Source organism: Aegilops tauschii, chromosome 5 (genome assembly GCF_002575655.3).
Source record: "Aegilops tauschii subsp. strangulata cultivar AL8/78 chromosome 5, Aet v6.0, whole genome shotgun sequence".
In the NCBI taxonomy this organism is placed as follows: domain Eukaryota; kingdom Viridiplantae; phylum Streptophyta; class Magnoliopsida; order Poales; family Poaceae; genus Aegilops; species Aegilops tauschii.
In genome coordinates this window covers 565,821,169-565,892,166 of record NC_053039.3, presented here as the reverse complement: position 1 = coordinate 565,892,166, position 70,998 = coordinate 565,821,169, and the positions used below count along the sequence as shown (strand labels likewise).

The 70,998-nt window shown below is 45.5% G+C and overlaps 4 protein-coding genes and 2 non-coding genes across 7 annotated transcripts; 4 read left to right on the top strand and 2 right to left on the bottom strand.

The window, feature by feature from the left end:
- Positions 1–17,186: 17,186 nt before the first annotated feature.
- LOC109760772 (uncharacterized) lies at positions 17,187–24,655 on the bottom strand. The gene is made up of 3 exons (XM_020319585.4): positions 24,084–24,655; positions 18,818–20,339; positions 17,187–18,701 (listed from the first exon to the last, which is right to left on the bottom strand). The coding sequence occupies exons 1-3, from the start codon at positions 24,168–24,170 to the stop codon at positions 17,887–17,889; spliced, it is 2,424 nt and encodes an 807-aa protein (XP_020175174.1). The 5' UTR covers positions 24,171–24,655; the 3' UTR covers positions 17,187–17,886.
- A 7,405-nt stretch (positions 24,656–32,060) lies between these two features.
- On the bottom strand, positions 32,061–38,285 carry LOC109760773 (cyclin-dependent kinase F-3). Of its 2 annotated transcripts, none has more exons than XM_020319588.4 (18): positions 38,087–38,285; positions 36,693–37,001; positions 36,535–36,613; positions 36,106–36,174; positions 35,926–36,015; positions 35,438–35,576; positions 35,247–35,349; positions 35,122–35,174; positions 34,753–34,819; positions 34,529–34,637; positions 34,389–34,454; positions 34,025–34,093; positions 33,886–33,946; positions 33,695–33,790; positions 33,213–33,247; positions 33,076–33,121; positions 32,645–32,732; positions 32,061–32,540 (listed from the first exon to the last, which is right to left on the bottom strand). In XM_020319588.4, the coding sequence occupies exons 2-18, from the start codon at positions 36,698–36,700 to the stop codon at positions 32,399–32,401; spliced, it is 1,320 nt and encodes a 439-aa protein (XP_020175177.1). In that variant the 5' UTR covers positions 36,701–37,001; positions 38,087–38,285; the 3' UTR covers positions 32,061–32,398. The 2 variants fall into 2 exon arrangements, with proteins under 2 accessions (XP_020175177.1, XP_020175176.1); XM_020319587.4 differs by having other exon boundaries at positions 32,645–32,735; positions 38,087–38,280.
- Positions 38,286–40,182: 1,897 nt separating this feature from the next.
- TRNAV-CAC (transfer RNA valine (anticodon CAC)) lies at positions 40,183–40,256 on the top strand. Its single transcript has one exon. It is a non-coding gene; the product is annotated as a tRNA-Val (tRNA).
- A 23,887-nt stretch (positions 40,257–64,143) lies between these two features.
- LOC109776097 (uncharacterized) lies at positions 64,144–67,320 on the top strand. Its single transcript, XM_073498450.1, has 5 exons — positions 64,144–64,373; positions 65,352–65,557; positions 65,655–65,700; positions 65,788–65,937; positions 66,400–67,320. Exons 2-4 carry the CDS (start codon positions 65,366–65,368, stop codon positions 65,934–65,936), a joined length of 387 nt encoding a protein of 128 aa, XP_073354551.1. The 5' UTR covers positions 64,144–64,373; positions 65,352–65,365; the 3' UTR covers position 65,937; positions 66,400–67,320.
- LOC141020649 (cleavage and polyadenylation specificity factor subunit 3-I-like) lies at positions 66,172–67,563 on the top strand. The gene is made up of 4 exons (XM_073499516.1): positions 66,172–66,237; positions 66,400–66,612; positions 66,867–67,241; positions 67,309–67,563. The coding sequence occupies exons 1-4, from the start codon at positions 66,172–66,174 to the stop codon at positions 67,561–67,563; spliced, it is 909 nt and encodes a 302-aa protein (XP_073355617.1).
- A 1,598-nt stretch (positions 67,564–69,161) lies between these two features.
- On the top strand, positions 69,162–69,235 carry TRNAV-CAC (transfer RNA valine (anticodon CAC)). The gene has a single exon. It is a non-coding gene; the product is annotated as a tRNA-Val (tRNA).
- The last annotated feature ends 1,763 nt before the right edge of the window (positions 69,236–70,998 follow it).

Sequence of the window (70,998 nt, the reverse complement as noted above, 5' to 3'; positions counted from 1 at the left end):
AGTATATCTGAAAAGCCGAACTCATAATCTGAAATCTACGCCAGCAATTGGATACTGCTACTACTACCTCCATGTCTGCTGTTCAACGGAAAATAGGGGAAAAGGCAGGTTGAATAATCCGTACGCAGCATCCTAGGAGAATCTGCGCGCGCGCGCACACATATATATATTGAAGGCAGTGACGTCACCTAGCCGGCCTCCTCAAATCAGCCATATATGTCCCGGACACGCCTGCCATGTCGGAATCCGACATAAAGGACCCGTCGCAAATCATGCCAAATCCCTCCCCACCTCCCGACCTTGCTAGATGAGCCATTTGCCTCTCCTCTCCCCTCCCTAGTCCACCCAGGCCCTCCCCTAGCTCCGCCACCGTCCCGACCCCTCGGTGCCGCACCACCGCCACAAACCTCCTCCTCGACTGTCTCGCTTCCCGGATGAAGAGGTAACTCGAACCCATGGTTTCAAGAGGCTCGGAGAACAAGTCCACATCCCAGATCAACATGTAAATAAGATTATGATTCTGCAGATGCATCATAATCTTTGAAATGAACAGATACACGTGCAACTACTCAATGATTTTGTGGAGCATATGTGGATCCACAATGAAAACCAAAGAGTTTAATGTTTGAAGTGTGCATTTCAAATACATTTTTGTTTGAACTATGGAACTCTTGTGATATTCATGGGCGTCTTTGGTTGCCCGCATCAGGCCCAACCAGGCCCGCGCGGGAAGAAAGAAGCCTGTTTGGTTGCCCGTTTTCACTGTTGGGCCTGCATCGCACGCTTCTTAAAGCAGCCCAGAACCTGCCTCGCTGGAAATGCTCGAATCGGCAGTTTCTCGCGAGCCAGGCCCAGGCGAGCGCTAGTGAGCTGGCCCTTGCACGAGTGGAGACGGGAGAGATGCGAGGTGATTATGTGAGGTCTTCTTGAACATCAAGTAAGCTTCTATCTAATCTCCTCTCTCTGATCTACACAACGGTGCTTCGATTCGAGGTAAGCTCTGCACGAAAAAGATGCACCTCGATGCTACGGTTCCATTCAGGCGATAGGTTCGTAATTTCATCTACCGTAAGTTCTTAATCTCGTGTTCCCGTTTGAAGCTATTCTGGACGAATTTTGTCAGATTCGTCGCGCACGATCGATCATTTGAAATTTCCTTTGACCAGCAGCCTAATCTCCCAGTCCCTCACAACATTCGTGTTGTAAGTTTTTGGTTTCGACGATTGTAGCTTCATCTCTCTTTCAACAGCAGTCTACTGCATTGACGCCGCCATATCGAGCTCCTTTGTCCTCTACTCAGAGCTCTCCTATTCGTTCCTCTCAACGCCGAAGCCCTTCCCCTTGATCTCCTTGCCCACGTCCTACTACACTAGAGTCGTTTCCGGCGTCGCTCATCTCGGCCTACTCTTTCAACATTTTCCGGCGTCGCTCATCTCTCTTTCAACATTTTCCCGCGCTGCGCTACTTTCCGGTACGGAAGGGGTGACTATCACCTCATCAAGTTCCACTTTCCTCCCACTCAATTCTTTCGAGAGAAACTCCTTCTCCAGAAAGGACCCGTTCTTGGCAACGAAGATCTTGCCTTCGGATCTGAGGTAGAAAGTATACCCAATAGTTTCCTTAGGGTATCCTATGAAGACGCATTTCTCCGACTTGGGTTCGAGCTTTTCAGGTTGAAGTTTCTTGACATAAGCATCGCATCCCCAAACTTTTAGAAACGACAGCTTAGGTTTCTTCCCAAACCATAATTCATACGGTGTCGTCTTAACGGATTTAGACGGAGCCCTATTTAAAGTGAATGCGGCAGTCTCTAAAGCATAGCCCCAAAATGAGAGCGGTAAATCGGTAAGAGACATCATAGATCGCACCATATCCAATAGAGTGCGATTACGACGTTCGGACACACCATTTCTCTGAGGTGTTCCAGGCGGCGTGAGTTGTGAAACTATTCCACATTTTCTTAAGTGTGCACCAAACTCGTGACTTAAATATTCTCCACCACGATCTGATCGTAAGAATTTCATTCTCCTGTCACGTTGATTCTCAACCTCACTCTGAAATTCCTTGAACTTTTCAAAGGTTTCAGACTTGTGTTTCATTAGGTAGACATACCAATATCTACTTAAATCATCAGTGAGAGTGAGAACATAATGATATCCTCAACGAGCCTCAACACTCATTGGACCGCACACATCGGTATGTATGATTTCTAATAAGTTGGTTGCTCGCTCCATTGTTCCGGAGAACGGAGTCTTGGTCATCTTACCCATGAGGCATGGTTCGCACGTGTCAAATGATTCGTAATCAAGAGACTCCAAAAGTCCATCTGCATGGAGCTTCTTCATGCGCTTGACACCAATGTGACCAAGGCGGCAGTACCACAAGTATGTGGGACTATCGTTATCAACTTTACATCTTTTGGTATTCACACTATGAACATGTGTAACATCACGTTCGAGATTCATCAAAAATAAACCATTGACCAGCGGGGCATGACCATAAAACATATCTCTCAAATAAATAGAACAACCATTATTCTCGGATTTAAATGAGTAGCCATCTCGAATTAAACAAGATCCAGATACAATGTTCATGCTCAAAGCTGGCACTAAATAACAATTATTGAGGTTTAAAACTAATCCCGTGGGTAGATGCAGAGGTAGCGTGCCGACGGCGATCACATCAACCTTGGAACCATTCCCGACGCGCATCGTCACCTCGTCCTTCGCCAGTCTCCGTTTATTCCGTAGTTCCTGTTTTGAGTTACAAATATGAGCAACCGCACCGGTATCAAATACCCAGGAGCTACTGCGAGTACTGGTAAGGTACACATCAATTACATGTATCTCACATATACCTTTGGTGTTGCCGGCCTTCTTCTTGTCCGCTAAGTATTTGGGGCAGTTCCGCTTCCAGTGACCACTTCCCTTGCAATAAAAGCACTCAGTCTCGGGCTTGGGTCCATTCTTTGACTTCTTCCCAGTAACTGGTTTACCGGGTGCGGCAACTCCCTTGCCGTCCTTCTTGAAGTTCTTCTTACCCTTGCCCTTCTTGAACTTAGTGGTTTTATTCACCATCAACACTTGATGTTCTTTTCTGATCTCTACCTCGGCTGATTTCAGCATTGAATATACCTCAGGAATGGTCTTTTCCATCCCCTGCATATTGAAGTTCATCACAAAGCTCTTGTAGCTTGGTGGAAGCGACTGGAGGATTCTGTCAATGACCGCGTCATCCGGGAGATTAACTCCCAGCTGAGTCAAGCGGTTGTGCAACCCAGACATTCTGAGTATGTGCTCACTAACAGAACTATTCTCCTCCATTTTACAGCTGAAGAACTTGTCGGAGACTTCATATCTCTCGACCCGGGCATGAGCTTGGAAAACCAATTTCAGCTCCTCGAACATCTCATATGCTCCATGTTTCTCAAAACGCTTTTGGAGACCCGGTTCTAAGCTGTAAAGCATGCCGCACTGAACGAGGGAGTAATCATCAGCACGCTGCTGCCAAGCGTTCATAACGTCTTGGTTCTCAGGGATTGGTGCATCACCTAGCGGTGCTTCTAAGACATAATCTTTCTTGGCTACTATGAGGATGATCCTCAGGTTCCGGACCCAGTCCGTATAGTTGCTGCCATCATCTTTCAGCTTGGTTTTCTCTAGGAACGCGTTGAAATTGAGGACAACGTTGGCCATTTGATCTACAAGACATAGTGTAAAGATTTTAGACTAAGTTCATGATAATTAAGTTCATCTAATCAAATTATTTAATGAACTCCCACTCAGATAGACATTCCTCTAGTCATCTAAGTGAAAACCTGATCCAAGTTTAACTAGGCCGTGTCCGATCATCATGTGAGACGGACTAGTCAAGATCGGTGAACATCTCCATGTTGATCGTATCTTCTATACAACTCATGCTCGACCTTTCGATCCTCCGTGTTCCGAGGCCATGTCTGTACATGCTAGGCTCGTCAAGTCAACCTAAGTGTATTGCGTGTGTTTCGAGGCCATGTCTGTACATGCTAGGCTCGTCAACACCCGTTGTATTCGAACGTTAGAATCTATCACACCCGATCATCACGTGGTGCTTCGAAACAACGAACCTTCGCAACGGTGCACAGTTAGGGTGAACACTTTCTTGAAATTATCATAAGGGATCATCTTACTTACTACCGTCGTTCTAAGCAAATAAGATGCAAAAACATGATAAACATCACATGCAATCAAATAGTGACATGATATGGCCAATATCATTATGCTCCTTTGATCTCCATCTTCGGGGCACCATAATCATCTTCGTCACCGGCATGACACCATGATCTCCATCATTGTGTCTTCATGAAGTCGTCACGCCAACGATTACTTATACTTCTATGGCTAACGCGTTTAGCAACAAAGTAAAGTAAATTACATGGCGTTATTCAATGACACGCAGGTCATACAAAATAATAAAGACAACTCCTATGGCTCCTGCCGGTTGTCATACTCATCGACATGCAAGTCGTGATTCCTATTACAAGAATATGATCAATCTCATACATCACATATATCATTCATCACATCTTCTGACCATATCACATCACATAGCACTTGCTGCAAAAACAAGTTAGACGTCCTCTAATTGTTGTTGCAAGTTTTTACGTGGTTTGTAGGTTTCTAGCAAGAACGTTTTCTTACCTACGTGTGACCACAACGTGATTTGCCAATTTCTATTTACCCTTCATAAGGACCCTTTTCATCGAATCCGTTCCGACTAAAGTAGGAGAGACAGACACCCGCTAGCCACCTTATGCAACTAGTGCATGTTAGTCGGTGGAACCTGTCTCACGTAAGCGTACGTGTAAGGTCGGTCCGGGCCGCTTCATCCTACAATGCCGCCGAAACAAGAAACGACTAGTAGCGGCAAGAAGAATTGGCAAACTCAACGCCCACAACTGCTTTGTGTTCTACTCGTGCATAGTAACTACGCATAGGCCTGGCTCATGATGCCACTGTTGGGAATCGTAGCATAATTTTAAAATTTTCCTACGTTCACCAAGATGCATCTATGGAGTATACTAGCAACGAGGGGAAAGGAGTGCATCTACATACCCTTGTAGATCGCGAGCGGAAGCGTTCCAATGAACGTGGATGACGGAGTCGTACTCGCCGTGATCCAAATCACCGATGACCGAGTGCCGAACGGACGGCACCTCCGCGTTCAACACACGTACGGTGCAGCGACGTCTCCTCCTTCTTGATCCAGCAAGGGGGAAGGAGAGGTTGATGGAGATCCAGCAGCACGACGGCGTGGTGGTGGATGTAGCGGGTCTCCGACAGGGCTTCGCCGAGCTTCTGCGAGAGAGAGAGGTGTTGCAGGGGAGGAGGGAGGCGCCCAAGGCTGTAGGTTGCTGCCCTCCCTCCCCCCCCCCCCCTTTATATAGGCCCCCTGGGAGGGGGGGCGCCGGCCAGATCCCATCTAGGGTGGGGGGCGGCGGCCAAAGGGGGGAAGGGGGTGCCTTGCCCCCCAAGGCAAGTGGGAAGCCCCCCCCCCACCCTAGGGTTTGCAACCCTAGGCGCATGGGGGGATGCCCATGGGGGGCGCCCAGCCCACTAGGGGCTGGTTCCCTTCCCACTTCAGCCCACGGGGCCCTCCGGGATAGGTGGCCCCACCCGGTGGACCCCCGGGACCCTTCCGGTGGTCCCGGTACAATACCGGTAACCCCCAAAACTTTCCCGGTGGCCGAAACTTGACTTCCTATATATAATTCTTCACCTCTGGACCATTCCGGAACCTCTCGTGACGTCCGGGATCTCATCCGGGACTCCAAACAACTTTCGGGTTTCCGCATACACATATCTCTACAACCCTAGCGTCACCGAACCTTAAGTGTGTAGACCCTACGGGTTCGGGAGACATGCAGACATGACCGAGACGCCTCTCCGGTCAATAACCAACAGCGGGATCTGGATACCCATGTTGGCTCCCACATGTTCCACGATGATCTCATCGGATGAACCACGGTGTCGAGGATTCAATCAATCCCGTATACAATTCCCTTTGTCAATCGGTATGTTACTTGCCCGAGATTCGATCGTCGGTATCCCAATACCTTGTTCAATCTCGTTACCGGCAAGTCTCTTTACTCATACCGTAATGCATGATCCCGTGACTAACGCCTTAGTCACATTGAGCTCATTATGATGATGCATTACCGAGTGGGCCCAGAGATACCTCTCCGTCACACGGAGTGACAAATCCCAGTCTCGATCCGTGCCAACCCAACAGACACTTTCGGAGATACCCGTAGTGCACCTTTATAGTCACCCAGTTACGTTGTGACGTTTGGCACACCCAAAGCACTCCTACGGTATCCGGGAGTTGCACGATCTCATGGTCTAAGGAAAAGATACTTGACATTGGAAAAGCTCTAGCAAACGAAACTACACGATCTTTTATGCTATGCTTAGGATTGGGTCTTGTCCATCACATCATTCTCCTAATGATGTGATCCCGTTATCAATGACATCCAATGTCCATAGTCAGGAAACCATGACTATCTGTTGATCAACGAGCTAGTCAACTAGAGGCTTACTAGGGACACGTTGTGGTCTATGTATTCACACATGTATTACGATTTCCGGACAATACAATTATAGCATGAACAATAGACAATTACCATGAACAAAGAAATATAATAATAACCATTTATTATTGCCTCTAGGGCATATTTCCAACACAGACGTGCATGTATTTTTATGGATTTGAGGGGTTAGACATGAGGAGCATGGCTGTCCGACAGGGCACATTATATTAGGGGTTGTTCGACGTTGACCGGGGATGCGCCCGGACGCGTTTGCTAATGTTTAGTGGGACGGATTTGCCAAGTCCGGACGTGGATGCTTTTAGACCTACTGCCGAAATACAAGAGTTGTCGTGATTACACGCAATTTGCTGACCTTGGGAGAAACATACAAGCTGAGAATAAGAACATTGTTGCTCTTGTGGATAGAGATGGCTTGAAGACCAAACATGGTTAAGCACGCATATCGAGTGTGGAGCCTGCCCTGCCGTCGGTCGGCTGCGACAGGTCAACAACCGCTTCCATCATTATTTTGTAGTTTCCGGGAAGGAAAGAAAGAAAAAAAGAAAGAAGCAATCGATGGAAGAGGAAGAGGGGCCATGGCACCGGCAGGCGGCAGCAGTATCCGCCCGGCCACATGTAGTGTAGATCGATCTCTGTGTGGACTGGAGTGGGGTGCAAGCGATTCATCCATCCCATCTCTCTCTCGTCTTCCCTCGTGTCGTCTGCAACCCCACACTCCAAATACGTACGTACGTACGTACATCTAAGAAGCAAGCAAGCAAGCCAGGAAAAACTAGTGCAACTGCAGGGCCCAGAAGGATTGTCGTGAAGGAAGCAGTGGGGGCAGCAGAGAGTGATGCATGCTGCTACTCTGCTCACATGCAAGGCAGGTAGTTGCAGTGAGCACGTCGACACGGATCGGCCGATCCCCGGCAAATAGGGATCCCGTCGTCGGTCAATTCAACCACACCCCAAAAAGGAAAATCGATCAAAGTGAAATGTTTTGGCAGCTGACTGACGGGAGCGTGTAAACCACTCCACCACTCACTGATATGTACTCATGTCAACGCTAGGAGGCTGGCCGTGCTTGCATTGCATGCGCCAACATCGATCCCCAGCTGACAATGGTGTGCTTGAATTTGGCGGTACGTACGTACGGTAGCCGACAGTACGGTAGTGCGCTGCGAGTGACCTGGTGAGGCACATGGCGGCGTGCTACTGCTACCGAGTTGAGCAAGGCGACGTGCGTGCATGTGCATGCATGCACACGGTGTACAAGTACCCTCTTCTCTTACGGAATCAGAAAGTATATATTCAGTTCCAGCACAGTTGCTCTCTGCATGCGCCAAACCACAAACTTGCATTGCATTGCAACAGCCCCAGTGGTAGGGTCTTTAATAATTTAGTGGTGGTGGTGGTGGTGGAGGTGGAGGATGATTATTAGTGCATCATTAAGGATGGTAGGAGTATCGTGGTGCCCATGGCCGGGATGGATGGATGATGGATTGATTTTGTGCCTGTATATCGCAGGAGCACGATCACGATGGCTGATTGGCTGGTACTTCAGCTGCAGCAACGATCTCTGCACGCACGAACGCAGCCTCGCCCAAAAGCGGTGGTTGTGGTGGGGGATCAACACAACACGTACTACATTCCATGCACCAGCACCGTCATTGCGTTGCGTTGCACCCAGTGGTGACATGACACTCAGCGAGTAACCACCGCCACCACTTCCTCCTTCCTTGCTTTGTTGGTGCCATCGATCGTGTGCGCAGGAGGACAGGCAGCCTTTTCAACTACACACTTCCATCTCCACTTGCATTCATCCACATATATGTTGCACTTGGTGATATCCCCTTTTTCTTGTCCTTTGCGCCATGGAAGTACAGTCCACCATCATCGTCTTGCAAAGAAAATTTCCTGTGACGTGTCGGCCCGGGCCTCAAGTTAGTAGAGTACTGTTAACCGGCGGATAAATTGGCGTAAGTGGAACAACCATTTGAAGGATGGCATTTCTTTCTTCTTCGGCAGACTACGGGGCGGCTGCTATACATTCATAACTTGCCCGCCTCCTCGGCCGTTGGATGCATAGAATCATCACATCATCATCAGGATCGTTGCTTCTTCCTCCCGAGCAGCACGCATTGTAACGTCCCCATGTTGCGACCATCTCAAGCCGCACACATTACAACACACCCCATGTTGTGACGCTCCTAAGGACCACACACTGCAACACCCTGTAGGTTACGACACTCCTCACCACCATGCATTCCAGCACTGGCCATGTTGCGACCCTCCCGAACACCATGCTCTCCTCCAACCGCGGTATCACAGCCGTCGTTGCATAAGCATGTTGCCATGCTCCCCCAGGTTGCGACGCTCCCAAGCACCACGCATGGCAAACACCCCCGATGTTGCAGAAGCACATCGCCGTAGCACCGCCATCGTTGCAACACAGACGACGTTTCATAAGTCACGTCATAGAAGCATGATATCACTGTTTGCAACATTGGGTGTGTGCCGCCCATGTAGTACCGATGATCTACACACCAGTTGGTGGTCCCTGCTAGTAGGTCGCCGCATCGGTCACCAGCCATGGGGCACTTCTGATCACCGACGAGGTCAACACCTGGAGGAGACACGCATGTGTGGCACCTCCTCCAAAAGGACGGAGATGCCCCTCACAAGCGAGATCAAAGATTGTGGAGAGGGGCGCCCATGGCGGCTTTTTTGTGACTGTAAAGGAGGGAGAAGCAGATGCGCCTCGCCAGTGAGATCAGGAGGTGGGCGGAGAAAAAGGAGAAGAGAGAGATAGGATGTGTTTGGTTGCAGGGCTATCCTCCCAGGGACAGGGATATCCCTCTTTTACTGTGGTTGCCACGCGTTTGGATCAGGGGCGAGAAGGGATAGAGGCAGCCAGATGTTGGGAATATCCCCTAAAAAAGGGGTTGTGGTTAGCCGCGAAAAACAGGCGGGCGGTGGCAACCACCCCGCGCGCGCGTTGCGGTCGTTGCCCGCGAATCGTTTTCCGGCTGTTGCTAGTGGTGAGGCATGCGCCTGCTTCCGATGTGTGACACTAGTCTAAGTTACTCCGCATTATGACCAGCCTAATGCACTCGCGTGTGGCCGCAGCCGGCTGGCCGTTGCGGCGGGTGCGCACAGGCGACGCAGGCCGAAGTTGTCGGCGGCGCGGCTGGATCTCCTGGAGGGTGACGGTTGGATCTCCGGGAGTTGCACGCGGTCGGCGATTGAGGGTGGCGCTGCTGCTGCGTGCATGGAGCTGGATCTTCCTACTGCTGTTGTATGCACCGTATTCGTGATGCAGTTCCTGCTGCTGTATTTCCGGCCGCCGTGCTGTGGTATCTCCTGCCACCGATGAAACAGATCATGTGTTCTGCTCTATTTTCTACTGCTGTATGCACGGGTGTGTGCGTGCTGTTGAGTTGAGGTGTGCTTGACGTGTGTTGTGCGTGCGTGCATGATATGGATGGGTGCTTGTGTGTGTGTTCACTCAGGAGATTTGAGGGCTACCGTGAGCACAGCTTGCAACACATCACTCAAACCAACTTTAGAATAGCTATCCTCAACCATGTTTCATCCTTCAAACCAAACATAAGAAGGGCTAACCTTACCCACCCAACCAAACAAAAAAAAAGGGCTATCCCTAGCCAGGGGGTTGGGGATACCCACAACCACCCTAGTCCATCCCTCAAACCAAACACATCCATAGAGACGGGAGGGGGATAAGTCGCTCTCTCCAGATGGACGTGTGGTTGTCCAAGAGATAAGATCAAAGGATAGAGGCCCACGGGCTTGTCGAATACTGGAGGTAGTGGACTGGTGAGAGGAAATCAGTCGATAGGATATCAGTATTTCCCTTATGCGTGAGGTGGTGCTATTGGCTTAATGTCAATAGCGTTAACCTCTAAATCGCTGAAGAAATAGACAGTGTTACTGTTCATCCACACTCATTATTCCGCATCAACATTCATCTCCAATCGGACGGTTGACAATGCTCGGTGCTTGACGACGGGATATCCACGGGGTAGATTTATAATAAGGATTCAAACTACATGGCATGAACGACCCAAGTCCATGCTAGGAGATCACTCGGTTGGACCGGCATCACGCAGCCCATCAGACTCACTTGTACCATGATGTCCATCCAACTGAACGTGTTGTGGGCAATCAAAGGGGGTGTCTCAAACGGCGCCGTTTAAACAACTTCAATCATCATGGTGTTGTTATTACAACATGGCTCATACAGTCGTTGTACCCTTCATCCTCGTCGGTTCCATATAAGGCGAGGAAGATCTAGACAAGTTTTTTGGATAGATTGACAAGATCCACACACACACACACACACACACACACAAGTGTTAGACATCACTATAATCACATTGTTCATACGAGATCAAAACATCCACCAGGAGTAGGGTGTTACCCCTAGAGCAGGGGATCCGAGCATGGGTATAGCCTCTCTTGTGTGAAATCTCATTCCTATATCATCCACGTGCGCCTCGCCTTACCAAAAAAAATCGTAAAATCATGTGTATTGCCGCGAAATCCCCTCAACAATGCCGCTCCGCAACGATGACTAATCACATGGTCATTGTTCGACGATCCGATGTTTACCACTCGTCAACGGCACAAAAGCTCACCTTGTTTTACTCCAATTTCCCGCCAAGTGCATGCTTTCCTTGGCTGTTCCTTATTCTAAATTTAGTGTCAGTTACTCTGAATACTAGTAGAACCTGTCACCCAATTAAACATACTCCCTCCGTTCTTATTTACTTTGCGTACTAGCTTTGACTGAAGTCAAACTTCGTAATGGTTGACCAAGTTTATAGGGAAAAAACAAATACCTCGCAGGCGACTCTCCCTCAGCAAAACACCATCATCTTCGTAAAACTACTAAAAGTAGAATTATATACACAAGGAAAGGTCAAGGAAACTACACGGAGCAGTGCTGGACTAGTTGCAAACTTGATGTGCTGAGTGGTCACTTACTTGAAAGGACCATCAGGAGGCATCCTATCAGAAAGGAAGGACATATAGCAGAGCGATCTCTGTCAGGCTCCGTCTCCATCTTGGGCTTCTCTGGCTGGGTGCTACAACCTACAATCATCGAACAGCCAGTCCTGATCACCATGATCGGTCTCAATGATCTGAGGTGCTTCAGGAATGCTGTATGTGTGCCCAAGATACTTGCAATCCGGGTGAGGCGACCTCGTAGCAGCTGCGTCATTCACTTTTTTTCACTGGGAGTAACACCGGTTGCTCGAGCTCGAAAAGGAGTAGGACGCTTTTTTTTTTGAAAAGGAGGTTGAAGGAGTAGGACGCATAGCACGATGAGAATTATGGATCAGTTGATGCAGGTGGTGGTTGCGGCGCCGGGGTCCATGGCGATCTCGAGCTGGCGGAGAGGGAGGGAGGAGGGCAGGGAGCCATGCCCATGCCCACGCCCACCTTGTTGGAACCGTCCCAGCCGATGTGCCCGATCACGATCTCCCTCTCCTCTTCCTCTTCATCTTCTTCCTTGCCGTCGTACGCGGCAAAGAATGTCTTGATTCCCTTGAGCAGCCGCTGCACCCCTGCCACGACGATCCCCTCTTTCGCCTTCTCATCACCGCCGGTCCCTTCCTCTCGGGGGGCTCTGTCTGAGTCTGAAATGGGCTAGTTTGGCTAGCATTGTATCATGGAGATCAATCAGGAACGACGATCTTCGTGTGGACTAATTGCTTTTCTCTGTGTTTTCTGTTGTTGCCGAGGCTGGGACGTGCACATCAATCAATTGCGTTAAAATTCCTTTGAAAAGGGTGGGGTGAGCTTGATTTGACGCCATCATCTCGCTAGTGGACGTAGCACAGCGACCTCGAACTCCTTTTTTTTGTGCGGCTTCATCGTGCAGCCTCCTTCCTTGGCCATGTCATTTTTTTTTACTATATGCATTTGCATACAGAATGATTTAGTGGGCGTGTCACTCTGTGGAAATGTATCTTACTGTTCGGGAAGAGGACCCCTCTTGAAAAGTTGCCATGAAGAAGGTCATCTAAGTCGTAAAAGAAGATTAAACACATGTTTTCTTCTGATGGAGTGCAGATTAGCAGGGCATGCGTGGCCTCATGCTCTGGACGGCCGTGCAAGTACGATGCTTGCGCCGCATGTTCAGCGCGCGTGCAACAGTTGGCTGCATGCAGGCTGAACGATTCGTACTAGTATCCTGGAGAAATCTGGGAACCGAATGATATTAAGGTTGTCTGCTTTTGAGATTCTTGATTGAGGGACCCTCTTTTGACCTTATTTTTCTTCTGAATGAATGAAGAAGACAACCTGGATCATCATCTGGTATGAATGAAATCTACACCAGCAATATGATAATGGGGATGATTTTGGTGAGGTTAAACAGTCGCCCTCTGCGCTGCTCCAACCCAACTACCCTGCATATGTTTTTTTTTTTTTAATTTTCACCGGAAACCGCTACCCCAAAGCCAGCATCCAAGTATCGACATGGATCCGACAGGTCTCTTTCAGGCGCCCGCGCCACAACAGAGCGTCTTCCCTACACGAGCCAAGCAACCGAGCGAGAGAAGGACGCTGCCCCTGGAACACCACTGCGTTCCGGTGCTTCCATAAGTGCCAGCAGCACAGCATAGCGAATTCAGGAGCAGAGCCGACCGCCGAGCTCGCCGCAGAAGCCAGGCGATCCAGGCAGCCCTCGCCCACACCACCGGCGTTGATGCCAATCCGCCTCCAGAAGGACCCCGCGAATGGACAGGAGAAGATCATATGATCCGCACTCTCCATCTCGTCCTCACACACGGGGCGCCCTGCACCTTCTGGCTCCACAATGTGTTTTTTCAGCAGGACATCTCTTGTATGGATACGTTTCTGCACCAACAGCCAGCAGAAGAACTTGACACGCGACGGCGCTCTCGTGTCCCAGATGGACGTCACAAACGGGGCAACCAGGCCACCAAACCTCAGCAGTCTGTACGCCATGGCAGCCGACAGGGTCCCGCGCGGGGTCGTAATGTGGAGGAGAGACCGATCATCCCCCTCTTCTCGCGCAGGCTAGGATTCCATCATTGCCAAGACCACCCCCAGCTCCACCTCGCCCACACGCGTGAGGCGCGGCACAAGGTGCCTGTGCAGGCCCTCCTCCCTCGCCTCCCAGACAATCATCTCGGGAGTAACGGCGTGCGAAAAAAGAGCAAGGAAGGCCACGGCAAGAGCGCCACAGGGCAGCCAACTGTCGAACCAGAAGGAGGTCGAGCGCCCGTCCCCCACGGCGACCGTGGAAAGAGCACGATACAGAGGTAGCAGCTTAGCCAGGGCTCCTCTGTGTTCACCCAGAGCATGGTCACCGCGCGCCAAGAGCGAACTCCCATTTGCTGCACCCCAGACCCAAGCAGCCCACCTCGATCGCGGCACACTGTGCAGTCTATGGATCATCTTCAGCAGGAGGCAATCATTTTGTACCACGAGGCTGCGGACCCCGAGCCGAGCCCGCCTTCAGATTTTGCGCGGCACACGCAATCCCAGGCCACCAAACATTGGGCTCCCGACACCCTCTCGGCAACATTCCATAAGAAGTCCCGTCTCATGGCATCCAGCGCACGGATCAGCTTTGGGGGGAGGAGCAGCGCAGCCATGGCATAAGTTGGCAGAGCGTCCAGGACAGCGTTAATCAGCACCAGACGCGCAGCCGGTGAGAGGAGGCGAGAGAGGGATCGTTCACACGTACCTTGAAATTTTTAGCCATATGAATAAACGAAGGCTGCTAATGAAGCAGTAGTGCAATATCGAAAGAAATGCGACGATTTGGCAACACAAAAAGCGTGCAACATGGAACATTCTCTCCGTAGCGGATCACTTGCCTTCAACACCAAGTTCGCCTAGCCATGCCGGATCGGGAGGATAGCCGGCCTGGAGATTAATCAGGAATGATCTCCATGGACATCGGCTGCTTAAAAAGTTGTGCTTTCGAGATTGATTTGGCGCCATCATCGGCTATTGGATGGAGCACATCGATCTGTCGCGTCATGCTTTCGAATTGTGGTCTTGAAGGAAGGAGTAGATATATATGTTTTTGAATTGTTATTTTTAGGAAATTCCGATTGTGGTTTCTATGCTGAAGGAAATACTTTTTGAGCCCTTGTATCCAAGAATGCACACATTCACAATGTTACGACTAACCATCGTGGGAAAAGATTTTAAAAAAATGTTAAACGACTTCCTCAAGTAAAATAGATAAAAAGTAAGTACACGTTTATTCATCCATCTCAAGTAAAATATTGCTTCCTTTGCAGTTTCCCGCAAAAGAAAGAAAAAAAAAGAAAGAAAGAAGCAATCAATCGATCCAAGAGGACGGGAGATGTGTAGAGTTGGGTGCAATGCAAGCGAAGCGATTCATCCATCCATCTCTCCTCTTCCCCTGCTCCGGACCACACTCCAAATACATGCCCCTGACAAGCAAGGGAAAAAAAACTAGTGCAAGATGCCGCCACTCTGCTCTGCTCAGCTCGCAAGGTTGGTTGTTGCAGTGAGTGACCACGTCGACGCCGACGCCGATCCCCTCCCCGGCCAACACAGATGCCGAGTTGGTGGTGACAATTCAACCCCTGCTGCCTAAAAAGGAAAGATCAATTCAAATTCAACCCACGCCGATAGATAGATCAATCAAAGTGAAATGATTTTCTGCGTGAAAGCTACCGCTCATTGACCTGACCACATCTTACTGCTGCTGCTGCTACTAGTTAAGTTATGTCCACGCTAGCATGCATGCATGCAGCCGACGTGTCAACATCCCGGCCGACACTAGAGTGCCCATGCATGCAAATGCAAGCTAGCCAACGACCGCACCGGCCGGGGGCAGGGGGCACACATGGTGCACGTGTTTCGCCGAATTCGCCAACATGTAGTATGTGATGAGGTCATTGATGGAAGATTCACCGTCAAATGTAGTACTCCCTCCGTTTCTTTTTAGTTTGCATATAAGATTTGATAGAAGTCAAACTCTATAAAATTTGACCAACTTTTTACAAAAATATACCAACATCTACAATACTAAAGATATATGGTATGAAAATTAATTTCATGATGCATCTAAAAATATTGATTTTATATTGTGAATCTTGATAATTTTTTCTATAAAGTTAGTCAAAGTTAACAAAGTTTGACTTTGACCAAATCTTATATGCAGACTAAAAAGAAACGGAGGGAGTATGTGACGGAGGATTGCGCCTCTACGACGGTGCTATCTCAGGCATGAACCTCTTAATAAATCTCTTAAAATATGGTTTGCTTTTGGCGTATCTGGAAAAAGAATAATCCTGACGACTGTGTCGACTTTCATCTCCAACGAGGTGGGGTGGCTGACAGTTCGGCCCAAACGCCCCGGCGGGTTGGCTGGTCATTGACTGGGTTGCCACCCAACGGCAAATCCGGCCTAAACAGACGGACTAACGGGGAACCCCGATATCCAGCCCATATCTAGGGTGGATATGGGACGCCTGCACGCACCCGTCACATAGTATCGAACCCATTGTGGCCCACCCGACCCCACAAATTCAACCCTAGCCGTGTTCCTCTCCCCTTCCCTGCGCACCCAAGCTCCCTTGCGACGATCTCTGGCATGACGGGCAGGATCCCAGGCCTACACCTCTTGATCTTAGGACTGGGAGCTCATTCCACGTGGCCCCAAGGAGGAGATGGCTGTCTACATTGAGCTCCGCCGCTCCCGGAAGGAGTCTGCTCGACAGCAGTCGAACTCCATCCAACGGGAATCAATTGCGTCCGTCCAAATATTGCATGGATCCGACGCGAGGGGCATCACCGCTGCCTCACCGAAGGCGGTGCGGTCCGTCTGGCGATCGAACACCTGGCGGATGCACAACTGTTTCATTGGCGCGCCGAATCGAAGATGCACAACCGCTACAGAACCATTGCAAATATGGCATGACATACCCGTCGTGCGAGATAGCGGGCGCGGGAGGCCGCGACAGACGTCGATGAGGCGGAGTCACACTCTCCGATGCTCGACTCCTTCCGACGCAACCGTGTCGTGGTGGACATGGCGTCCCCTGACCTCGATGGATCCATCGTCGATCGATCTCACGTCCACCGATGACGTGCAAGCTCCAAGCCCCGCTGAGTAAGAGTAGGGCATGAGAGACATCGGCGCCTGAAGTCCCATGAGCCGTGTGTGTCTCATGTCTTACTCTACTATCCATGGACGCACCCGGCGCGTCCGCGGGCGTTTCGGGGCTAAGGGGGTTAAACCAAGCCGTCACCTACAATGGTCGTGCCTAAAAGATCGTCTCTGAGCGAGACCAAACTCCAAATTTCTAGCCACGCTCATGCTTTTCTTAGCCGTTCCTTGTTCTGCATCTAGTGTCAGTTTTTCTGAATTTTAGTAGAACCTGTCACCTAATTTCAAACATACATAGCAGAGCGTTGGGATTATTCGTCAACAACTTTGTCTACATGTTGCAACAAAAACAACGGCTCGAGCACCCCTGAAAAAAGTGACAGCAACTGTAATTTTATAGCATCCCAAACTCTCTTCTAGAGCCAGTCGACACAAGCAGAAAAGTATCATGCCCACTCTCAACAGTTTGGAAGCCAATTTTTAACTTCCGATGATAACTCCTCATACCCTGCAGTGACTCTTTCAACATGAGTGGCGTTCGTTACAAAACCTGGGCAAAAACACCATCGTCTAAGTAAAACCACTAAAAAGGAGAGAGTTATATACACAAACGACATGCCAACTTTGGGAACAAGAATAAATCAGGCAGCGGCAGCGGCAGCGGCAGGAGCAGCAGATTATGTGTGTGTCTCACCAACCAATCCAACTATAAATGAATGTCTCACTCACTCAAAAGTCCCTTCCTCCCTCTCCAGTCCTCCACCCCTCCTCTGTCTCTCTAATGTACATGTTGGTTATAAAAATGCTTTTACACCATACAGATCAAAATTGTGCAGCGGCAGCGGCATATGCAGCAAGGATAGCTAGCTCATCATGACCGCAGGAAACGGACACCAATGCCTTCTCTTCTCTTCTCCAGGCAGCACAGCACTCGTCGGGATCGATACTCCACACCTGCCAGCCATGCCAGCTCTCTCACAAGTGCTGAGTTGTCACGCACCGGTCTACAGCTACCCCACCAATGGATGAATCACCCATTCCTGCCGCCGAGCTACACAAGCTGTAGCAGAGCAGTGCTAGAAAGTAGAAACTAGTTGCAAACTTGATGTGCTGAGTGCTCAGTTAATTCACACGATCTTTGCTCAGTAGTTCAGGAAGCATCATATCAGAAAGGAATGACGTATGGCAGAGCGGTGACGTCGGCCGGGTCGATTTTCATAGCCTCAGCCCACACTTGGGGCACTCCGTCGGCCTCCGTCTCCATCTTGGGCTTCTCTGGCTGGGTGCTACATCGATCGAACAGCCAGTCCTGATCGCCGTAATCACACTCCATGATCTGAGGTGCTTCAGGGATGCTGTATATCTGCCCCAGATACTTGAAATCCGGGTGAGCCGACTTCCTAGCAGGTGCGCCATTCCCAGATGATGCCCCAGGATCCCGATGCCCTGAAACGACCGCAGGTTGCTGCTGAGCCTCCTTGCTGACAGTAACCTTCTCTTCCTTCTTAGGGAGAGGATCTCGAAGCCCTGAAACGACCGCAGGTCGCTGCTGAGCCTCCTTGCTGACAGTCACCTTCTCTTCCTTCTTAGGGAGAGGATCTCGAAGCCCTGTAACGACCTGAGGTCGCTGCTGAGCTTCCTTGTTGACATTGGCCTTCTCGTCCTTCTTAGGGAGAGGATCTCGAAGCCCTGTATCGACCAAAGGTCGCTGCTGAGCTTCCTTGTTGCCATTGACCTTCTCTTCCTTCTTATTAGGGAGAGGATCTCGAAGCCCTGAGTCGAGTGAAGGTCGCTGCTGAGCTTCCTTGTTGCCATTGACCTTCTCTTCCTTCTTAGGGAGCCGTTCAGCCTTTTCGATTTTCATGGCATCTGGCTTCATGGAAGAGGGTGGCGCGGCTACATGAGATGCTGTACCATTCTCCACATGATTGCTGGAGGGGGCTGGTCTCGGCAACTTTGTAGGCCGCATTTCATGATGGTCTGTACAGAGCATCAGAAGTCTTATAACATAAAGCACCATAAAAAGGTATGATGGTGTTCTACAAGACTATGCAATATTGGTAAGTGCAAAATAAAAAGCAAAGCTAGGAACTCACTTTGTAGGTAACCATTCATCTCGTGGTTCTTTCGCTTCTTCAGGTTTTCATCGGCTAGGATAACTTTCGCATCATCAGCTGGAGGAGCCAAGGGAGGGGTTAAGGGCTTCGTGTCAAGACTATCTATCAGACTGTCTATCTGATAATCTATACTGTTTTCTCTTAACTTATCATGCTCTTTGTGATTATGTTCCTGTTTCTCCTTCTTTGCCTCCTTTTCCTTTTTCTTCTCTTTGTGTTTCTCTTTCCTCTTCTTTTTCTCATGTCGTTCACGTTTTTTGTCCTCTTTCTTTGTATCATCAGATGCCCCATCTTTGACCTTTTCCACCCTTTCAGCTCTTCCAACTGCAATTTTCTCCACAGCTGGGGGTTTAGAATCAACCTGTTTCTGATCAGTTGAAACACAAGGATGCAGCACTCTTCCACCTGGTTCCTTTTCCTTGCCCACAGCTGGGGGCTTAGCACCAACCAGTTTCTGATCAGCTGAAACAGTATTCTGTAGCATTCTTCCACCTGATCCCTTTTCCTTGCCCATGGCAGGTGAAACACCTCCAGCATTGGGCTTACTAGCAGAAATGGAAAAGTTTTCAGTTGGCCGAACCATCCCATTTGGCCTTCGGATTGTAATGCTTGGGCTTGGGATAGTTGACCTAGGTAGACTTCTATCCATCCCTGTTGATGCACCAGATGTTGATGGACTCTCAAACCTCTGCATGGATGTTGGTGCGCTATCCACCGGACGACCAACCTTACCATTTCCCTTGTGCAGAGCATTAGCAGGGCTTCGAAGCAACGGAGAGCTGGTGCCAATGTCTTTCCTTGCTGTCTCTTTATTTGGGCTCTCAGTTCTCTTCTGCACCAGTATGCTAATGTTACTGATACGCTGCCCCGTTCCCTCTTTCCTTGGCACAGAATCAGTAGAGTTGGAGAGAGGTCTCGTGACTTTGACTCTTTCCTTCTCCACCATAGGTGTTGTACTAAAGCCATCAGAGCCTCCTTGAGATGAACTGTTGAGGTTCTCGCTGCGTCGAATCGATGTCCCATTTTTCTGTTGATTGATAGTGATGGTCTGTTGCCCCAAGCCCTCACTTCTCCTTGAAGCGTCAATAGAGTGAATACGCATTTTGTTAACTGCGGTCCTGTCATTCTCCAGTGCAGGTGCAGCACTAAAACCTTCACGACTTCGATCATTTGAAATAGTGAAGTTGTTAACAGCTCGATTCTCCACCCCTTTCTGATCTTGTGTCTTTCTAACCAGTTCCTCCCTGAATATAGGGTCCTTAATTTCTTCAGATTTCCTGCTGCTCTCTCCAAACTTCTGACCAAGGAGAGCCTCACCATGTCTGTCAGTCCCTTCAGATTCCCTGCTTTTATCTTTGCTCTTGTCCTTTTTCTTGTCTTTGTGCTTCTCTTTGCGATCTTTTTTATCTCTGTGCTTATCTTTACTCCTTTCTTTATCCTTCTTTTCTTTTTTATCTTTGTCCTTCTTGTCCTTCTTATGCTTCTTCTCCTTGTGTTTCTCCTGAAAAGAGATGGTTGATTTCAAGTCAATAAATTTCAAAATAAGAGGTCAAACATAAATAGTTAGCAAATGCTAAGCAAAAACATTATGAATGAATATATTGCAAAGAACAGTCCCAAAAAACGCTAAGAAAGAAAATGAGTTTGTTGATCTACCAGAATGGTCGTGCAAATATAAACATCTACGACACATCACTATCATGGGAAGCTGCCATTAGTACAAACAATTAGAAACTACAATGAGCAGTGAATATTATAACACTACCTAAATGGCATACAGTATTCCAGATTTGTAGAGTTTGTATATGAAATATTATTTTTAAACTTATGAACTCGCACTACATAACCATTGAATAACACCCGGGGAAACAATCTGCTTCTCTGATTGCAGCTTATACTTACTTTTGCTAACAAGTCTAATGACTTGAGTAATTCTGTTCAGCTGCAAACCCAGTAATAGTACTACTTTATGTGTTGTTGAAGCTTTTGCTTTTGATACTAACCACATTGATGAAGTTAACCAACATATTTTATACATAGACCATCGGTTGCAGAAATCAAGTTGGCACTAAAGTTTGCACCATATTCATTCAAGGACCAAATATGTCATAAATTTAGAAGGATATGTACTCTATTTAGTAAGGAAACAAACTAAGTCTAAATCACCAGACATTTGAACATGTGCCATGGAACAGCCTTGTTATGGAGCATAGAGAGTTAAGGTTGTTACATAAGATTGGATATAAGCCAATACTTTAGGCAAACATTTCAACATATCAGGACAGAAATAAGCTAGTTTATTGAGACTATATTCGACAAATCTAACATAACACCTCAGGTAGTCAATAAAGTAAAGCAGCAGTGCTGCAAGTCACTGCCAAAATTCCCTACGATGCACTCTAAGGACATGCTTACACGCTTGTAAGCATGACAATTTATTGCCATGTTCTATGAGGGCAGGGTTAATTCATGAACATCTGCCATATTTAGTGAAACTTTCTTTGCTTATCACGTTTTAAAAGAGTAAACCATGAAACCCTCGAATGTCATTAATAGAGTTAGTCAGACCAGATCTTGTAAGAAACCATGTATTTGAATGGAGCCTCGGTAGTTTTTCCTCGATGAGCAACATGGAACTACAAAGGGTACATTAAGATAATGCAGATTGCAGGCAAAAACATAATGCTAGCCAGATAGGTTCATTAGAGCACACAATAATCAGATTTATAAACAACATGACAGCTAAAACTAACAAAGACCACTAAGTCAACGCTTGTCCCTCTGATACGTTATATAGCACTTATACCATTTATTTATGGTGTTTGTAAATGACAACATCAACATATCCATTCATAGAGTTACAGTTATTATGAAATGTGAGGGTTGCATAGCATAATTCTTAATTCCCCTCTCGAGCTTTTTAGCACTGGAAATTTAAAGTTTATTAGGATTGTGCAGAAAATATATTTATATCAGAAACATAGCATGAGTTCAGTTACCAAAACATATTTAATCCCATGATGTCAGAAGACACCCAAGGGAGGTCCAGATATGATTCTAATACAAAGATGACAGAAAAAACTGCTGAAGAGTTCAGGTCACAATAATGAATACATCTGCTCAGCTTTCTAACAGTGGATAATATATATATAGGATACAGCATCCCTAGTGGATAATCTTTGGCTATGCTACCAGTTTTCATGTATGGGGAAAAGATATTATAGAACTAGATGAACTTTTCCTCTATATATGATCATCCATATATTAAGAACAATGTGACAGGCATGCTTTACAGCCAGCCCAGGCCAAAAGGCCCACGGAAATGCTATTGCCCTTTAAACTGCCAAGGTATTTATGTTTTCTATATGCATTATCAACAAACTTGAATACATGTTAACCCATAATAACTTTCCCCTGGAACAGAAGAAAACAGGAAATAAGCAGACAGATGAATCATGAAATGTCATTTTAGTTCGGTTTGACAGTCTATCAATCACAGGAACACCAACATATAAAAATTATTATATCAAGTGTAGGAATAGATATAGTGGTGGAATGGAACCAGAGCTGTTAAGCGGGTCATTTAACACAGATAAATTGCAACTGAATGGAACAATCCAGCAAACTATTGGCATAATTGGAGCTTCTACAGCACATAATCAGGTATCGAAGACCAAGCAAATTGTTCCTAGCAGGGAACAAGCATGGACAGATAAAGACGATCATTTAGCAAGATGCACACACATTAAGAAATCATCATACAAGATTACCAGTCCATCCCAATATCCCATTCCCATCTTTCTCATAAGCTTCGTTCTCTAAAAATAGAGGCTCTCTTTTGCACTTATGCTGTATTCCCAAGTTCTGAACCACACCACAATAGATACTAGTATTTATTGTAGATACTAGATAGCATGATGATTGTTATAGGGGCACAATTGAAAAGGGCTACACTAAAACAACAAGATATCATAAAAAATGTAACAAGAAATCTAGGTTAAAGCATAATCAGTTTCCTAACAGAAGGAGTAACAAGCAATAACAGCCTTTAGATCACAAAAATATTGAATTGTAGTTTCACATAAACAACTAACTGCTCTGAGATAAATAAATAAACCTCTAATAAAATGTTTACAGTACAAATCCTACATCGATCCAATCCACCATCCTGTATGGCTTAGACAGCATAGGTACCACTTATTTAGAACACCTTGTTTGAGACCGGCAATTAGGAAATTTTGTTTCATCAGTGTGGTGATTGACTTACCCTGACTAAGTGATTCATACTTGCACGGATGGACAACTTTATGCCAATCCACACCAAAAACTGATGGTAACTCCCACCAGGACCAGGACACATACGAGTTGCATAGAAAAATAATATTCTTTGTAAAAGTGTGGTCAACCAGTTTAGTGCACAGCATGAACTTTAACTGTAGTAGGAGGATATTTGCAGAAAGTAGTCATGTAACAGGACAAAGGAAACTCCTGGCAATAGCTAGCGGGCAGTAACGTCTCTAGAACTTCAGTCACGCTTTTAGCAGCACACCGACAAATTAGAAACATTTGCGTCTTTTTCCGCCGACCTAAATAACTTTTTCGCCCTAGTAAGCCTCCCGAGTCCCGACATACTAAATGCGCTTTTGCCTATAATACACCTGTGTGAAGCTTGCAAGACCTAAGCGACAATAATCAATGAGTAACGACATAAACCCGCAGCCGCTCTCATACTAAATCTGCTTTTGCCTATAATACACTTGTGTGAAGCATGCAAGGCCTAAGCGACAATAATCAATGAGTTACGACATAAACCCGCATCTGTTCTCCCATTGATCCACCCAATAGAAACCCCCACCTTGTGCACGCAACTAGCCGCAAGATCTGCCCTGCCCTATCAGGTTCAATTTGCCAGAAGCGCTCTTTAGGAAACCATCGGTTCAGCCTACTTTGTACTCTAGCTTTTCTACCAATCAGTGGTGGAAGAAAGGAAACCCCAGGCATAATAAACACAGCGCTTTTGGCACCTGCGAGTGACCTAAACTCAAGGGACTGAAACGCTGCTAAGATTCATCACCGCACAGCCGTAAGCAACTAGGCCTAACCACAGATACGTGAGCTAAAGGTCTGGTTTTAAAGAAATTCTGCAACCAAACAAACAGCGGCGGCATACAATGTCCTAGAACCTCCTCCCGTGCGATGCAGGCTAATGGAGCGACGGACGGAGCAAGAGGGGATGTTTTTCCACCTTGTCGAGCAGGGGCGAAGCTAGGTGGGCGTCGGGGCGCGCCGTCTTGACATATCCTGGGGGCGGAAACGGGAAGCAGCGAGACATGGCACGGCCGCCTGGGGCCCCGCCCGCCGGATCAACCCACCACCAAGACCAGAGCCCTCCTCCTCCGCCTCAATCCTCCCCCTCCGCCGCCGCCCCCAAACACACCTCCTCCTCCTCCTCTCTTCCTCCTCTCTTGAGCAGGCTCAGTGGTCGCCGCCCTCCACCGCCCGGGGGGAGCATGGGGCGGGGGCACTCATCCCGGCCGCCGCCGGCGCCGGAATCGCGCGGGGATCTGGGGCGGGCGCGGGGATCGGCCCCCACCCGATCGGGAATCGGCGCGGGGCCGCGGCCAATCCCGGGGCGATCTCCCGCCGCCGCCCGCCCGCCCGCTCTGTGTTCGTTTTAGTTGTTTTTGTTTCCGGCGCTCGCTCGGGTGTTTCGCCGCTTTTGTGCGGGGTGCCGGGTTGGATTTGGATGGAGGGAGGGAGGAAGTAGGGTTGAGGTGGGGAGGGGCGGGCCGAGGGAGGAAGACGAAGGTGGAAACCGATGAGAGGAGACCCGGTGCCCGTATATATAGCCCCACCACCCCCACCCCCTCTTCGGGACACATCTGGTCTGCTTGGCTTGGCTTGGGTTGGGTCCGGGGTCGGCTCCGGGGTGGGGTGGGGCCCACCCGCCAGACCGAACCTATGGTTTGCTATTTGTTGTACTCCTACTCCTAGTACAAGTAGTACTACTCTCTTTTTTGCGAAAAATACAAGTAGAGTACTACACTATTATTACTTTTATTATTTATTATATCAGGAAAATATGTGGTGATGCATTCGTTTTCGTTTTGTTTCATTGTTGCTGTGTTGGGATAATAATTCCATATTGGTAGGCTCATGATTTTAAGTGAGTTTCGACATTTTGTTTTTGTCGCGTCATAAGTTTCGTCTTGCTTTGGGTTCCCACAATATCATATTGAGGATTTCTTTTTGTGTTTCATTACTCGAGACATGGATGCCGAATCCACTGGTGCAATAAAGAATGGCGATCTGGGTCATTAGTGTTGTAGCCATAGCGCATAGTTTCACCTACCAGAGCCCGAAGTATGATCCGCATTAACAACACAGGAAGAATTTTCACGAGTGTGTGTGTACTTGGCACGATGTGGCAGAACATGACAACATATGAGGGGTTGATTGCTTAGACCAAAGCCCTAGAATTATGCGAAGAAGCAACTTCTCACTCGTGGGCCAGCATCTACTTGATTTAATGGGCCAGATACTTTGGTTTTAGTGCGGGGAGACGAGAAGAGACTCGGGATGGTCCCCGAGACCATCCGTCGATGGTGGTACATGGGTTGACATGGTGACCTTGAAGCTCGGCTCGCCCGAGGCTCTCGAACCCTCGATGTCTAAATGGGAAGAGTGAGGCGAGAGACTAAAAGTGGTGTTGATACCGTAATGCTCATGCCGGTCGCTTTGGGTCTGTGGTGCTATTGAATTCGGACAAGATAACATCACCCGTTATGTGTTGTAATAGTAGGGTACAACATGTATCTACCAATGTTAAATTTTTTAGACCGCATTTACACACAGACATGATCCCATATGATTAAAACTTTACGAGCTATGAGTGTTTGTAGTGTGTTTTCGGACACGTTGACCGGGGACCTATGTATATAGCGACGAAGGGCAGTTGAAGGAGGGTTGAGTAGGAGGGAGGAAGAAGGAGAGGGGGGGATAAGAAGTCGGGACCCGTACATATAGTCCCTTCCTACCCCCACCACACCTCCCCTTCAGGACACATATGATTGGGTTAGGTTGGGTCCAGGGTCGACCCCGGCATGGGCGTGGGGCCCATCTACAAGAGCAAACCTATGATGGACATGGTGTTGGGGTTTTCTATTACTCCTACTAGAAGTACATTATTGTTGTTGTTATTGTTTAATATCAAGAAAACGAGTGGTGGTGTATTCATTTTTTTTGTTTCATTGTTGTTTTGTTGGGATTATTCTAGTTTGTTAGGCTCATACTTTAAACTTTTTTGTTAACACCATTAGTTTCGTCCCATCTCGTCATGCTTTGGTACTCGGTGCCATTAATTCGCAGGATTGTTTTTACTCATGACATAGTTATTGGATCCACCAGTGCAAGAAAGGACGGGTATCTAAATTATGAGTGTCGTAATTGTAGCGTATAATTTCACCTACCAGAGTTCGAAGTATGACCTGCATTGACATTCTAGATATAGGTTTTACGGGCATGCGTACTTGCCACACGATGGCGTTACATGACAACATAGGAGGGTTGCACGACCCAAATGAAAGTGTGTTCGCTCCCTAAGTGTGGTTTTGGTAATAATGATAATCTCTATGAACTAATTTTTCATTGAGATGTATATAAAGGAATATTCCATATGTGGTGCCTTAAGGATGTTGGATGGATTCAAGGATGAATGCTTATGTATTGAATGATGAATATTCCATATGTAGATATACTCTAAGCTTTGGTATTGAATGAAAAATTCATATGGATCATAGAAGTGCATTGAATTTTATATGAAGAGATGTCCATAGTGCGCCTGAAATATATTGGGTTGATGTGGGAAGAATTCCTCTTCTAAGAACTCCTCCGGGTATCCCTCTCGGGTAACCCTGTGCCAGGGGATGTCGTGCCCGCGAGGAACCGGGAAATCTCTCCGGACATCACGTGCGCACGGGCCTCCTAACCCCCGTGCACATGGGGCTGAGTGTTAAACCCTATGATACCCCGTGCGCACAAGGTCCCTGACCCTAGTGCCCACGAGGCCTAGGGTTTAGCTCTCGAGGTCTCATGTTTAGTGCGGTTACTAGTTGTCTTTGGAGATATCTACACATCCATTAAGATTGGTTTCACTATCTAAACAAAATATGCTCAAGATAGAGTTTGTTGGAGGATCTCAAAGATTGACATATTTGGGCTTATATGGGTCAATGACACTTGGGAGAATAATTAAGGAGAAAAATTCAAGTTATGGTTTCAAGACAAAATAATCATGACCTCACGTGTTGTGTTTTGGTTGAGCATGTCTTGAAGCAGGCAACTAGAGTGAATAATTCATTATGCCTCTCAAGAGATTCTGATGGAGCATTTAGAAGAATAAGTGGTGACCAATATGATGTTCATGGTTAGACTTGACATGGTCATGAAAGAGCGTTTGGTGATAGAGTATTGAAGCAATGTATTGAAGCGTTTGGTCATGAAAGATTGTATCTAGATGGCCAACACACAAACACAAATATTGTACCGTGTGGGATCAAGTGATCTAGTGGTGTGGTAAGTAATTGTGAATTGTGCTTTGTGAACTAACCCATGTTATGTCTTTGTTTCATGTGGGTTCGGTTTTCTCACGAGCTTGCATCAAAGATATGTTTTAATTTTTAAGAATGCTCTATGGTGATGGTCATCTAGTTCAAAAGATGAGCATCCAGAGGTTATATACTTTGAAGCTTGCGGTCCACATCGTGTTAATATACATGTGAAGACGTGCTCTAGTGATGGCTTCCCTCATTGCAGTATGGGGAAGCAATTTGCGGATCTTCACCAAGTGACCGTGGTAAAAAAATGATTCCAACTTGAGCAAGCATTAACATCATCATAATGCTCAAGAAGGAGGAAACTGAAGAGAGAAGACTGATTGCTCGTATATATAGCCCCTCACCCCCACCTCCCGTTTGGGACACATCTGGTTGGGTTGGGTTCAGGTGGGACCCACCTGGCAGACAAACCTATGGTGGGCATCAGGGCATGATCTTGTGCTTTGCTATTGTTAGAAACAAGTGCAAGAATGAACCGGTGTCATCTTTATTGATTGAAACTTCTATTTATACAAACCCAAAGGGCACCAACGAACAGACATCTGTTCGGATAAGGCGCAAGCGATCCGTCGCTCCGGTTCAGCCACCGCCAACAGTTATTATAGGCAGAGATAAAACCTGAATTAATTAAATAAATAAATTCTCAACACTCCCCCTAATCACTGCCAATCTTTGTTGTCATACAACATCAAGTGCAAGAATGAATCGGTGTCATCTTTATTGATTGAAACCTGCTATTTATACAACCCCAAAGGGCACCAACGAACATGCATCTGTTCGGATAAGGCGCAAGCGATCCGTCGCTCCGGTTCAGCCACCGCCAACAGTTATTATAGGCAGAGATAAAACCTGAATTAATTAAATAAATAAATTCTCAACACTCCCCCTAATCACTGCCAATCTTTGTTGTCATACAACATCAAGTGCAAGAATGAATCGGTGTCATCTTTATTGATTGAAACCTGCTATTTATACAACCCCAAAGGGCACCAACGAACATGCATCTGTTCGGATAAGGCGCAAGCGATCCGTCGCTCCGGTTCAGCCACCGCCAACAGTTATTATAGGCAGAGATAAAACCTGAATTAATTAAATAAATAAATTCTCAACACTCCCCCTAATCACTGCCAATCTTTGTTGTCATACAACATCAAGTGCAAGAATGAATCGGTGTCATCTTTATTGATTGAAACCTGCTATTTATACAACCCCAAAGGGCACCAACGAACATGCATCTGTTCGGATAAGGCGCAAGCGATCCGTCGCTCCGGTTCAGCCACCGCCAACAGTTATTATAGGCATAGATTAAACCTAAATAAATTAATTCTCAACAGCTATTACTCCTACTACAAGTTCATTATCAATATTACTATCAAGAAAACAAGTGGTGATGCATTCATTATTGTTTTGTTTGAGTGTTGTTGTGCTGGGATTATTCCAGTTTGTTAGCCTTACGCACGATCCCGTATGATAAAGAATTTACAGACATGTGTGTTTGTAGCACATGTGTGGATATCTTGAACCGAATCGTATGGTTTTAGTCTTCCAATTTGGACACCATATTATGTACTAGTACATAACATTTTTTTTACGGTATGCATGTAGCACTGAATCTGTCTTGACAGGAAGAGTGAGGCAAAAGAAAATATAGTGGTAGTACATAATGCGATAAACTCGGCCGTTGCGTGGAAAAAAAAGTAGCATATAAATGCTCTCCCACAGCGCACGGCTAGCACAAACTCCTCGTGCATGCGTCTGTTAACGAAAAACGCGTGAGCAGTACTGTATTTGGTATGGATGTTTTCCTTTTATTTTAAATTTACTTATTAGGGTTTACTTGGTGTATGTATATAGATATGGATGTTTGTTGATTATATACTGCTCTTATTGTTTGGAACGGTTGTGGGCTGTTGCTGTCGATAAAACGGTTTCAGAAGAGTAGGTGTTGATAATCTATTCTTGGCTTGCTATCTTGGCTAATCATCATAATGACAGCGGTCCAAATCAGGTTAGTAGAAACGGAAGCTTCTGGTGGCGGCAGCAGCTGGCGACACGCCGAGTGAGCGAGCTTCACTCACACTCGACGCCACTCGCTGGCACGCGTCGGGCGCCTTAACCTGGGCCTACTTAAATTTAGAATATTTTTTCATTGTTCCGTTATTAGGCATAAAGTGTAGTGGTAGTAGTACATTATCCTCAGCTCACTTCCTCTTTCTCTTGCAATTTTTTTATTAACTAATTAATTATTTAGAATATACTATTCTCAGGGATATTCCCAATTTTTTTATATATAATAAAAAGGAAAAAGAGCTTGGTGATGAACTTACGAGATACTAAAGGGCCGGGCAGCGGCACGCAACGAAATAGATATTGGTAGCGACGTGAGGGCGGGATATGGATGCGGAGATTTATATTGGCACGATCGAGTAGTAGCGCTCAGCCGCGTTGAACACATGCCCGGGGCATGCAGTAGGGTCCTCTAGTAGTGCTATGTGTAACGAACAGACACCAAAGAGATGATGATGATGACGGTCGTCGTATCTCGTTTGTTTCCCGCGGGAGTTTGCTTGGCAGTACGGTCGGTCAGTACCGGCCCGCCTATACCCAACTTCACGTTCTATTTCTCCACCATTTTTTTCTCATCGAATGGAGAACACAACTGTATAGCACTATTATATACCAGTCACACCCGTAGGAGAAATTAGAGCAAGTCCAACGGGGCGACCCATTTTGTCCGCTGACGTCCGTTTGGGTCCGCGCGGACACAAAAGTCGGCCTAACGCGCCGACCCAAACGGTCGCGCGTCCGCCTGCCGACCCATTCCCGGCCCATTTTTTAGCCGGATTTGCATTGGCGCGGACACGAGACGGATGCGCGCGCGCCTTCTCCTCCCCGGCCCCGCTGGTCGGTGGCAGCCTCCACCATTTCCCCGAAAGAAGACGCTGACGCCCGAACAACGGGCAAGGGAGTCGGCCAAGAGGAAGGGCCGGAGGCACGCGGCGGACGTGAGGGATGAAGCCATCGCGGCGGCGGCCGTCTCCGCCGCCGCGTAGCAGGAGGTCACCAACGCCCGCGTCGTGGCGGCAACGAGGGAGGCGCTCTATATGCTAGGGTTAAACCCTCGCCAGCACGGCCTCGTCAACGCTGCCGTAGCCCCGGCCAGCACCGGCTCATCTGCATTCCCTCGGATGGTGCTGCCCGACTTGCCCCGCGCGTTGGCTTGCACCCCGATGCCCGGCTTCCACGTCTACCCGCAGGCCTCCCGCCTCTCCGGGGAGTGCTCGCCCGACGTGAGCGTGGTGGCGCCTTCCACGCTTGCACCCGCGCCCATTGACCTCAACGCCACACCGGTGGCCGATGGCTCGTCATCCGGAGGTGCGAGGAAACATGCACGGCAGATGCCAGCCGACGTGCGGGGTGGAGATCATGATCTCCAAAGGCAAAAGAAGTGGCTCTCGCGAGCATGATGATCAGGGTGGAGATCATGAAGGTGGATCTCAACACCGTGTCATCAAGGAAGAGGCCATGGTTCGAGAAGATGCGGGCCGACATGCTCAAATTCGACGAGTGATCTATGACGGCGAGCGCCATCCTTTTTTTTATGCCGGCAGGTGTGTTGGCATGACAATGGGGCCGCGATGGCATGGTCGAACTCAAGTCACATCTCTTTTTTGTGTGCTGGCATGTGAGCCGGCCGCTGGCGAGTGCTCCGGCATGAACTGTGTGGTGATATTTTGAAGCCGACATTGTATGTCGGCGCTGGCATGGTGCCGGCATGAGACATGGCCGCTGGCATGATCTATAGTCGCGGGCTTTTTTAAAAATTGTGTGCGGACATGAAATGGGTCGGCGCGTTGGACGCATTGCCGACCCAAATCTAAAACAGAGTGGACGCCGGGCGGGCGGCCGATCCAAACGGACAAAAGCACCGTCCATTTGGGTCAGCCCGTTGGATTTGATCTTAATAATGTGATATTCATAGTAAATAAGCTCTTATTTTGTTGCGTGGGAAAAACAGAAGAGGAATCGTGGCATTCGCTGCTCTAGCTTTACTGCAGGAGCGGCTGGCTTGCGGTGCGACGTTGGATGGCCTGGCCAGTGGCCAGGTCAGGTCAATTCAGGCCGGACAAGGCCAGCTAGGAAACAGCCAGTGCAGCGCGGACCAAGCAAGAAAGAAAGCCACGACGAAAACGGTAGTAGTAGTAGCACCGCCACGCAACCTCCGGCCCTGCTCCTTGAGGTTACATTACATGGGTGTCAGAACCGACCTTTACTCCTCTGCTCTCTCCTTCCTTTCCACCGTCGTCACGTCCGGCCGGCAGGCGCCCACGCCCTGCACGGCTACACCCCCTCGTACTCCTACTACAAGCTACTAGTGTACGTCGTCACGTCGTCACTTCACTTCAATGCCCTTGCCTTTACTCCGTGCTTCCACTGCATTCCAGCCCAACCAGTGCCATGTCCTCGTACGCCACCACCACCACGACATCAAGGCCATTCAAACCTCACCATCAGAAACAAGATCACAAGAGAACGTGCAAGAATATATCATCATAAAGACCACCAAATGCAGTAATCAAAGAATCACATGCCATATGGCTTGAATCTTCATCACCATCACTCACTCACTCGTCGATATTATAAATATATATCGAGAAAAACCATGGTCGTTCGTACAAAACTGTTTGTATGTATGTACAGAGTAACAGAATCTCAGACACCATGAGGAACTGTCAACCTACCACGAATATGTATGTACATTTTTTTTGGGTCTGCTGCTGCTGCTGCTGCTTGCTGTCGACGCCTCGCCACGGCGTCTTATTGTCCGAGTCTAGCACTCGTATAAAAAATAACTCCACGCACCCAGCCCACGCTGGATCATGATAATGATGATCGGCTGCTGCTCTTGGTAAACCCGGGGGGATCATCATTATTCAGTCGTCGGTCAGAAGAAATTGACCTGCCGGATGGGCGCCGGCGCCAGCGACCGCTTCTCCATGAGGTTAGGCTGCAGAGGGAACAGCCCGAACGGAGAAGAGCCCCGGAATCCTCCTCCTCCTCCGGCAGCTGGCAGCGTGGCGGCTTGGCTGAGTAAAGCAAGAAACAATGGAGGCAATGATGAGTGGAGTGGCAATGGAATCTGGTCAGTTCCTAGTACGCATTTGTGGATTTAGATATGTGAGCTGCTTACCTGTCAACCATGTACGCCTGTTGCCAGGATGGCATGGCCGGGGCTTCCCCCAAGGGGCGATGCGATGATGCCATGAGTGGCCACAGCCCTGCTTTCACAAAACAAACAACCCACGTCTCAGCAACACGGAACCATGATTGATTCTATCATACCAATGATTACAAAGCATCTAAACATTTCAGGAAAGTTTGATTAGTTTAGTCAAGTGTGTATATATGACTTTGGCGGTTTCTTATAATGGGAAATCAAACAGATTAGTTACTGAATCTGAAATTCCTATTCATATTGTTTACACTTATATCTGTGTGAAGTGGTTCACAAATATTCAATAGATGATGCACTTGGTTGTGGTACCCTATGCATATATTTGTACGCAACAGATAGAAAACACTTCTAAAATCAAGATTTAATAACAGAGGAAAACCATGTACCTGGCTGTACAGGAGGATTCCCATAACCTGGGTATAGAAGATTTTCCTGCATGTTAGGACAACAAAAGTTTAGCTTGCTTAAACACTCGATTTTCACTCGAATATGCAACTCCCATGTCACAAAGAGTAACTCTCACCTCTTCTCTATGTTCTGGAACATGCTTACCAAGATCTACAAGAAAGGAAAACAATATAGAAGATAAGTCAGAGGAAACAACACATTAAGCACATGATAATTTTTTTAGCTTTGAAAAGAAAAATCTGTCGAATGAATGCATTTAAGCTGTTTCAACATCAATTTGTTTATATCTCACGGCATTAACAGAACATATTCACTGCCCTCACAGAACATGAGTTAGTCCAGCATAATATCTTATCCCGTTTTGCTGTACAGAAACTCTTAAGCCAGTAATCATCATGTTCTGACTAGTAGTATAACACATTTGTTTCCAGCTAATACAATACGGTTTCACCTATTAACACCCAAGAGCAACACTACAGGAGTGCAGGTTAAGGTATTCCTTCCAAGTTTCATGTGCAGGTTCATTACTGTTTTCGAACAATGGTACACACAAGATAATAACCCAAGGAATTCAACAGGAGTGAAATATTTTGGCACCTGATACAGAGCTTGGCTTTAGGCTGAGAGTTAGATCAAGGTCATCAGATTCTTTACCAAAACACCAAAGGTCCAGTTCCAACCTTGGTGTTGCTCCTACAAAAGGAAGTGGGAGCTCGATCAGAAAAACCATAATGTAATAGATTTTCGTACTAACTTCCTAGCAAACGAATTGTGATTAGATAACTCACTAGGCTCATTCATCTTTGAGTAGGAAGCATCCTGGAGAGGTCTTGGTACCCACTTGCGCACCTAGACCACTCAAAAGTCTAAGGTACAGAGAAAAGCAAAGCAAAGTACCCGTAGACAACTCAATGTGGAGATAATTACATTAAAGAATGGATGTTGTAGTGCTTGCTCAGCAGTTGGCCTTCTTCGTGGATCCCAAGAGCAAAGTTGCTATTAAAATGATGAGAAAAGAGTAGCAGGTTAATGAGGAAAATTATTACCACATAAATAACATCAAGGACAAAAGCTGGATTATTCACAGCATTCAAACTCATAGCTATCACAATCTATGTAACAATGCAATATAGATTACAGAGAAACATCATGACAGAAGTCTTAGTACTGATACTTATACGCCAGGTGTAAGTAGAATGAACGGACATCAACTGGGGCATCTACAATTTTACACGCGCAAAGGACAACTTTGCCCCAAGACCAGGAAAAAAACAGTGGTTCTTTGCCATACCTTGATCAAGTCTAAAGCTTCCAGGGAAGCATTAGGAATAAGCTCCCACAGATTTCTTGGCGGAATCTTTGGAACAGATGATAAGTATTAGTGCCACAAAAGCATTTCATCCAATGAATGTAGACAGAACTCATTTTCACCTGAAAAAACTGGAAGCTACTTGAACGAGGCAGGTTCATTCCCTCTGGCCAGAGGGAGTGATCTGGGGTCCCAAGCACAGCGCATATCTTGTATAGCTGATCTGTCTCACTATGATAAAATAAAATATTAGAAAGGTAGAGCGATAGAGGTCAGTGTAATATAAAGAGAGATACAAGTAATCTGGTCTGGATTTATGCTATGAAAAGTAGAGGTCAATACATACGTTTCACCAGGAAAAAGTGGAGACAGTGTAAAAAGCTCAGCCAGAATTGCACCAATGGCCCACATGTCTGTGATAGAACACATTTATTATTAATGACGATATCATTCAGGCACAAAGGCTCATAAGGGGAAGCTATAATGACAGTATGACACAAGAAGATTAAACGAACAAATGATCTCATATGCAGAAATTTGACAAGGTGTCATTTATTTCTCGTGTTAGATGGAATTTACTATGTGTTAAGACACTTAGAAAGTGAGAAAGAATCAACAAAATATAAGCAGTAAGTGTAAATAAATGAAAATAATCTACAGTATAAACAGAATCCTTTTTATGCATAGAAACTTAAACCAATGACAGAAACATCACCTATAGAAGGTGTGTAAGCTGAAGCTTGCAGCAGCACCTCTGGAGCCCGGTACCTTGAAAATAAGAGGTAAGGTTTAGGTGCAAACCCAATACAGTAACATGGCCTTTTCATACAAGAAACTCACCATCTGGTAGAGACATAATCTGTGTAAGGAGGACTGGAACATACTTCTCTTGCCAACCCAAAGTCGGCAATTTTAACAATACCATTTGTCACCAGAAGATTTTCTGAAAGAACAGAATTAGCCTTAGATTATAGTCACTTTACTGGTATAGAGGCAGCATTATTCAAACAGAATATAGTCCACCAAATTACCAGGTTTCAGGTCACGATGAAAATATCCATTATTATGCATGTACACAAGGCCTTGCAGTATTTGGAGCATAAACTTCCGTATCTCTTCTTCAGAGAAAGGAGCACTCCTTTCCCTTATAACATCGTATAAATTACAGTCCTGTAAAGGATAAATCAGTTACATTTTAGTAAAAAAAGTCCAAGAGAGGAAAACAAGTTTAAAAACTTGAAAGGCCCAGCCAACATAAGATGAATTTCTCACGTACAAATTAAGAAATGTGAACCCAAGTAAATAGAGTGACGTTAATGATCCAACCAGTGAATAACATTCTTAACTAATCTAATGGCCATGCTAACGAGCATACACACTACAAGACTAGTGATTTTCGCTGAGATACATGTAGGTACAACCATATACAAGAACATAGCGGAGCGCAGATAAGAATTGCTAGTAATGTTTTGCTTCCATGAGTTAAACAGTAAAACAGGTGCCAAGAATAATGTAATACCATGTGTTCAAAAATGAAGAACAACTCATGATTTTCCATCGTCACCTCCTTCAATTGCACTATGTTAGGGTGATTTAGTTTCTGGAGGGCCTGCACAAGGATGGTTCTCCATTAACACAAAAAGCAAAACAGTGTGGTTTGATCAGATACGATGATATACCCATTACTGAGGAATATTACCTTTACTTCTCGCAGACTGATGCACTCTTCCCAGTGGTAAAACTTTCTCTTCATCTTTTTAACAGCAACCTGAATGTAGTAAAAAAATAAATTAAAATTGCTAATCTCTGATGGTTACAAGCATAAGGGCCAGTTCTTTTGGTGGCTTCTAGAATAAGCTGCAATAAGCTGCCCCCTACCCAGCTTATTTTAGAAGCCCAAACAAATTTATTTTTTTAGAAGCCTAGTAGTTAAGACTTGACTAGTAGGCTTCTAAAAAGAAAATTTTGGTTGGGCTTCTAGAATAAGCTGGGTAGGGGGCAGCTTATTCTAGAAGCCCAAAAAAGCTAGCAAAAGGCCCTAAAAGTCACAGGATAGATAAAGAGAAGAAAAATGAGGCTAATATAGAATTTACAAGAGAGCAGAGTCCCTTGACAAGGATGCACTTACAATTTCATTTGTTTCTATATTGTAAGCCCTAAAAACGTTTCCACAAGTCCCATCACCAATCTCCCTTATTACTTTATACCTGCAAAAATTCAGAAGCCTCGTCAAGAACTGTTCATGCGGCGCAAAATTTATAATGGGCAAAATTAATTGCAGCTCACCTTTCCATGGTCGTTAACTTCACTGACAGAGGCTTCAGCAGGAATCACTGAACAGTAACAAAACCGAGCACTGTGGAACCCGCACCACCTTTGAAACTCATCACGGTAGTAGGTTCGCTCGTGCAGGGTTGCATAAGAAGAAGAAAGGTCCAAACGGGGGTGTCAGAGCATGAATGGTTATGCATCATTATTTGCACAACTGACATGCTTGTTGCGGCTCCAGTAAAACTCAGCAACGCATCATCCAATGCATCGGCGTGGATACGCTGAAGCCATCTTCAGATCCCCCCAGCACGTTCATCGAAAGATCTGCGAGAGATAAAAGAGCTTTTGCCTCAGTATCTGACTCTCAAGACTGAAGACAAAACTGCATCCCTTAGCGAGCAATATAACCATGCTGCCATGGATGAACAGATGCAGCTAAGAAAGTAAAGTAAATCGAGCACACAAATAAAGATACGTTCTAATGGCGGCAGTTTATCCTTTTTGGAGCCAGCAGAGTTTCTGTGTTAGATATCATCAATCACCAACAGACTTGACAGAAGCGACTAACCATTTCCCAACCAACTGAAGTCGTAACAAAGAAACACGTGATGGACGCAACAAATAAAGGATGGAACAGTGGCCACTATGAGACAAAAGTGAAACGGATCCTCGAAAAACAAATCAAACTACGCACTCATCAAAACAAAATCAACAAAATAATGGTGGAGATGACTTCCGCGCGAAGGGTACTACAAATCCACGCGCCATGAACAGTCATTCTGGCGCAGGGGGGGCCAGAGATCTACTCTGGAAGATTCGAGGAGAAGGCAACGAATTAGGTACCAACCAACACATTTAAAACAGGCAGAGCCGCGGAAGGATGATACAGACGCAGAGATATATTACCCTCTCCATAATTCGCGGCGGGATCAGTTGAATCGCAGCGAAATCCCCAAACCGAAGGCCGAGGCGGAGGGAGCCAAACGAGGCAAACTCTAAGAAACCCATGGAGTAGATCACAGCGATTAAACGCCGCGGGATCGCAACCGAAAAGCTCTGGCGCGGACGCCACATTCTCCCATTCCGCACGCCATCCCGAGGATTGCAACCAGAAGGAAACACAAAAAAAAATCCCCAACTCGGCCGAAAAACCGATCTGAACTGGAGCAGCGCCAGAAATTAATCAAACCGAAACGCAACCTGCACTATTCCACCTCTATAGAGAGGATTCGCAGCGGAAACCCCTGAAAAAAATCGCGCAATCCCCGCACCCGCAGGGTAGAAACTCAATTCGCCTCGGACGATGATTCGGGGCGGAGGAACAACAACACGCGGTGGGACCTCCTAAATCACGGAGGAAGACGGCCGGGGACAGGGAGAGGAGGAGGGGGGAGGGGAGGGGAATTCACCATGATCGGCGGCAGCATTTGCGGGGGAGCCGCGGCGGAGGGAGCCTCCCGTGTGGGGATCGCGGGCGGGCGAGGCTTGGGAGGGAAGGGAAGGGGCGATAAACTTGGCGAGGTGGGGAAACGAAACGAGGGGCGAGGCGAGCTGGGCTGGGGAGGAGGAAAAAAAGGGAGAGGAGAAGATATCGCGACGCGGCAGTGCGAGCCGGGGGCGACGCGCGGGCAATGACTTTTCTGCCCACCCGTGGCGCGAGGAATTGCGGGCGGAGCCGGCGCGGCTCGTGGCGGGGGGCGGGCCGAGCGGATAAGCGCGCCGGGGGTAAGAGGGTCATTTTCTCGGTGGGGCCCGTGCGCCCGCCCGCGCTGCCGCCCGCTAGGTGCACCAACCGGCCAGCCGTGGACGCCCAAGGGAAAAGGGGCAGCGAGCGAGCGAGCTGGTTTGAAAATGTCGTGCCGATGCCGTGCCGTCGCGCTTCGGCGTCGTGCGCTTGAGCGACCCGTGGATGACGCGGCGGAGTGAATGCACGCGCGATCCGTGGGGGATTTTCATGGGGGGCTCGATTTGATTTGGTTTGATTCGGTTTGCTTCGGTTTGATTCGAATTCCACGGATGCCGTGTGTGTTTCCTCCAAGCACGCACATGGCCAAGGTAGTGGTCAGTACGCCGGAGCGAGGCCACCGCACTTTTCCAATCTATCTGGATGACGATGAGGATGACAAGACGGTGCATGCTATTGTCCAGCTGGAGGACAACAATAAGGGCAAGGGTCCCCGCCGATGCAAGCGCCTCCAGGGTTGTCGGGCGAAGATTTGAAGCTATTGTGTAAGATTAACCCCCAATCCCCATTCCCCTTGTACTCAATTCAGACCGGAACCCTAAAATTCATCGCTACTTAGTACTCAGGAAGAAGTTCTGATCAATCCAATGGCTATTTACCCCGATTCCCCATTCCCTTGTAATGCAGATGGATTACGCGGACCGAATCTAAACGTGGATCGAATGCGAAATAGTAAGTGAGGAGGTGAAAATAGGGCTTACCACCATTGTCGAAGTGATACGGGTGATGTTGCTGATGCCGGTGATGGAGGACGGTGGTCGCCTTGTTGTTCTCCAATTCGTTGATCGCCGTCGCCGGTGTGAGAGTGAGAGAGTGGAGGGGGGGGGGGGGGGGGGGAGAGCGGCGAGTGTAATTATTGTCGACGCTTCGGGAAACAACGCGACTTCTCGAGTGTGGTTCCTTGCGTGCAGTCGTCGCAGCCCACGTGCATCCCGCGGGCCTGGCCGTGTAAAAAACCGTCGATTTGGACGTTCCTAGCGGGCCTAACTGGGAGGTACTTTAAACATCGTGCGATGGAGGCTCAACAGTGAACATAGGTAACCAAACATGCAGTTTTCTTTCTGTGCGGGCCTGATTAAGCCTAATGCAAGCAACCAAACACGCCCTTGGTCATCGCATGTGCACCAATTTGTTTGTACAGGCCGGAAGGTTGTACAATGCAAGTTGCTTAGGAAGGTGCCTGATAAAATGAATCGATTCCTCCATGAACTTCTTTTCAAGAATGAATCGATTCTTAAGCCCTGGGTGCATCTTCATGGTAGGATACATAATTAAGCATCTGTCCTTTGTTATAAGCATAAGCAATTGGTGCTTACACAAAAGCACACGCTCTTGTTAGAAGATGCACGGTGATTACCACGACCTGACTTAGCCGAGCAGATTGTAGCTCCACTGCACGAGCGAGGGTTCTTAAATCGGCTGGGCAGTTTCGCTCTTGGTTTCTCGGAATAATCTCGCCGGATGCACGGTTTGCTTCCCTGGGCTGTTCGCTTGCATCGAGATCTTGCTCTGTGATTTCACATCAGGACCGTGTATATGCTCTGCGTGAAGAAATTTACTACTGCTGTTTCGTCAACCGTTGGATTATGTAACAGGCAGACAAGAGGTGCAAGGAGAACCACAAATATGCCACGGCATATTCCGTCGCCAAAGGGAGGGACCAAAATTCGCGCTGCGGGCGTCTATGGAAACACATTTGAAAATAGTAATAATAAATAAGACAAAGGTAATATAGCGTCTGTCGATCGCTTAGGCAGAAACGTCTGGGTGGTGTAGTTGGTTATCACGTTAGTCTCACACACTAAAGGTCCCCAGTTCGAACCTGGGCTCAGACACTGTTTTTTGGCGCTTACTTTTTTGTGTTGGTTTTCACATTTTATTACATATAGATATATTTGTTTTAGTTCCAGTATATTTTGCTTCATTTTTTTTACTTCCATTTGATTTTGCTTCACATTCAACAGATTGCTAAGGCTTCCTTTTTTTTCTTTTTCAAATTTTGTGTTGGTTTGTATATTTAACGTACACATATATTTGTTTCAACGCTGTCCGAACGCCTTTGCAGCCTGCACCTGATCACAAATCTTGCTGGGCGAATGTATGACTTGCTGAGTGCCGCCCCCAAAGGGTCCATATGTGCTTTGTGCCTTTATCCACAGTCTCCAGGACGGTTCCATTTGCAATTTTGCATAGAGCAAATGAGCAAATCGGCAATTGCCATGTCCTCCACCTCCTAGATATCCAGATCCGTGGCCGTGGTGATCAAAGAGCATATTAGAGGAAACGAAGGCAGTCGCAACGCCGAATGGCCGCTTTTCTTCCATATGAATGCTGCAGCTCATTGCGCAACAACTTGAGAAGCAGACGTCGTCAGTTTTTTCAGTCCCCGCCTGCCCTGCCAAAACATGTGGCCAGGGCCGTACCTCACAAAACCGGGGCCCTGTGCGAAATCAAAATTTAGGTGCATTTAAAAATGTCAATCAAAATATTTTTATTAATCATTCCGGTCATATATTAATATTGCTTTTTCAAAGGACTAAAACAACTTGGAATAACTGGGCCTGAACGAAACAACTCAACGAATATGAATCAGCCTCTAGGAAAAGACCCCAGTTCATTGCTCTCTTTCGAGGAAAATATGAAATCACTAGCGGAGAATTAAGGAGGCGATAAAGATTTAATTTATTGTCATTTTAATCTGATCCGAAAGTAAAAGAGTTCCGGGATTAAAAATAATGTTCATGATTTTGAAAAATATTCATGTATTAAAAAAATGATCTTAGATTGTCCAAAAAATGATCCGGGAATCAAAAAGTGTTCGTGGTTTCAAAAAATGTTCGTGTATCCTGAAAATGGTCATGATTTAAAAAATATGTTTGTGAATTCCGGGAAATGTTCAATATTTTGCGGATTCTTTTAACTTAAAAAAAATGTTCATCTATTTTGAGAAGGTTCATAAAATCAGAAAATGTTCACGGATTTAATACATTTCATGTATTAAAAAATCACAATTCCAAACATATTCAAGGTTTCAAATATGTTTATAATTTATCTATTTTGGAAAATTTTAAAAATATTCACAAAATGTAAAAGGAATAAAAGGAAAAAATATAAAAAGAAAAGAAAAGGAAGAAAAACAGGTTTAGGGAAGGTTGGTTCTAGAACCTTCCCAAAACCCATGGATAAAACCCAAAATGGGCCAACCCATACAACATCGAAGCCAACTGGGGGTACGCGTTTCATCGCCATCCCTTGTGGTACACGGGGAATAGGATCTGCGCCTAAGCAGCGCCTTAAGCGACACCCATAAACCGATATCCTTGGCGAATGCCCATTTAACACTCCCTATGCTTGCTCGCCTCGCTCTCGCTAGCTGCCTTGTTCCATTTTATTTTTTTTAACCAGTTGACTCAGTCCCTTAAAGATTGACCATAGATCCTGGACCGTTGACTTGTAGAAAAAAGTTAACAAGTTTCAAGAATGTTCATTGATCTGGAAAACTTTTACGGATTTGAAAAAGTCTATTTTTTTGAAAAGGTTCATGAATTTGATAAAAAAAAATCATAATTGAAATATATTCATGAATTTGTAAAAAAACTTAAGGACTAGAAAATGTTTGTGGATTTGAGAAATGTTCAAGAATAATAAAAACAAAAAATCCAAAAGGAAGGAAAAAAAGCCGGTAGAAAACCGGAGCTTAAAAACATAGGGGAAAATGAAGAAAAGCTTCTAGTATTTTTTTCGTTGAGGAATGCTTCTAGTAGCTTCCACAACCGGAATTAGCAGATCGCTATATGGACCGGTCCAAATAGGGACCCGTGTGCGCGCCATGTTTAAAAACAACCAAGATAGCTAGAGCCCACACTCATGAGCATATGGGTCGGCCCAGCTGCATTTTGTTTTCAAATGCTTAACTTCTGGCTCTGCGACCGTTGATCCCTGACCTGCGATTGTTGATTATTTCTAAAATAAAAAGTTTCACAAAAAGGGAAAAAATTCAAAAAAATAATTAAAAGAAGTTCAACAAATTCGGAAAAAGTTCAAAATTTTGAGAAAACTGGAAGAATTTTAAAATGTTTATGACTTGGAAAGTTCATAATTTGAAATAAGTTGGTGAAAATAATGAAAAACCTTCGTGAATTTGAAAAATAGTTCACATGATTTGAAAAAAGTTCAAGGATTTGAAAAAAATTAACAAAATTTTGGAAAGTTTCATGAATTCGTTAAAAGTTCACGAATTTAATAAAAATCATAAAAGAAAAACATTAGTAAAATGAATAAAATTAGGAAAATAAAATAAAAAATGAAACTGAAAAAAAAAGAAACCCAACAAAGCCTATGCTAGGGAAAAGCAGAAGAAAAACCACACAGAAGTCCATGAGAATAATCATTGGAAGATTCTATGGAAAAACTATTGAAAAAAGTCCTACATGGGCCATTTACACACACGTGCACCAACGGTCGGATTTTAAACACACGTGATAACTCTGCTTGGGCTCAAGCAAAGCTGACTCAACCAATCGTGAAAGAGATTTTCTCTCATTGCCTTCACTAGAAGACATAGGATTTTATGTTGAGCATCACGTTGGTTTCTTACTTTGTTGCACCTTGACCCTGTGTAACGGTACGGTGCTTCCTGTGACTGAAGAAAGAAAAAAATGAAACTATCAAAAGACTATGTCTTCGCGTTTCATTGTCTTCAAGCAAAGGTCTTCACACACCATGATTAAACCAAATCTCGAGGTACTTCTATCTATGTTATCCTGTGTACACTCGCAACACATTAATCTCTCAACTAAGTTTATCGTTAATACTCCAAAACCAACAAGGAGTGGCACTAGATACACTTACATGGATCTCCATGGATCCAGTCTTTGTTCGTCTTTACTCGTGTGTTTACAGGTTGGATCCTTCCGATCTACGTTTTCTTCATCAACGACGATTGCTATTCTGGTGCACCGTCCTATGAGGCCTTAGCACGATAACATTCCGATCATCTACTACAACATGTTTTCTCAACTCTGATGAAAGAGGGACGACGTAACGCCCCGAGTCCGATGCGCCAGGTGTCTCCCAGTTATTCGCCGTCATTGCCATGTCATTTGCTTGCGTGTTGCATCTTTCCATGTTTTCAAAACTTGCATCCGGTTATTCTCTCCGTTGTCCGTTTCGGAATCTGACACTCTCATATGCACCCGCCACACCTCCCAGATCTTGTTTCATTAGCGGGAGAAAAACGTTCTCAGAATGGGACGAGATTTGTTGAGTGGCCTTGGTATATCATTGGTAGACCGCCTGTCAAATTTCGTTCCATTTGGAGGTTGTTTGATGCCACAACGGTTAACCGCGTTAACCGAAGTCCTCCTTCTCTTTGCAGCCCAGCACCCCTCCACAACAGCCCATTAGCCCATCTAAACCCCCTCCATGCTCTCCGCCGTGGATCACGATCGTGTGGGCAAAAACCGCACCTCAATAGCCCTCTCCTAGCTCCCTCTATTTATATAAACACACCCCCCGTCCAAATCTGAGGCAAACTTCATCCCTAACCCTAATCTCCTCTAAATCCGCGCCACCCCAGCCCCTCCTCGCCGCGCCGGACACGTCCGCCGCCGCAGGCCCGGACCAACCGGGGCTTGCCACGTCAGCATGCGCCGCCGCCCCTTGTGCTGGCCCGCCGAAGCCCATCGCGGGCCTGCCCGGGCCCGGATCTGCGCCGCCGCCGCCCGCGGGACCTCGCCGCCCAAGTTCCGCGACTCCGCCGCCGTGTGCCCTCGCCACCCGGTGCCGCGCCTCGCCTCCGCCGCCTTGCCAACTCCGGCGCCTCGCCGTCGCCGCCGCAGCCTCCCCCCGCGCCTCGGCTCGCCGGAGACGCCGCCTCCTCACGCCTCGACGTCCGCCGCCGCCGGATCCCGGTCGGATCCGCTGCGCCCTCGCCGGATCCAACCTCCCCTCGTCCCCGGCGACCTCTCCAGTCATCTCCGCGCCGCCCAATTGCCGGAGGAGCTCGCCAGCCGCCGTTGACTTTTTCCCTCGAGGTTGAATTCCTCACTAAGTCCCAGTTTTTTTTCATCTCATGTGTGCATCTTTGACCTACCATAACTTCATGCATATTCCTCCGATTTTCATGTCTAATATGTTAAATTGTTCATCTCTGAATGCTCTACATGGTTGTGTAGTTTACTTGCATGTTACTGACCATCTTGATGCCTTGATCCTCGTTGCAAAAGTGCTAAATGTTATAATCTGCTGGAGATTGTTGTAACTTGCTGTTTTGTCTTTTTCATAGCATTTTGTTTGTCTATCTTTTGAGCATCATGTCTACATGTTTTAGAAGCATATTCATGCCACTTTACAATGGTATAATCCATGTATTTTTATGTGCCCTGGGGTGACTAGCACAAGCTTGCAAATTAGGGTACTTGCTGTTGCCGATTTCAGTGACTTAGTGATTTCTGATTTCTGCTAAGTCTGAATCTGCTACATTATGTTGCCATGTTAACTTGTTGCTACAAGTGTATCCATGCATAATCTGGAGATGCTCAGTAAGGATGTTGTGTAGATCTTGTTATGCTCTATCCATCCACGCCTTTGTTTTGCATTTATAGCCTACTGTAGCTTGTTGTTATCATGCTCTCAAATTGCTAAATATTGTTGCTGTCAATCTGTCAACAGTAAGTTCATTCTTGCCATGTGAATAGCTAGTGTTCTATGCATCCTATGACCATGTTCTTGCCATGAGTAGCTCACAAATATGCCTTCTTGCTGTTGGTTATATTCACTTGCCATGATATGCTTTATGTTGAGTTAACCGAGCTCACAAACATGTCTACTTGTCGCTATTTTTGCCATATCCAGTAAATTCTACCAAGTCTGAAAACTGTTATCGTTTGCATTCTTGCCATTATGTTTTGGGCATATTCTAGTGGTTTCTAGTAGTAGCTCAGTGATCATGTTTTGTAGTGCTTGACATGTACATGATTTCCATGCCATATGATGCCATGATATGTTCCTGTAGCATATACTTTTGTTGTCTCAAAGTATGCAGCATGAATATGTTTTTCACAAAGTCTGAGAATCTGTTATGACTTGCTTACTTGTCTTGATGATTGCCATTGATTTAGATGTTATATGGAGATGCTTAGTAATCATGTTTTGCCATGCTTAACCTGTACTTCAATGTCATGCTTTTGCTTGTTATGCTTACACTGTAGCATGTTTGTTTCATGCCTTCAACATGTCAACATGTTATTTTCGCTCACATGTATGCCCTGTTTTCCACTAAGTCATAATCTGTGTTATAAAGTTGCTTTTTGCATTGATCATGTTGGTTTAATCCTGATGCCTATGAACCTGAACCTTGATGTTATTTGAATCATGTAATCTGTACTTTGAGTGCCTATCAAGTTTGTGTCGGTATGTTTCCTGTAGCATGTTGTTTCCTTGATTGCAAAGTGTTTAGTTGCTGTTTTGGATAGATTGTGTTTGAAACTTGTATTGAGTGTGTGTGCTGAACCGTTGCTCCGTTTTAAGCATGCTCTACATGAAACTTGCTTGGTTTTGCATGTAGTTTTATCTTGCCTTGTTGCATCCTTGGTTTGAGCATATGTGCTTGATGTTTGAATGCATTTTGCATCAATGCCATGTTTAATTTGTTATGCTCATATCTTCTAGGCCGTAGCTCCGAATTAAATGGACTTTATATGTAACTTGACTAGAAAGACGCATAGATCATCATGGTGCACTTTAACTTGCTGTTTAACAACTTCAACATAATGTGTTATTCAGACCTGGACCAATTTCGAAATTTGCATATGGGGACTTACCGGAATTGTTGTATGTTGATCCCGACCTCATTTAAACTTGCTTTGGTGTGTTGTTCTTGTATGCATTATCTCTTGCCATGAGTAGAATCACATAGCCTTGTCATGCATCATACTTGGTTGAGCATCATGTTATGTTTATGTGTTGTGTGTTTACCATGTTGTTTGCTTCTTTCCGGTTGTGCCCCTTCTCGATAGTTCCAGTTTCGTTGCGACTGTGAGGATCCGTTTGACTATGACCGTTCGTCTTCTTCATGGACTCGTTATTATTCCTAGCGGGATTTCAAGCAAGATGACCGTCACCTTGGATCTCACTACTATCTTTGCTATGCTAGTTGTCTCGATGCTATCGCTATGTCGCGCTACCTACCACTTGTTTATCAAGCCTCCCAAATTGCCATGACAGCCTCTAACCTTTTCACCCTTCCTAGCAAACCGTTGTTTGGCTATGTTACCGCTTTGCTCAGCCCCTCTTATAGCGTTACTGAAGGAAATATGCCCTAGAGGCAATAATAAAGTATTATATATTTCCTTATATCATGATAAATGTTTATTATTCATGCTAGAATTGTATTAACCGGAAACATAATACATGTGTGAATACATAGACAAACAGAGTGTCACTAGTTTGCCTCTACTTGACTAGCTCGTTAATCAAAGATGGTTCTGTTTCCTAGCCATAGACATGAGTTGTCATTTGATTAACGAGATCACCTCATTAGGAGAATGACGTGATTGACTTGACCCATTCCGTTAGCTTAGCACCCGATCGTTTAGTATGTTGCTATTGCTTTCTTCATGACTTATACATGTTCCTCTGACTATGAGATTATGCAACTCCCGTTTACCGGAGTAACACTTTGTGTGCTACCAAACATCACAACGTAAATGGGTGATTATAAAGGTGCTCTACAGGTGTCTCCAAAGGTACTTGTTGGGTTGGCGTATTTCGAGATTAGGATTTGTCACTCCGATTGTCGGAGAGGTATCTCTGGGCCCACTCGGTAATGCACATCACTATAAGCCTTGCAAGCATTGTGACTAATGAGTTAGTTGCGGGATGATGTATTACGGAACGAGTAAAGAGACTTGCCAGTAACGAGATTGAACTAGGTATCGAGATACAGACGATCAAATCTCGGGCAAGTAACATACCGGTGACAAAGGGAACAACGTATGTTGTTATGCGGTCTGACTGATAAAGATCTTCGTAGAATATGTGGGAGCCAATATGGGCATCCAGGTCCCGCTATTGGTTATTGACCGGAGACATGTCTCGGTCATGTCTACATAGTTCTCGAACCCGTAGGGTCCGCACGCTTAACGTTACGATGACAGTTTTATTGAGTTTTGATGTACCGAAGGAGTTCGGAGTCCCGGATGAGATCGGGGATATGACGAGGAGTCTCGAAATGGTCGAGACGTAAAGATCGATATATTGGACGACTATATTCGGACTTCGGAAAGGTTCCGAGTGATTCGGGTATTTTTCGGAGTACCGGAGAGTTACGGGAATACGTATTGGGCCTTATTGGGCCATACGGGAAAGAAGGAAAAGGGCCTCAAGGGTGGCCGCACCCCTCCCCTTGGTCTGGTCCGAATTGGACTAGGGAAGGGGGGCGCCCCCTTCCTTCCTTCTCTTTTTCCCTTCCTCTTTTCCTATTCCTTATGGGAGGTGGAATCCTACTAGGACTAGGGAGTCCTAGTAGGACTCCACACTTGCTGCGCCCCCTCCTAGGGCCGGCCTCCTCCTCCCTTGCTCCTTTATATACGGGGGCAGGGGGCACCCCATGGACACAACAATTGATCCTTGAGATCTCTTAGCCGTGTGCGGTGCCCTCCTCCACCATATTACACCTCGATAATACCGTTGCGGAGCTTAGGCGAAGCCCTGCATCGGTGGAACATCATCATCGTCACCACACCGTCGTGCTGACGAAACTCTCCCTCAACACTCGGCTGGATCGGAGTTCGAGGGACGTCATCGAGTTGAACGGTGTAGAACTCGGAGGTGCCGTGCGTTCGGTACTTGATCGGTCGGATCGTGAAGACGAACGACTACATCAACCGCGTTGTTATAACGCTTCCGCTGTCGGTCTACGAGGGTACGTGGACAACACTCTCCCCTCTCGTTGCTATGCATCACCATGATCTTGCGTGTGCGTAGGAATTTTTTTGAAATTACTACGTTCCCCAACAGTGGCATCCGAGCCAGGTTTTATGCGTTGATGCTATGCACGAGTAGAACACAAGTGAGTTGTGGGCGATATAAGTCATACTGCTTACCAGCATGTCATACTTTGGTTCAGCGGTATTGTGAGATGAAGCGGCCCGGACCGACATTACGCGTACGCTTACGCGAGACTGGTTTCACCGTTTGGAGCACTCGTTGCTTAAAGGTGACTGGCGGGTGTCTATCTCTCTCACTTTAGTTGAACCGAGTGTGGCTACGCCCGGTCCTTGCGAAGGTTAAAACAGCACCAACTTGACAAACTATCGTTGTGGTTTTGATGCGTAGGTAAGAACGGTTCTTGCTAAGCCCGTAGCAGCCACGTAAAACTTGCAACAACAAAGTAGAGGACGTCTAACTTGTTTTTGCAGGGCATGTTGTGATGTGATATGGTCAAGACATGATGTGATATAATGTGTTGTATGAGATGATCATGTTTTGTAACCGAGTTATCGGCAACTGGCAGGAGCCATATGGTTGTCGCTTTATTGTATGAGATGCAATCGCCATGTAATAGTTTTACTTTATCACTAAACGGTAGCGATAGTCGTAAAAGCAATAAGTTGGCGAGACGACAACGATGCTACGATGAAGATCAAGGTGTCGCGCCGGTGACGATGGTGATCATGACGGTGCTTCGGAGATGGAGATCACGAGCACGGTGCTTCGGAGATGGAGATCACAAGCACAAGATGATGATGGCCATATCATATCACTTATATTGATTGCATGTGATGTTAATCCTTTATGCATCTTATCTTGCTTTGATTGACGGTAGCATTATAAGATGATCTCTCACTAAATTTCAAGATAAAAGTGTTCTCCCTGAGTATGCACCGTTGCAAAAGTTCTTCGTGCTGAGACACCACGTGTTAATCGGGTGTGATAGGCTCTACGTTCAAATACAACGGGTGCAAAACAGTTGCACACGCGGAATACTCAGGTTAAACTTGACGAGCCTAGCATATACAGATATGGCCTCGGAACACAGAGACCGAAAGGTCGAGCGTGAATCATATAGTAGATATGATCAACATAGTGATGTTCACCATTGAAACTACTCCATCTCACGTGTTAATCGGACATGGTTTAGTTGCTTTGGATCACGTAATCACTTAGATGATTAGAGGGATGTCTATCTAAGTGGGAGTTCTTAAGTAATATGATTAATTGAACTTAAATTTATCATGAACTTAGTCCTGATAGTATTTTGCAAATTATGTTGTAGATCAATAGCTCGCGTTGTTGCTTCCCTGTGTTTATTTTTGATATGTTCCTAGAGAAAAATTATGTTGAAAAATGTTAGTAGCAAAGATGCGGATTGGATCCGTGATCTGAGGATTATCCTCATTGCTGCACAGAAAAATTATGTCCTTGATGCACCGCTAGGTGACAGACCTATTGCAGGAGCAGATGCAGACGTTATGAACGTTTGGCTAGCTCAATATGATGACTACTTGATAGTTTAGTGCACCATGCTTAACGGCTTAGAATCGGGACTTCAAAGACGTTTGAACGTCATGGACCATATAAGATGTTCCAGGAGTTGAAGTTAATATTTCAAGCAAATACCCGAGTTGAGAGATATGAAGTCTCCAACAAGTTCTATGGCTAAAAGATGGAGGAGAATCGCTCAACTAGTGAGCATGTGCTCAGATTGTCTAGGTACTACAATCGCTTGAATCAAGTGGGAGTTAATCTTCCAGATAAAATAGTGATTGACAGAATTCTCTAGTCACCATCACCAAGTTAGTAGAACTTCGTGATGAACTATACTATGCAAGGGATGACGAAAGTAATTCCCGAGCTCTTCGTGATGCTGAAATCGACGAAGGTAGAAATCAAGAAAAACATCAAGTGTTGATGGTTAACAAGACAAGTAGTTTCAAGAAAAGGGCAAAGGGAAGAAGGGGAACTTCAAAAAGAAGGGCAAGCAAGTTGCTACTCAAGTGAAGAAGCCCAAGTCTGTACCTAAGCCTGAGACTAAGTGCTTCTACTGCAAAGGGACTGGTCACTGGAGGCGGAACTGCCCCAAGTATTTGGTGGATAAGAAGGATGGCAAAGTGAACAAAGGTATATTGGATATACATGTTATTGATGTGTACTTACTAGTGTTTATAGCAACCCCTCGGTATTTGATACTGGTTTAGTTGCTAAAGTACTAACTCGAAACGGGAGTTGCAGAATAAACAGAGACTAGTAAAAAGGCGAGGTGACGATGTGTGTTGGAAGTAGTTCCAAGATTGATATGATCATCATCGCACACTCCCTGTACTTTCGGGATTAGTGTTGAAACTAAATAAGTGTTATTTAGTGTTTACGTTGAGCATGAATATGATTTGATCATGTTTATTGCAATACGGTTATTCATTTAAGTTAGAGAACAATTGTTGTTCTGTTTACATGAATAAAAACCTTTTATGGTCATACACACCAACAAAAATGATTTGTTGGATCTCGATCGTAGTGATACACATATTCATAATATTGAAGCCAAAAGATGCAAAGTTAATAATGATAGTGCAACTTATTTGTGGCACTGCTGTTTAGGTCATATTGGTGTAAAGCGCATGAAGAAACTCCATACTGATGGGATTTTGGAATCACTTGATTATGAATCACTTGATGCTTGCGAACCGTGCCTCATGGGCAAGATGACTGAAACGCCGTTCTCCGGAACTATGGAGAGAGCAACAGATTTGTTGGAAATCATACATATAGATGTATGTGGTCCGATGAATATTGAGGCTCGTAGCAGGTATCGTTATTTTCTGACCTTCACAGATGATTTGAGCAGATATGGGTATATCTACTTGATGAAACACAAGTATGAAACATTTGAAAAGTTCAAAGAATTTCAGAGTGAAAGTGGAGAATCATCGTAACAAGAAAATAAAAGTTTCTACGATATGATCGCAGAGGTAAAATATTTGAGTTACGAGTTTGGCCTTCAGTTAAAATAATGTGAAATAGTTTCACTACTCACGCCACCTGGAACACCACAGTGTAATGGTGTGTCCGAACATCGTAACAGTACTTTATTAGATATAGTGCGATATATGATGTCTCTTACCGATCTATCACTATCGTTTTGGGGGTTAAGCATTAGAGTCAGCTACATTCACGTTAAATAGGGCACCATCTAAATCCGTTGAGACGACATCTTATGAACTGTGGTTTGGCAAGAAACCAAAGTTGTCGTTTCTTAAAGTTTGGGGTTGCGATGCTTATGTGAAAAAGTTTCATCCTGATAAGCTCAAACCCAAATCGGAGAAATGTGTCTTCATAGGATACCCAAAGGAGACAGTTGGGTACACCTTCTATCACAGATCCGAAGGCAAGACATTCGTTGCTTAGTATGGATCCTTTCTAGAGAAGGAGTTTCTCTCGAAAGAAGTGAGTGGGAGGAAAGTAGAACTTGATGAGGTAACTGTACCTGCTCCCTTATTGGAAAATAGTTCATCACAGAAATCTGTTCCTGTGACTCCTACACCAATTAGTGAGGAAGTTAATGATGATGATCATGTAACTTCAGATCAAGTTACTACCAAACCTCGTAGGTAAACCAGAGTAAGATCCGCACCAGAGTGGTACGGTAATCCTGTTCTGGATGTTATGTTACTAGACCATGACGAACCTACGAACTATGAAGAAGCGATGGTGAGCCCAGATTCCGCAAAATGGCTTGAAGCCATGAAATCTGAGATGAGATCCATGTATGAAGAACAAAGTATGGACTTTGGTTGACTTGCCCGATGATCGGTGAGCCATTGAGATTAAATGGATCTTCAAGAGGAAGACGGACGCTGATAGTAGTGTTACTATCTACAAAGCTAGAATTGTCGCAAAAGGTTTTCGACAAGTTTAAGGTGTTGACTACGATGAGAGTTTCTCACTCGTATCTATGCTTAAGTCTGTCTGAATCATGTTAGCAATTGCCGCATTTTATGAAATCTGGCAAATGGTAAACAAAACTGCATTCCTTAATGGATTTATTAAAGAAGAGTTGTATATGATGCAACCAGAAGGTTTTGTCAATCCTAAAGGTGCTAACAAAATATGCAAGCTCCAGCGATCCATCTATGGACTGGTCCAAGCATCTCGGAGTTGGAATATACACTTTGATAAGTTGATCAAAGGATACAGTTTTATACAGACTTGCGGTGAAGCCTGTATTTACAAGAAAGTGAGTGGGAGCACTACAGCATTTCTGATAAGTATATGTGAATGACATATTGTTGATCGGAAATAATGTAGAATTATTCTGCAAAGCATAAAGGAGTGTTTGAAAGAAGTTTTTCAAAGAAAGACCTCGGTGAAGTTGCTTACATATTGAGCATCAAGATCTATAGAGATAGATCAAGACGCTTGATAAGTTTTGTCAATGAGTACATACCTTAACAAGATTTTGAAGTAGTTCAAAATAGAACAGTCAAAGAAAGAGTTCTGCCTGTGTTACAAGGTGTGAAATTGAATAAGACTCAAAGCCCGACCACGACAGAAGATAGAAAGAGAATGAAAGTCATTCCCTATGCCTTGGCCATAGGTTCTATAAAGTATGCCATGCTGTGTACCAGATCTATTGTATACTCTACACTGATTTTGGCAAGGGAGTACAATAGTGATCTAGGAGTAGATCACTGGACAGCGGTCAAAATTATCCTTAGTGGAATAAGGAAATGTTTCTCGATTATGGAAGTGACAGAAGGTTCGTCGTAAAGAGTTACGTCGATGCAAGTTTTGACACTAAATCTAGATGACTCTAAGTCTCGGTCTAGATACATATTGAAAGTGGGAGCAATTAGCTAGAGTAGCTCCGTGCAGAGCATTGTAGACATAGAAATTTGCAAAATCCTTACGGATCTGAATGTGACAGACCCGTTGACTAAAATTATCTCACAATCAAAACATGATCACACCTTAGTACTCTTTGGGTGTTAATCACATAGCGATGTGAACTAGATTATTGACTCTAGTAAACCCTTTGAGTGCTGGTCACATAGAGATGTGAACTATGGGTGTTAATCACATGGTGATGTGAATTATTGATGTTAAATCACATGGCGATGTGAACTAGATTATTGACTCTAGTGCAAGTGGGAGACTGAAGGAAATATGCCCTAGAGGCAATAATAAAGTATTATATATTTCCTTATATCATGATAAATGTTTATTATTCATGCTAGAATTGTATTAACCGGAAACATAATACATGTGTGAATACATAGACAAACAGAGTGTCACTAGTATGCCTCTACTTGACTAGCTCGTTAATCAAAGATGGTTATGTTTCCTAGCCATAGACATGAGTTGTCATTTGATGAACGAGATCACCTCATTAGGAGAATGACGTGATTGACTTGACCCATTCCGTTAGCTTAGCACCCGATCGTTTAGTATGTTGCTATTGCTTTCTTCATGACTTATACATGTTCCTCTGACTATGATATTATGCAACTCCCATTTACCGGAGGAACACTTTGTGTGCTACCAAACGTCACAACGTAAATGGGTGATTATAAAGGTGCTCTACAGGTGTCTCCAAAGGTACTTGTTGGGTTGGCGTATTTTGAGATTAGGATTTGTCACTCCGATTGTCGGAGAGGTATCTCTGGGCCCACTCGATAATGCACATCACTATAAGCCTTGCAAGCATTGTGACTAATGAGTTAGTTGTGGGATGATGTATTACGGAATGAGTAAAGAGACTTGCCAGTAACGAGATTGAACTAGGTATCGAGATACCGACGATCAAATCTCGGGCAAGTAACATACCGGTGACAAAGGGAACAACGTATGTTGTTATGCGGTCTGACCGATAAAGATCTTCGTAGAATATGTGGGAGCCAATATGAGCATCCAGGTTCCGCTATTGGTTATTGACCGGAGACGTGTCTCGGTCATGTCTACATAGTTCTCGAACCCGTAGGGTCCGCACGCTTAACGTTACGATGACAGTTTTATTGAGTTTTGATGTACCGAAGGAGTTCGGAGTCCCGGATGAGATCGGGGATATGACGAGGAGTCTCGAAATGGTCGAGACATAAAGATCGATATATTGGACGACTATATTCGGACTTCGGAAAGGTTCCGAGTGATTCAGGTATTTTTCGGAGTACCGGAGAGTTACGGGAATACGTATTGGGCCTTATTGGGCCATACGGGAAAGAAGGAAAAGGGCCTCAAGGGTGGCCGCACCCCTCCCCTTGGTCTGGTCCGAATTGGACTAGGGAAGGGGGGCGCCCCCTTCCTTCCTTCTCTTTTTCCCTTCCTCTTTTCCTATTCCTTATGGGAGGTGGAATCCTACTAGGACTAGGGAGTCCTAGTAGGACTCCACACTTGGTGCGCCCTCTCCTAGGGCCGGCCTCCTCCTCCCTTGCTCCTTTATATACGGGGGCAGGGGGCACCCCATGGACACAACAATTGATCCTTGAGATCTCTTAGCCGTGTGCGGTGCCCTCCTCGACCATATTACACCTCGATAATACCGTTGCGGAGCTTAGGCGAAGCCCTGCGTCGGTGGAACATCATCATCATCACCACACCGTCGTGCTGACGAAACTCTCCCTCAACACTCGGCTGGATCGGAGTTTGAGGGACGTCATCGAGCTGAACGTGTGTAGAACTCGGAGGTGCCGTGCGTTCGGTACTTGATCGGTCGGATCGTGAAGATGAACGACTACATCAACCGCGTTGTTATAACGCTTCCGCTGTCGGTCTACGAGGGTACGTGGACAACACTCTCCCCTCTCGTTGCTATGCATCACCATGATCTTGCGTGTGCGTAGGAATTTTTTTGAAATTACTACGTTCCCCAACAGTTACTAGTTGCAGGTGCAGTTGCAGATTGTTCCATGTTGGGTCATGGATATCATGGGATATCACAATAGCTCTCATTTAAATAATGCATCTATATACTTGGTGAAGGGTGGAAGGCTCGGCCTTTTGCCTGGTGTTTTGTTCCACTCTTGCCGCCCTAGTTTCCGTCAACAGGTGTTATGTTCCTTGATTTTTGCGTCCCTAACACGGTGAGGGTTTATGGGCCCCTCTTGACAGTTCGCCTTGAATAAAACTCTTGCAGCAAGGCCCAACATTGGTTTTAAAATTTGTCGTAATAATATTGAACTAAATATAATTGGCATAGGGCGTCATGAACCCGAGGATTCTTTCTACATAAACAGGGGGGCCAGTGCTGATGGTGTTGGTCCCAAACGGGCAGCCTGAGGGGCCACCTCGGGGAAACTCGAGGGATGGTTTTACTCGCAGCTTGACCCATCCGTACGTGGCCTGAGACGAGATACGCGCGGCTACTATCAGGGTGTCGGCACGCTGGGAGGTCTTGCTGGATTTGTTTTACCATTGTCGAAATGTCTTGTGCACCGGGATTCCGAGTCTGATCGGAGGGTCCCGCGATGGAGGATTGTCTCCGCGGACCGTGAGCTTGTCATGTGCTAAGTTGGGACTGAAGGAAATATGCCCTAGAGGCAATAATAAAGTTATATTTATTTCCTTATATCATGATAAATGTTTATTATTCATGCTAGAATTGTATTAACCGGAAACATAATACATGTGTGAATACATAGACAAACATAGTGTCACTAGTATGCCTCTACTTGACTAGCTCGTTGATCAAAGATGATTAAGTTTCCTAGCCATTGACATGGGTTGTCATTTGATTAACGGGATCACATCATTAGGAGAACGATGTGATTGACTTGACCCATTCCGTTAGCTTAGCACTCGATCGTTTAGTATGTTGCTATTGCTTTCTTCATGACTTATACATGTTCCTATGACTATGAGATTATGCAACTCCCGTTTACCGGAGGAACACTTTGTGTGCTACCAAACGTCACAACGTAACTGGGTGATTATAAAGGTGCTCTACAGGTGTCTCCAAAGGTACTTGTTGGGTTGGCGTATTTCGAGATTAGGATTTGTCACTCCGATTGTCAGAGAGGTATCTCTGGGCCCTCTCGGTAATGCACATCACTTAAGCCTTGCAAGCATTGCAACTAATGAGTTTGTTGCGGGATGATGTATTACGGAACGAGTAAAGAGACTTGCCGGTAACGAGATTGAACTAGGTATTGAGATACCGACGATCGAATCTCAGGCAAGTAACATACCGATGACAAAGGGAACAACGTATGTTGTTATGCAGTCTGACCGATAAAGATCTTCGTAGAATATGTGGGAGCCAATATGAGCATCCAGGTTCCGCTATTGGTTATTGACCGGAGACGTGTCTCGGTCATGTCTACATAGTTCTCGAACCCGTAGGGTCCGCACGCTTAAAGTTCAATGATGGTTATATTATGAGTTTATGTGTTTTGATGTACCGAAGGTAGTTCGGAGTCCTGGATGAGATCGGGGACATGACGAGGAGTCTCGAAATGGTCGAGACGTAAAGATCGATATATTGGACGACTATATTCGGACTTCAGAAAGGTTCCGAGTGATTCGGGTATCTATCGGAGTACCGGAGAGTTACGGGAATTCGCCGGGGAGAAGTATTGAGCCTTATTGGGCCATATGGGAATAGAGGAGAGAGGCCAAAAGGAAGGAGGCGCGCACCCCCCCTCTGGTCCGAATTGGACAAGGGGTGCAGCCCCCTTTTCCTTCTCCCTCTCCCCCTCTTTCCTTCTCTCCTACTCCAACAAGGAAAGGAGGAGTCCTACTCGGTGGGAGTAGGACTCCCCCTTGGCGCGCCCTCCTCCTTGGCCAGCCGCCTCCCCCCTTGCTCCTTTATATACGGGGGCAGGGGGACACCCCATAGGTGCCCCCCTCCACCATAGTCCACCTCGATAATACTGTAGCGGTGCTTAGGCGAAGCCCTGCGTCGGTAGAACATCATCATCGTCACCACGCCGTCGTGCTGACGAAACTCCCTCAACTCGGCTGGATCGGAGTTCGAGGGACGTCATCGGGCTGAACGTGTGCTGAACTCGGAGGTGCCGTGCGTTCGGTACTTGATCGGTCGGATCGTGAAGACGTACGACTACATCAACCGCGTTGTGCTAACGCTTCTGCTTTCGGTCTACGAGGGTACGTAGACAACACTCTCCCCTCTCGTTGCTATGCATCACCATGATCTTGCATGTGCGTAGGAATTTTTTTGAAATTACTACATTCCCCAACAGTGGCATCCGAGCCTGGTTTTATGCGTTGATGTTATATGCACGAGTAGAACAGAAGTGAGTTGTGGGCGATATAAGTCATACTGCTTACCAGCATGTCATACTTGTAGGGTAACGCGACAGAAAACAAATTTTTTTCGACCTACGCACCAGCCCAGGACCACTATGGAGACTGCATACATGGTTTGATCTTTTTCGTTACCGACTCGTAGCGCAGCGGGAAGTAGAGTCGATGACGATCGGTGGTGCAGATCCCCGCAGCTAGGATTTACAACCTCCCAACCGCGAGGATGTATACCCTCATCTGCTCCTCAGACAGCCCTCCGGGAGGCGGTTGAACAGCCCCCCGGACGGTGTCGCGGACAGCCCTTCGGGAGGACCTTCGAAACTCGAACGGTCACTCGGACAGCCCTTCGGGAGGACCTTCGAAACTTGGACGGTCACACGGACAGCCCTTCGGGAGGCACTCACGAACTAAGACCGAAACTACGATCTCTCTACAGAGTTGCACACATACGGTGTCATCTATCCGGCAGGGCTTCGCCGTCCAGAACTAGTTCCCACCGGAACCCAGACAGCCCTTCGGCTCTACGAAACTGTTTCGCTGGGAGGGAGAGAGAAGCCAGATCATGCATGGCACTTGTATGTGAGAAGGGATCATCCTTTAGGCAGCCCCCTCCACCCCTATATATAGGCCAAGCCCAAGGGTGGCTTCTCCAAGAAGCCAAGGGGGGAAATACCAAAAAGGCCCTCAAGGTGGCTTCTCCCAGAAGCCAACCAAAAAGCACTTTCACTATTCATGACGACATTTTTCAGCGTCCGTTCGAACTGAAAATATTTATGTGGGCTCAGAACATTTCCAGTACCCACTAAAATAATTTTCAACACGTTCCGAAACAATTTCGGTTTAGTGATTTTCATCTGCGAAAAGCAAACAAGAATGCGTTTTTACTATTCATGAAGACAATTTTTCGCGTCCACTAAATCCGAAAATATTTCTGTGGGTCTTAGAATAATTCCAGTACCCACTAAAACAATTTTGGATTCGTTCTGAAACAATTTCAGATTAGTGAATTTCATCTGCGAAAAACAGCCAAAGCGGTACCGGTAGCTCCGAAACATTTTCAGTTTTTATTTCTGAAAATTCCAAAAAGTTTCCAGAATGATTCTGGCACCCTCCAAGAATTATCAGGCATGTGCCGAAACCATTTTGACTTAATGGCATACCCCGAAACAACTTTTTCGGTTTCACCGAAACTCATCCGGTGACCTCTCTCTGCGGTATGATTCCGCTGTCCGAAACTTTTCGGTGTCCGAAACTTTTTTGGTGATTTTCTCTCAGACTCCCTGTCTAGTATTCAGCAGATAGATGACCCTTAAGCGTGTGACCCTATAGGTTCGGTGAAGTATAGACATGACCCGGAACCCCTTCCGATCAATGATCAACATCGGAGCCGTGGACACCCATATTGACCCCTATACCCACACGAAATAAATATTCGAGTGAACCTCCAGTTGCCGTGTGCTATTCCTGTTGCTTCGCGATATGTTACAAATACCCGAGGTGAGACATGTTGGCATTCCCGTGGATCAACAACCTTGTCCACAATGCTAGTTACCTCGTTACCGGTATTGTTCTCTTTTCTCGTTATCGTGTTCCGGCATCCCCATGATCAAATCACAAAGTGTCTGGCCAGACGATGATGGATACCGTAACACCGAGAGGGCCCAGAGATATCTCTCCATCGTCGGAGGAGCAAATCCCAATCTTGAGCTATCAAGTTACTTGACACACTTTTCCATGAACCCGTAAGCCGCCGTAATAGCCACCCATTTACGGATGACGTTTAACAAACCCCAAAGTTCATGAAGCAAGCATGAAGAAACTCGATACTCTCATGGTCTAAGGAATCATGCAAACGTTAACCATCTCTGTGTTATGTACCAATAAAGTTGTGACGAATAAATCTCATAGCATAACATCAATCCGGGTCGATTCAACACAAATGTTCTCTTAACATTGTGCCCTCAAAATTGCTGGCATAGACATGCCCATGACCAGGAAAACAGAATCATCATGCAACACTTGAGCTAGTCTTAGAGGCCAGACTAGGAATACTTCTTATCGTTTATTATTCCACACGTGCATATGAGTCTTCCTCCGAGCCTCGTGGATATTGCAGACTCGAGAATCATTGCAGTTATAGCATGGAACATAAACATAATTGTGAACTCGGAGATAAACATATAACTTTAGTTGAACCGAGTGTGGCTACGCCCGGTCCTTGCGAAGGTTAAAACAACACCAACTTGACAAACTATCATTGTGGTTTTGATGCGTAGGTAAGAAAGGTTCTTGCTAAGCCCGTAGCAGCCACGTAAAATTTGCAACAACAAATTAGATGACTCTAACTTGTTTTTGCAGGACATGTTGTGATGTGATATGGTCAAGACATGATGCTAAATTTTATTGTATGAGATGATCATGTTTTGTAACCGAGTTATCGGCAACTGGCAGGAGCCATATGGTTGTCGCTTTATTGTATGCAATGCAATTGCCTTGTAATTGCTTTACTTTATCACTAAGCGGTAGCGATAGTCGTAGAAGCAATAGTTGGCGAGACGACAACGATACTACGATGGAGATCAAGGTGTCGCGCCGGTGACGATGGTGATCATGACGGTGCTTCGGAGATGGAGATCACAAGCACAAGATGATGATGGCCATATCATATCACTTATATTGATTGCATGTGATGTTTATCTTTTATGCATCTTATCTTGCTTTGATTGACGGTAGCATTATAAGATGATCCCTCACTAAATTATCAAAGTATAAGTGTTCTCCCTGAGTATGCACCGTTGCGAAAGTTCTTCGTGCTGAGACACCACATGATGATCGAGTGTGATAGGCTCTACGTTCAAATACAACGGGTGCAAAACAGTTGCACACGCGGAATACTCAGGTTAAGCTTGACGAGCCTAGCATATAACAGATATGGCCTCGGAACACAGAGACCGAAAGGTCGAGCGTGAATCATATAGTAGATATGATCAACATAGTGATGTTCACCGTTGAAACTACTCCATCTCACGTGATGATCGGACATGGTTTAGTTGATATGGATCACGTGATCACTTAGAGGATTAGAGGGATGTCTATCTAAGTGGGAGTTCTTAAGTAATATGATTAATTGAACTTAAATTTATCATGAACTTAGTCCTGATAGTATTTTGCAAATTATGTTGTAGATCTATAGCTCGCGTTGTTGCTTCCCTGTGTTTATTATTGATATGTTCCTAGAGAAAAATTATGTTGAAAGATGTTAGTAGCAAAGATGCGGATTGGATCCGTGATCTGAGGATTATCCTCATTGCTGCACAGAAAAATTATGTCCTTGATGCACCGCTAGGTGACAGACCTATTGCAGGAGCAGATGCAGACGTTATGAACGTTTGGCTAGCTCAATATGATGACTACTTGATAGTTTAGTGCACCATGCTTAACGACTTAGAATCGGGACTTCAAAGACGTTTTGAACGTCATGGACTATATGAGATGTTTCAGGAGTTGAAGTTAATATTTCAAGCAAATACCCGAGTTGGGAGATATGAAGTCTCCAACAAGTTCTATAGCTAAAAGATGTAGGAGAATAGCTCAAGAAGTGAGCATGTGCTCAGATTGTCTGGGTACTACAATCGCTTGAATCAAGTGGGAGTTAATCTTCCAGATAAAATAGTGATTGACAGAATTCTCTAGTCACCATCACCAAGTTAGTAGAACTTCATGATGAACTATAGTATGCACGCTTAAAGTTCGATGACGGTTATATTACGAGTTTATGTGTTTTGATGTACCGAAGGTAGTTCGGAGTCCCGGATGAGATCGGGGACATGACGAGGAGTCTCAAAATGGTTGAGACGTAAAGATCGATATATTGGACGACTATATTCGGACTTCGGAAAGGTTCCGAGTGATTCGGGTATCGGAGTACCGGAGAGTTACGGGAATTCGCCGGGGAGAAGTATTGGGCCTTATTGGGCCATATGGGAATAGAGGAGAGAGGCCAAAAGGAAGGAGGCGCGCACCCCCCCTCTGGTCCGAATTGGACAAGGGGTGCAGCCCCCTTTTCCTTCTCCCTCTCCCCCTCTTTCCTTCTCTCCTACTCCAACAAGGAAAGGAGGAGTCCTACTCCCGGTGGGAGTAGGACTCCCCCCTTGGCGCACCCTCCTCCTTGGCCGGCCGCCTCCCCCCTTGCTCCTTTATATACGGGGGCAGGGGGGCACCCCATAGGGACAACAATTGATCGTTTGATCTTTTAGCCGTGTGCGGTGCCCCCCCTCCACCATAGTCCACCTCGATAATACTGTAGCGGTGCTTAGGCGAGGCCCTGCGTCGGTAGAACATCATCATCGTCACCACGCCGTCGTGCTAACGAAACTCTCCCTCAACACTCGGCTGGATCGGAGTTCGAGGGACGTCATCGGGCTGAACGTGTGCTGAACTCGGAGGTGCCGTGCGTTCGGTACTTGATCGGTCGGATCATGAAGACGTACGACTACATCAACCGCGTTGTGCTAACGCTTCTGCTTTCGGTCTACGAGGGTACGTAGACAACACTCTCCCCTCTCGTTGCTATGCATCACCATGATCTTGCGTGTGCGTAGGAATTTTTTTGAAATTACTACGTTCCCCAACAGGGACACCCCTGCAGGGTTTAAACTTTCGAGAGCCGTGCCCGCGGTTATGTGGCAGATGGAAATTTGTTAATATCCGGTTGTAGAGGACTTGAAGTAACCTCAATTAAAAATACACCACCCGCGTGCGTAACCGTGACTGTCTCTTTTCAGGGAAGTTCGAGAGGAGAACACGGTTAGGTTATGTTTGAACATAAGTAGTTCAGGACCACTTCTTGATCATTACTAGTTTGCGATCGTTTGCGAAGTTTCTCATCTTACTCTTTTACTCGTAAGTTAGCCACCATACAATGCTTAGTCGCTTGCTGCAACCTCACCACTTATCCACTTATCCTTTCCATATCCATTAAGCTTTGCTAGTCTTGATACCCATGGTAATGGGATTGCTGAGTCCTCGTGGCTCACAGATTACTACAACAACAGTTGCAGGTACAGGTAATGCGATGATCATGATGTGAGAGCGATGTTTACTTATTTTGGAGTTCTTCTTCTTCTTCATCGATCTTGGGTTAGGTTCCTGGTCGGCAGCCTGGGCTAGCAGAGTGGATGTCGTTTGAGTTTCTGTTTGTGTTTCATCCGTAGTCGGATGTTGTTCTCATGTATGATGTATTGATGTATTCTTGCGGCATTTGTATGCTTTGTATGTATCCCCAACTATTATGTAATGGTACGATGTAATGATATCCACCTTGCAAAAGCGTCTCCAATATGCGCTTCTATTCTTGGTGGGACCTTCGAGTTCCTTTAGGATAGGGTCGCATATTGGGTGTGACAGACGATGACTGTGGTGCGGCTTTTGGCTGACTCCAGTGCTTGTAGTTATCGTTAGGTGCTCTATATACTTGGATGTAATTTTTTATTTTCGATGTACCTTGTACTATCATGACAGATGACAAATACTCCCTCTGTCCGGAAATACTTGTCGAAAAAATGGATAAAAATGGATGTATCTAGAAATAAAATATGTCTAGATTCATCCATTTCCCTGACAAGTATTTTTGGACGGAGGGAGTAGATCAGAAGGATTATTCCTCCTCATACATTTTTTGTGTGTAAATTTTGTGTCAGTTTGTATATTTTTTACATATAGATATATGTGTTTAAACCTCCTACATATTTTGTTTCATGTTTCTAACATTCGAACCTAGGCTTGGGCATTTATTACATTTTCATTATGTTTTATACTACTGTACTTCACTTCTAAAGTTTTAAGTTTTTTTTTTGAGTTGTCTAAAGTTTCAAGTTGATGATTAGCTCAGCCACCTGCTCCTATTATCTCATGCACATGGAACCGAATATCGTTTCTTACACCTGGGAACCAGACCTGCTGCAACCATCAACATTTTCTTTTTGAAAAACTAGAACATTTTTGAAATTTAAAACAAATTTTTGATATACACTTTTATGAAATTCCTGAATATTTTTAAATGCATTGTTTTTGAATTTTTGAAACAAAATCTAGGAAATGAGAACATTTTTTGAAATTCTGTAAAATATTTTTTTGAAAAATCAGAACCTTTTTAGTAATTCTAAACAAAAATTTAAACCATGAAGATTTTTTGAAATTCCTGAACATTTTATGAATTTACGAAACACATTCTGAAAAACGTGAACATATTTTGAAATCCTGAACAATATTGGAAACTCCAATCATTTTTTGAAAAGATAAATAAATTTTAAAATGTGAAAATTAGAAAAAGAAGTAAAATAAAAATAAGTGAAAAAAAAGGAAAAAAATTAAAAAAACCATTGAAAACCGAAAACCCAACCCTCAAAAAAAAAGAAGAAGAAACAACAGAGGAAAAGAAACCCAGTTCAGGATCCGCCGCCGCCGCCTCCTCCTCCTCCTCCTTCCGCCGACGGTAGAAGCGACACCCCCCCCCCCCCCGACCCCTCCCTCCGGTGTTCAGGATCCAACGTCCTCCCCTCCAGCGACGGCGACGGACCGCGGCCATCACCGTCCTCCTTCCCCGGATCTCCCCTCCACCGCGAAGCTCCGACCCCCTACAGCGACCACGACGGAGACGGTTCTGTGGTCGTTTTCTACCTCCTCCGGTCAAGGTTAGCCCCCTCCTCCTTCTCCCCCCTCTGCAACCTCTTATCTTTCTCGAATTCATGCCTTCACCGTCACTGATGAACTTGAACATCCATATCCACCAAGTGAGCACCGCCTCGTTCTCTCAGATCATTCCCACCATTGTCAATCACCTGTGAGCACCTAGATCACTACACAATATTTGGCTGCTGATGTTCTAGTGGCTATCCAGAAGAACTACACAATGCTAGATCCAGGAATGTTTTATTTCCTTGTACAAACTACTTGTCCACAATGAGGTAGGATTGATGCATCGGCGTTGGATATTTGAAAATGAAAGAAATTTAAGCAATGCTTAGAGTTTAGAAGAAATAGAAAATGATTGTTATACTGATGTTGCTTTACACAAGTTTCATATGCATTGGTCAATACTAGTTCTTCTGTAGCGCGTAGGGAACTGAAATATATATATCAGACCAATGTTTCATATGCATTGATTTTGTTTCTTTTTCAGTTCTCCCTAGGTTTCTTGACGTTGTTTCATATGAAACAATGGTCTGCGTTGTTTCATATATAATACTTATCTCCTTGTTTCAGTTGCTCGATTGTTACTTGTTATAGCTAGCTGAAAATGTAGTTGGATTCATATATGCACATGTATGCTAACGTACTGTAAGTTTTCTTGGAAATATGCTTCCGGTTGTGTGCTGATTAGATAGTCATCTATGGACATGTGGGCTAATGAGGTATATATGGATCTTGTGCTGATTAGATATATGCATCTGGGTGTTAATCTAGGAATCAAAGCGAACAATATTTTATTTATTACTCCCTCCGTCCCAAAATTCTTGTCTTAAATTTGTCTAAATACGGATGTATCAAGTCACATTTTAGTATTAGGTACATCCGTATCTAGACAAATGTAATATAAGAATTTTAGGACGGAGGGAGTAGAACATAAATCAGCCTGGCTTATTATGTTTGCATCTGTTAAATGCTGCAAGGAAGGAAAGAGGAAATGGCATCCGTGGCGACGGAGCCGGCGGGAGGGCGGGAGGGCGACAAGATGGTGATCACGCCGCTCGGCGGCGGCAGCGAGGTCGGCCGCTCCTGCGTCCACATGACCTTCAAGGGCTGCACCGTCCTCGTAAGCATCCCCTCTCCCCCAAACCCTACACCCCGCCACCGTCGACGTCCTCCTCATCACGCAGTAAGCAACACATCTCGCCCTTTCTCGATCCCCAGCTTCCTTCTCCCCGTCTCAACTCCATCCTGCTTATTCTGCCTTGAATCTGTCTGTATTGCAGTTTTCACCTGGACCACGCGGCCTCGCTGCCCTACTTCCTGGAGAAGGTAACCAAGCTCGTCTGCTCGCTGAGTTATTAGATTGCAAGTGCGGCGACACACATGTTTGATGTCTGAATCTGCTCTGCTTTGCAGACCACTTTCAAGGGCCGAGTGTTCATGACCCACGCCACCAAGGCCATCTACAGGCTGCTGCTCTCCGATTACGTCAAGGTCAGCAAGGTGTCCGCGGAGGACATGCTCTTCGACGAGCAGGACATTCTCAGGTCCATGGAAAAAATTGAGGTACTTTCTTTTCGGCAGATATAAAATGCAAGTTTGAGTTGTTGCATTTTATATCATTGATTCTGCATAGTCAAACAATTAAATGTCACTCGACTAAAAAAGGGCAGCCCCAGTGCATGTAGCTCCCGCTTGCGCAGGGTCTGGGGAAGGGTCCGACCACTTTGGGTCTATTGTACGCAGCCTTTCCCTACATTTGTGCAAGAGGCTGTTTCCAGGACTTGAACCCGTGACCTCATGGTCACAAGGCAGCAGCTTTACCACTGCGCCAAGGCTCCCCTTCTAAATGTCACTCGACTGTTGGTTAAAATTTAAGAACCCTATAATATATGGCCATTGCTTTCCAAATACCATGTTCTTTTTCTTCTAATTTACAGCTAATGCATGATTCTGCTTGCGAGGATTAAAATATGTTAATTTATCACAGGAGGATGCATACTGTCTTAACATATACTTATCATGCAGGTCATAGACTTCCACCAGACGTTGGAAGTTAATGGCATACGCTTCTGGTGCTATACTGCAGGCCATGTACTTGGAGCTGCCATGTTCATGGTGGATATTGCTGGCGTTCGCATTCTTTACACTGGTGACTACTCCCGTGAAGAAGACAGGCACCTGAAAGCTGCTGAGATCCCCAGTTCTCCCCTGATATTTGCATTATCGAGTCAACTTACGGTGTGCAGCGACACCAACCCCGCCATGTCAGAGAGAAGCGCTTCACTGATGCCATCCACAACACTGTTTCTCAAGGGGCCGTGTTCTTATCCCGGCATTTGCTCTTGGTAGAGCACAGGAGCTGCTGCTTATCCTAGAGATGAGTATTGGTCCAACCACCCAGAGCTCCATAAGATTCCAATCTATTACGCCTCCCCTCTTGCGAAGAAGTGTATGGCTGTCTACCAGACATACATAAACTCCATGAATGACAGGATCCGCAACCAGTTTGCACGGTCCAATCCCCCTTCCATTTCAAGCATATTGACCCTTTGAATAGCATAGACAACTTCCATGATGTTGGTCCGTCAGTGGTGATGGCAAGTCCAGGTAGCCTCCAAAGTGGCCTCTCCAGGCAGCTCTTTGACAAGTGGTGCACAGATAAGAAGAACACATGTGTTATTCCAGGTTATGCTGTTGCTGGCTCACTTGCAAAGACCATCATCACTGAGCCGAGAAAAGTGGAGCTAGCAAATGGGCTCAATGCTACTCTCAATATGCAGATCTTCTACATCTCCTTTTCAGCTCATGCCGATTTCCCACAGACGAGCGGCTTCCTGGGCGAGCTTCAACCACCCAATATTATTCTTGTACACGGGGAAGCAAATGAGATGGGGAGGCTCAGACAGAAGCTGATCACTCAGTTCGAGGGAACAGACACACAGTCCGATGGAAGAGGAAACGGAGATGGTGGCGCAGAAGGTGGTATATGCTCTAATGGTGTCGGTCTTCGGCGACGTTCGAGTGGCGCAGGAAGGGATGCTTGTTATAACTGTGGATGGAGATACCGCTTACTTGGATGGGAGGAGTGGTGATGTTGAGTGCGCGAATGCTGCGCTGAAAGAGAGGATCCAGACTGCGTTCCGTCGCATTCAGGGTGCTGTGAGACCAATCCCGCTGTCGGCCTCCTGAGGTGAAGCCATGATGTAGGATGCTTTTAACATGGTGACTGTTTCCTAGGTGATTAAACAGGGCAGCAGGTCGTGTTAGAACATGAGTTGTATAGCATTGTAGGCAATTTCTAGTGGTTATCTGAACAGTCCTCTCACTTGCAGTAACTTTGAGCTGAGCTGAGCTTCTCCTTTTGTCTTTCCGTGTGTCCGCTCATCTCATCAGTTTCTGGTATTGGTGTTATCCCTCTGTAAAGGAATATAACAACATTAGTGATCTAAATGCTCTTATATTTCTTTACGGATCTGTTCTCGATTACTTGAGAAAGAAGGTGAAGAGCATTTAGTGAAGCCAGATCTGTTCTCGATTACTTCATTTTCTCTGCGCAGAAAAATAGTTTGAGAATTACTACTTGATTCCTCGGTATATGGTTATTACAATTTTGGGTGGTCTTGGTCATGCTGCTGCTTTCAACGTCGTTCACTTTGTTTAGTGATGAAGTGAAACTTTATGTCAAATGTGATTTTTATGGATACTTTTGCGGTCATCCTGGTTGTTGGCAAGGGAAAAACTAACAAAAAATTTCAAAGTTATCCACATTAACAGGGGAGGAAATTATCTTACTATTAATATTCATCACATGATGTGATTTAGTTTACTAAGTGGATGTGTTGTATCCACGTTAAATTCAGAAAATGGCGCCTCTCATTTCATCACTACATAGCCCCGTGTTCATTTGGTCTTCCTCATATTCATGTTTGGTCTTCCTCATATTCATGGCGCTGCCTGGGGCAACGATCACTTCTGCTTAACGACCAAGTGAACTATAGATAAGCGACGATCACACAAAGTTGTCTAGATAAGATGAGGAGCATAGTATTGTGTTTTTATGTCAAGCAAAATCATTACTTATTGCTATGTATTTTGAGGATAAGCATCCTCTCTACCATTACGTGAAAATTTACAATTGTACGTACGGATGGCACACCAAAAAGATTCTTGTTATGCCATTTTAGAAAAATAATCAAGCTGAGGTGGTTTAGACGTAGTTTGTATGATTGAAGGTTGGCATGTTATAGTTGACAGTCCTGTTTGCCCATTGTTCAGTTAAGGCCTACTGTATTTTTCGTAGTGTGTTAACTTCTGAAATATTAACCCTGTTATGCTTTAGTTCTTTATTTTGATCCACTATTCTTGAATTTCTATGCGGCAGAGAAATTACCACCGTGGAGAGGTCCTCTAAGAGTACGTGCCGCACCTCCGCCTCCAATTTGATTTAAGGGGCCTGCTAGAGTTGCTCTGAGGAAGGTATGCAATCACCGAGCAGTTGTTGCAACTTAGAGTTAAACTTAGAACCACGAGCTCTTCCGATGGAAATGCCGTGTAATCCTACTAGGAAACCTCTTCAAGTCGTAGAACGCCTCTAGAAGGTGTATGCACAGTGATTGTCCCTTCTTGGAAAATACTTTCACCATAGGAAAGGTCACACTGGAATTGTGTTCCGTAATTTCACAACACCATGTTTGCTGTCAGAAAAATCGTCGACGGCTGCTTTGTCTCTGCCAGACTACGAGAATCAAATGTTTAAATAATAAACCGTGAAAGCTTTGCCCACAGAAGTCTGGGTGGTGTAGTTGGTTATCACGTTAGTCTCACACACTAAAGGTCCCCAGTTCGAACCTGGGCTCAGACATCTACCCTTTTTTTTTGATATATTGCACTTACAAAAATAATTCTTACTTTTTTTAAACTTCGCTTCGCATTTTTGAACAAAATCGTGGTAATAAGTATCATCTGCCGCGTTTGTTCTGGAACATTTGTTAAAAGTACCGATGGAGATGCACATTGGACAAAAAAAGTTGTAAAAGTGCAGCACCAGGATGATGCTTCAAGAGTCAATTTCATATACCCCAACAATATATATAGTAAAGCCAGATATGCTCTTCTCTTATACCCCAACCAACAAAACGATTTCTTGATTAAAATTGCACGTATAGGGTAAGATGCTGGTGTACTGTTTGTGAAAAAGAATAAGAAAAGGTGGATTCTTTTTCTCGGTATATTATGTTTTCTTTGTCCAATTCAAGCGTTGGTCTGTCCAGGTTAGAGGCTGGCGTGGATGTTCATCCTTGTTCCGATGTTTTCTCCAAATCAATCAGGTGCCGGACTGGGAGCGACCGGAGGCGTTTTTGCAGCTGCCACCGTGCGCCTGCTCCTCGCCTTTCTACCAGCATCACCAACTCGCCAACATATATGAAGTAGCTTAATATGAAGAAAAGGAAAATAGTTACTAAGAGGAGGTGACACGTCCGAACGCGAGAGGGGCTACTAGGGGATGACATGCTTGAATGAGACAAATAAATTTGGTTTTCTATCTCTTGATAAAGGGCAACTACATATTTTTATAAGATCTCCATGGGCCATGGAATGCTTATAATAATACATGTTACCTTTTACAAAACTATAAAATGGTATACATCATATCTAATTTTATAAAGTTGTACTATGAGAAATCTCAGAGGATTTATTGAAACAACAACCGTCGTAACTTCAGCATCACTAACATCAAGGGCAATACGTCCTCGTACCGATTCTTCGATATGTAGTAGGTACATCCACATCCATGATATTCATTAGCTAATATATATAGATGGAACAAGTGAGGCGGTTTGTACCGAGATGGATGTTAGATGTGGTGCATGTGGGACGTCTTCTTTTTAGAAATTGTAGGCTCCGGGAAAGAGCTGTTATGTGTTTGCCAAAGAGATGGCTTGAGAGCTCTAATTTATAGAATGCATATCAGTTTAGCTGGGAGAACTAGCAACAATATGCTATAGGAGATAAACCAAGCTACTAACCAGCAACACTGAACCCGTAGAATATAGCAACCGGCGGGAATACCAGGTACTCTAGGAAAGAGTAATACCCAGCTCACGTAAGAGCTTCTCCAGCAGAACACACCCAGCATAATGCAAAACAAAGCTAAGGAAAGTAACCTGAACGTTATCAGTCAATGCCCAAGCGAGTTCCAGCTGCATCTTGTAGTTGCAAGTTTCGTGCACCCAGTAGTAACGAGTCCACCTTGCAAAAAATCACTTTGGAACCCGGGTGCATTGAAGCCCTATTTTTTGAACCGTGCCAAAATGCTATTTTGAAGTTTTAGAAAATTCTCAAAACAAATCAACATGTTTATATGAATGTATGTTACACATGTGTAAATTTTGATGCTGAAATAAGTAACCATGTGAGTTACACAAAAATGACAAAATCGTGATTTTGGAAAGATGAACAGTGCATGCATTATTCACTATTTGGAAATCACCATTTTGTCATTTTTGTATAGGTCGCATATTTACTTATTTCATCAGCAGACTTTGCACATGTGTAATATACATCCATATGATCACGTAGAATTGTTTTCAGAATTTTTTGAAACCTTAAATGTGATTTTGAAAG

Bases quoted from the DNA above. Each gene is read 5' to 3' on its own strand.
- LOC109760772 (XM_020319585.4), bottom strand. From the start codon at position 24,170: ATGTCTCGCTGCTTCCCGTTTCCGCCCCCAGGATATGTCAAGACGGCG. The intron at 20,340-24,083 runs GTGGAAAAACAT...ATCTCTTTTCAG, and splicing joins CTTCGCCCCTGCTCGACAAG to GAGAAACACAAGGAGAAGAA. The intron at 18,702-18,817 runs GTGAGTTCCTAG...TGCTCTGTACAG, and splicing joins GATGAATGGTTACCTACAAA to ACCATCATGAAATGCGGCCT.
- LOC109760773 (XM_020319587.4), bottom strand. The intron at 34,638-34,752 runs GTATGTATTGAC...ATTTTATCATAG, and splicing joins CCACTTTTTCCTGGTGAAAC to TGAGACAGATCAGCTATACA. The intron at 33,791-33,885 runs GTGAGTTATCTA...TTCCTTTTGTAG, and splicing joins CTCAAAGATGAATGAGCCTA to GAGCAACACCAAGGTTGGAA.
- LOC109776097 (XM_073498450.1), top strand. From the start codon at position 65,366: ATGGCATCCGTGGCGACGGAGCCGGCGGGAGGGCGGGAGGGCGACAAG. The intron at 65,558-65,654 runs GTAAGCAACACA...TCTGTATTGCAG, and splicing joins GACGTCCTCCTCATCACGCA to TTTTCACCTGGACCACGCGG. The intron at 65,701-65,787 runs GTAACCAAGCTC...TCTGCTTTGCAG, and splicing joins TGCCCTACTTCCTGGAGAAG to ACCACTTTCAAGGGCCGAGT.
- LOC141020649 (XM_073499516.1), top strand. From the start codon at position 66,172: ATGGTCACAAGGCAGCAGCTTTACCACTGCGCCAAGGCTCCCCTTCTA. The intron at 66,613-66,866 runs GTGTGCAGCGAC...CATGAATGACAG, and splicing joins CATTATCGAGTCAACTTACG to GATCCGCAACCAGTTTGCAC. The intron at 67,242-67,308 runs GTACACGGGGAA...TCGAGGGAACAG, and splicing joins AACCACCCAATATTATTCTT to ACACACAGTCCGATGGAAGA.